Source organism: Phaseolus vulgaris, chromosome 11 (assembly GCF_051622355.1).
Source record: "Phaseolus vulgaris cultivar YP4 chromosome 11, ASM5162235v1, whole genome shotgun sequence".
Taxonomy (NCBI): Eukaryota; Viridiplantae; Streptophyta; class Magnoliopsida; order Fabales; family Fabaceae; genus Phaseolus; species Phaseolus vulgaris.
Window position 1 is genome coordinate 26,985,948 of NC_143508.1, and position 71,320 is coordinate 27,057,267.

At 46.4% G+C, this 71,320-nt stretch overlaps 2 protein-coding genes across 5 annotated transcripts; one reads left to right on the top strand and one right to left on the bottom strand.

The window, feature by feature from the left end:
• Positions 1 to 23,028: 23,028 nt before the first annotated feature.
• On the top strand, positions 23,029 to 38,160 carry LOC150023139 (GDSL esterase/lipase At1g29670-like). The gene is made up of 5 exons (XM_090297653.1): positions 23,029 to 23,278; positions 35,899 to 36,023; positions 36,120 to 36,365; positions 37,598 to 37,841; positions 37,946 to 38,160. Exons 1-5 carry the CDS (start codon positions 23,029 to 23,031, stop codon positions 38,158 to 38,160), a joined length of 1,080 nt encoding a protein of 359 aa, XP_090153779.1.
• Positions 38,161 to 39,485: 1,325 nt separating this feature from the next.
• LOC150023140 (NAC domain-containing protein 73-like) lies at positions 39,486 to 42,443 on the bottom strand. 4 transcript variants are annotated; one of them, XM_090297656.1, is made up of 4 exons: positions 42,083 to 42,443; positions 41,731 to 41,932; positions 41,436 to 41,628; positions 39,486 to 40,473 (listed from the first exon to the last, which is right to left on the bottom strand). In XM_090297656.1, the coding sequence occupies exons 2-4, from the start codon at positions 41,845 to 41,847 to the stop codon at positions 39,926 to 39,928; spliced, it is 858 nt and encodes a 285-aa protein (XP_090153782.1). In that variant the 5' UTR covers positions 41,848 to 41,932; positions 42,083 to 42,443; the 3' UTR covers positions 39,486 to 39,925. The 4 variants fall into 4 exon arrangements, with proteins under 4 accessions (XP_090153782.1, XP_090153783.1, XP_090153781.1 ...); XM_090297657.1 differs by having other exon boundaries at positions 41,731 to 41,929; positions 42,083 to 42,391; XM_090297655.1 differs by having other exon boundaries at positions 41,731 to 41,956; positions 42,083 to 42,391.
• Between the last annotated feature and the right edge of the window lie 28,877 nt (positions 42,444 to 71,320).

Below are 71,320 nucleotides of genomic sequence, written 5' to 3' on the forward strand. Positions count from 1 at the left end.
TGTCGGGGGGAGAGGGTGAACATGACGCAGGTCTGCGCTACGCATGAGCCAGACACATGGATAACACAATACCAGCGATGCCTGGCAGATGGCCTTCTCCCGCTGGATCCGACGGAGGCTAGGAAGATAAAGAAGAACTCCAGCAAGTTCACAATGATTGATGGCGAGTTGTATAGGTTTGGGTTCACACACCCACTCCTGGAATGTGTGCACGGAGAGAAATGTACAAGAATTATGGCCGAGCTCCATGAAGGGATATGCGGAAGTCACGTCGGGGGTCGAGCTCTGGCCGCAAGAACCCTCCGTGCAGGTTACTACTGGCCAACAATGAGGGAGGACTGCAAGAAGTATGCACAGTGTTGCAAACAATGTCAGCAGCACGCCGATTGGCACAAAGCGCCTCCAGAAGAGTTAAAGTCAATTTACAGCCCTTGGCCGTTTCATACGTGGGGAATCGACATCCTGGGACCTTTCCCATTGGCGATCAGGCAGATGAAGTACTTGGTGGTGGCAATCGAATATTTCACCAAGTGGATCGAAGCAGAACCAGTAGCCCAGATCACCACACACAAGATTGAGAGCTTTGTGTGGAAGAACATCGTGTGCCGGTTTGGTGTGCCTAAGTGCCTGGTGTCAGACAACGGGACTCAGTTTGCAAGTCACCTGTTGAAGAAGTTGTGCGAAGAGGTGGGAATTCAACAAGTATTTGCATCCGTCGAGCACCCTCAGACAAATGGCCAAGTAGAGTCCACCAATCGGGTGTTGCTAAGAGGCTTGAAGAGGAGGATGGAGAAAGCCAAGGGATTGTGGGCTGAGGAGGTACCCCGCATAGTTTGGGCATACCACACCACCGAGCAGTCAGGAACCCATGAGACCCCGTTTAGCCTGGTCTATGGATGCGACGCAATGATTCCAGTGGAAATCCAGGAGAGCTCGCCGAGATTCCAGAACTTTGTAGTGGAAGACTCGAATGAGGAAAGAAGGTTGAATCTGGATTTGCTGGATGAGGTCAGGGAGGAGGCGAGAGTAAAAGCCGAGGCAGTGAAAAGGAGGATTGAACGAAGATATAACTCGAAGGTGATGCTGAGGCAGTTTAAAGAAGGCGACCTGGTGATGAGGAAGGCCCACCAGTACGAGATGGAAAACAAGTTGTCGCCTAAGTGGACGGGACCGTTCAGAATAACCGAGGCGCTCGGGAACGGCGCCTACCGCTTAGAAACATTGGAAGGAGGGGCGATTCCTCGCACTTGGAACGCCACACACCTCAAGTTATATTACAGTTGAAGCTTTGTAAGTAAAAACAAACACGAAGATATTTGCAAGCTTTCTGTTAAAACAGTTTGAAGGGGGCACTCTTTTTTCCCTAAGGAGGGTTTTTAATGAGGCCACCCAATAAAGAAGAATTTTCAAAGTTTAAAGTTTCTAAGATTGCATGCTTGTTGCTTCGAAAGTTTTAGAAAAACACCTTGTCACTCGTATGTGATTTAAGGCAAGTTTGAAGATATGTTGCATGCTTTCTAAAAGTTTTAAAGTCCTCATCGCTTTTTGGCGATTGGCGGCATCAGTTAAAGTTAAAAGTCTTCATCGTCTTTCGGCGATCGGAGGCGCCAACAACGTTTAAAAGACCTCAACGCCATCGCGCGTCTTGAGGCGAGAAAGAGATTAAAGTCCTCCTCGACTTTGTGCGAGTGCAGGCAAGAACAAGTTAAAAGCCCTCAGTGCATCCAGGGAAGAGGAGATGTAATCCCTGGGCAAAGTAGAGGCACCAGATAAAGACCTTCTCGCCGTCGAGCGAGTTCAGGCAAGATAAAGACCTTCTTGCCGTCGAGCGAGTTCAGGCAAGATAAAGACCTTCTCGCCGTCGAGCGAGTTTAGGCAAGATAAAGACCTTCTCGCCGTCGAGCGAGTTCAGGCAAGATAAAATCCTTCTCGTCTCAAACGAGTTCAGGTATGGTGTGGAGGGTGAAAGAAGTTTAAAGGGTGGCTAAGGTAGGTTCAAAGAGAACGCCTAGCTATCCGGCTTATTGTTCTGAAACTCAGGGAGGTAGAGAAGGATCCGAAAGGCGCCTCTACCCCAGATGAGGGAACAATAGCCAAGTTATGAAGGCAAAAGGAAGCTTACATCGCCGGGACCCTATGGCGATCAGAAGAAGTCCGGGCGATGGCAAGAGTAAGGGCCCGTTTCGATGGAGCAGATCAGGTGAACTATATCTTAAACTATCAGTTGGATTGAAACTTGCTGTTTAGTAAGTAGTTTCACGCTGAAGTTCGTTGCCTTAAGTTCACAAGTTATTAAAATGCCATCGTTTGAGAGTTGATAGTTTGCTCGAGTTTGAAGCACTAAGTAAACGATTGAGCCCGCAGAATCGCTAAGTTAATTTGTTTAAGCGGTTTCTACAAGGAAAAGCGAAGTAAACAGAGAGACCATGTGCAGAAGCGGGAGAAGTTATAATAAAGGTGGTATTAGTTTGAATGCATAAGAAGAAAAGAAAAAGTTATTACAGGTAAAGTTTGTGCAAAAAGGGACAAGCATTAGTTCCCAGGGAATAAGTGATGGAGGGAGACGACTAATCTTCAGAAGGCACGATCTTCTCATCCACCACTTCATTACATATCGACACCATGGAGAGGTCGAGCTCGGGGTACTGGCAGGCGACTTGCTCCAGGGCGGCGTCGAATCCGGCGGCAAGGACTTGGGTGGAGCTTAGTTCGAGCTCTTCGTTTTGTTGTTTGAGCCCCTCGGTTTGCTGCTTTAGCTCGTCAGCTCGTTTCTTCAGTTCTTCGTCCCGCGCCTGGGCCAGCTCTGCAGCAATTTTCTCGTTTTCCTCTCGAGCCTTGACGAGCTCGTCCACGGCATCGTCCCTCTCCTTCTCGACCTTTCCAAGGAGAACCTCCCGATCAGCCGACCTCTTTTCAAGGTTCTCTACCTTGGCTGCATCCGCTTTCATCGATGCCTCCAAGTTGGCAACCTTAAGCCTATAGGGAACCAGCTTGCTCTCCAGCTCGATTTTCTCTTGAGCTAGGAGGTGCAGTTTCTGGCGCAGATCGGAGGCCTCCTTGCGCACAACCCTCAACTCGGCACTCATGGCGTCTTCCACCCTTGAGTGATCGATCTCTGCCATCATCAGGTTGCAAGACAGCTTTTCCGCCTCGATCCTTATCAGGCGATTCTCCTCCTGGAGTGTGGAGATCTCGTGATGTGATTCACAATTGAAATAAAGTGCTACACAACTCAAAAATTAAACAAGAAGAACCTAAGACTCATGATACCACATGATGTGATTCCACTAGCCAGAATTTCAGAATTTTCCAGTAAGTAAATCAATTGCAATAAGGAAAAACAGTAAGCACTTTTTTTCAGAAACAGAGGAATCCTAATAGGAATAAAAAAACAGGATGATGAACTAGCAAAGACATAATAGAAAATGATGTATTGGAACTTGTATAGGTCTAGAATACAAGTACGAACTCAATTCTAAAAAGAAAATGCACAAAGGATCAACATCAATTCAGAAAATTATATGACACTAAAGCAAGAAACAATCAAAAACAATAAAAGTACTACTAGAAGTAATGACAATTATGGAATAACATGACTAAGACAAAACTTGACATGATTCAAAAAGGAAAATACTCAAACATATGATAGGCAAAAGAATTAAAACAACAAGTAAACTCAAAATAAGCCTAAAACAGAAACTTATATTGCAAGAAAATTAAAGAGCTCTTGAAATAAAGTGCTACACAACTCAAAAATTAAACAAGAAGAACCTAAGACTCATGATACCACATGATGTGATTCCACTAGCCACATAGAGAAAGGTTCTTGACCTTCTTAGGAATCACCTTGAGTTGGACATTATAGAGGCACTTTTCTTAGAGTTGGATCATTGTTCTAAGACAAGAACTCACCAAAAACTAGTACCAAATCCCAAACTCATTTGGATGAACCAATTTTAGTCAAATTGAACCGAACAAAAGAGTAAGAAAAGCAAAGGAATAAGATGAATGGACTGAAATATAAAACTGCCGAACCAAAACTCATAAAAAAACAGCAAGAACACCAAACCAAAACTCAAGAACACAAGCTAACAAAAACAATAGAAAGAGAAGAAAGGAAGGAGAAGAGAAATGCTCATGAAGATGGAAGGAGGATGGATGATCTCGCCACTAGAAGTGTGGAATGCTCCTAGATGAGAGTGATGCCGCCACTTGAGGACTCCATCGATCCATCAAGATAAGACTAGAGAAGAAGGCTCAAAGCTCTCCAAAGTTCACTCAAAATTTGAGTAGAGTTTTCTTAGATTAATTCCAATCTGAATTTTACAAAGAGAGCACCTCTATTTATAGCCTAAGGTGTTGAAAAGTAAGCTACACAAATTGAAAAAAACTCCCTCCTAAAAAGCTTCTAGAATTTGCGCCTAAAACAAAGCATGAGGAAGGTGTGATCCCTTCTCTCACTTTGGCACCTCCTTATTTACTCCTACACCTATCTACTAACACACCCCCCCTAAGACTAAAAGATGCTTTAACAATAGAGGTTTCTAATGTTTCCCTCTAAGCACCTTTCTAAACAATATTTATTTAAAACTTGGCTTTGCCCTTCATGGGATGGTCTTTGGGCTTTTGTGGGCTTTGGCCTTCTTGGGCTTGGGCTTGGGCTTTATCTTTTGCAAAGATTAACAAGAAAAACTTTAAATGTGAAGGCGAATGATCTTGTTCTTCATTATAAAAAGCCACCTTTAGTTGATTCTCATCATCTCGTCCTGAAGCTTTTTGTTGGAGCTCTTCACAGCCTTTGTTATGATTGAGGGAAGGTCCTCTGCCATCATCTTTAGCTTAGCTGTGAAAGGCCCCCAGACTTCTTTGACCAAGGGGGGAAGGCTTGCAGCTTCTGTTGGTGGAGGTGCTGAAGGAGCCTGGTGCTGACTCTCACCACCACCCTCTTGAATTGGTTGAGCAAGGGGGGCTTTCTGGCGTGGTGGTGAAGTGGGGGACTCGGTTATGAGTATCGGTGAGTTGTGAGCGCCTTCATCCCCACCTGGTGCGGCTTCAGCAATTGAGGCGGTTGAAGGAGGACCCTCTCCAGCATATACGAACGGCGTGGAGGCACTAGGAGGGTTCTCCATGAATTTGGGCTCGTTGCCTTCAACCGCAGGAAGCGCGACTGCCAAGGGTGTTGCTTGGACCGGCGGTGTTGGAGCTGGGGGAGAGGGCGGTGTTGGTGTTGGGAGAGCGGGTGGTGAAGAAGGTGCCACCCTTTTCCTTTTGGTGACAAGGCCGTCCTCAGTCGCCTCATCATCCTCATCCTCATCTTCTTGAACCACTTGAGGAGTTTTCCTCTTTGGTTTCCTTAAGATGAGCTTTTTTCGTTGAGGGGCGGGCAGTGTCTCTGGAGGAGCTGGGCCTCGAGGAGGCGATCTACCCTGGGCGGCGGCGATCTCCACCACCGAGTTGGGCACGGTTTGGGAACCCGTCGCCAACTTATGAGTTCAGGCGAGCGCCCTCAGTTCAGCTAATTTGCCTTTGCCCAACATGAGGTCTGCACAGGGTAAAAATATACAAGTAAGCACAACAGCAAAAGCAAAATATACGAGTACGTGTGCGAATGATGCAAACAAATGGCGCATGAATTAAAAACCAAGTCCAGTGCGCAACAAGCAGGACGCCCGATGGTAGATAACAGAGATGCGAAATCAGTTCCAACACAAGACGAAAACCTAAATGTCGAGGTAAGTGCTAACCTATGTGAGCTTCGAGTTGGTCCTCGAGGAACTCGAAGGAGATTATTGCGGAGGTGGGAAAAGTGATGTTGGCGGCTGCTACTTTCTTCCAAAAAAGGCATAGATCTTTATCTAGCTCGCCCATGTTGTCGGGACTTCTAGGCCTCCTAAAGCTCTCTTTGGCATCTTTGTTCCCCTTGTGCACCCAGTACAAGGGGAAGCCGTCGAGCAGGGAAGGATCTTGGTCGTTGGCGCGCACCTTTATGAATTTTCCTTTCCAATCTTTGTAAGATTGCTGGAAGATGGAGAGGATTGACCTCCCAGCGATCCCGTTCAGGCTAATCCAGAGGCGGTCTCCTAGATTCTTAGCTTTAAAGAGGAAGAGGAAAACCCAGGTGTGCGCACATGATCTGGAACGCCCTTACGAACGCCCAGCTGTTGGGGTGAAGCTGGGCGGGGGCGATGTCGAGCTCAGTTAGTAACTCCCTCTCGAAGCGAGTGAAGGGAAGTCGGAGCTTCACCTTCTTGAAGAACGTCGCGTAGAGAAAGCAGAACAACTCGTCGTTGCTCGCTTTATCGTCAGCACAGATTGGTTCATCCGGGTGGCAGGGAAGCACGGCCATTTTGCTGTCATGCTCCTTATGGAATGAAAGATCAGATTGGTCCCCTTTCCTTAGTCGGTGCACGCCCAACGTTGTGTTTATGGAAGAGGTTACTTTCAACAAAGCTGAGGTGGCCCACGGATAAAGCTTCTTGTAGTCTTGTGTGGCAACGGAGGCTCCTCCGGCGACTGGTGGAGTTGCCTGAGCGAGATTGGGGTGAGAGGTTGCAGGCCTCTCAGCCTGGGAAGAAGGAGCACCAGATGCTCGTGGTAAGTTATGCGCTTGGGGTGGAGGGTTTCGTGATGAAGGAGGAGGATTCGCGGTGGTTTTCGTACGAGCCATCGCGGGAACTGCAAAGGAAAAAGGAAAAAGGATGAACAAAGGTTACAGAGATCGACTCGATTGTGGACGAAGAATGGAGAACGAACGAACGGGAGTTTGTTGTGATGAATGTAATGGAAGACGAAGCCCTAAGTTACGAGAAGGAAGAAGAAGAGGAAACAACCCACAGCGTATGCACCAGACAGATAATGGATGATGCGAATCGGTTAAAATGCAGCAAGTATCAACAGAAGAAGTAAAAGAGGTACCTTTCGATGATCAGATGAGCGTTGAAGGGAGTTGGAGATTGAGGGAGCTGAGAAGCGTTGTGGGTTTGCAGAGAAAACTCAGAGCGTTTTGAGAATGCAAAGAGATGATGAAACAGTAGAAATGAAGGGGTTTAAGGGTTTTTCAAACGTTTTTGGAAGCGCAAACGACAGCTGAAGATGACCGTTGATGAAGCCATGTGTCGAACGATTGGAAAAAGGGGTTTGGTGGAACGTCAGAAAAGCAGAGGGTACGAACGTTTGGAATTCCGTGCCAGCGCCACGTAGATCGGCAGTGACGTGACCTCTTAGTCTTTTCGCTGGACAAGTCTTCGCTTAAGACTGGGGGGCTTGTGTACCGCTCAGGTAGTCGGAATTGATGACGTGGCCGCAAGCAATAGTATAGGCGTGTTGAACGGGACACCTGGCTGGTAGAAGGGAAGGACGTCGGGAGGCTCGTGTGATCGCCAGTCGTTAAGTTGGCGTGCCCCGATCTCTAGCGTACCTAAAACGGCGGTCACCAAGTTTGTGTTGTAGTCGCCGGGTGCGAACCCAGGCGACAAGGCGATCGGAGATCGCCGAGAGGATGACATCGCCGAAGGATCAAGAAAGCTTGTTCCAGGCTTTCGAAGCAAAGGATGAAGTCGTCAGATGGTCATTCCCTAGCTGGCCAGAGGTTGAGGTCGGGGAACAGCTTACCCGAGCATGCACAGTGAACTAAGAAAAGTAGAATATAATGGCGACCGGCGAGACCACAGGGAAGGTGTGTATGAAGACACCCGTACTCGCCACGCAGAAGAGATCGCGCTCCAAGGCAGTTATACGCTGAGTTGCTTCCTGCATAAGTAACTTAGTCGTAAAGCCTGAAGAGTAAGAGGTGACGCTCAAGTCAAGGATGCTCCAGATGGTGACACGTGTACAGCTGGATGCGAGCCACGTGTCCAGATGTGTAACTGTCAGGAGAGAGAAAATGCACAGGTATATAAGGAATCCTAACGAACTTCTGAGGTACGCGCGTTTTAGAATACTTCTTTTACGCTTGCGAGAACTGGAGTACGCTGAGAGAGAATATTGCACGATTCCTGAAGTTCTTAGTTTTCTCTTAGTATTTTGGTGGTTCAGTCGCTGACTTGGGCGTCGGAGCGTGATCGGCCGCAGCGGCGCCGTTCTGTCTTTTGCAGGTCCCTGAGGTGAATCAAGGCGAAGGACGGAAGCTAGCACGGTGCAAAGTCGATCCAGATTTGACGAGGCAAGGCTCTTGCGTTCTGGTCAACAGGCAGGATCAGGGCCCAAGGTAACCTTCATAGGGATGGAGGATCCTTAGGCGCACCTCACTGCGTTCCACACACAGATGATGCTGGTTGGCGGTTCTGATGCCGTGAGATGCAAGCTCTTTATGAGCACTTTGACTGGGATGGCTATGGATTGGTTCATCAACCTCCCAGAGGGTCACATTACGTCTTTCGCACAACTCTCACGACTATTCAGAGAGCAGTATTTAGCCAACAGGGCCCCAGCCCCAGTTTCGTATGACCTTTTCGACGTAAAGCAATACCAAGGGGAAACATTGAAGGAGTACATAAGCCGCTTCGGGGCACAGGTTGTGAAGGTGGGTACCACAGACGAGCCCATGATCGTGTATGCATTTAGGAAGGGAGTGTGTCTTGGATCTTTTAGCAAATCGCTCAACCACAGCCGCCCCAAAACTTTTGCTGAAGTGAGGCGTCGGGCGGTAGAGCACATTGCCTCGGAGGGCGAGGCATACGAGAAGTGCATGATTGCTGCACCTGCGCGACCAAGGGCACAGATACGCACACAACCTGCTAGGGTCCACGAAGTTGCCACAGAGAAAAAGAACTAAGACAGGAAGCACACTTACGAGACAAAGGAAGGAGGGAGGGAAATAGACCACTAAGGCACAACTTTATGGTGGAACTCAAAGTCCTCATCGTTGTGCCCAACATAGCTGACAGGTTGAGGCCACCAGTGAAGTCTGACAAAATACTGGGGCCTCACAAGGAATCATGGTGCGAGTTCCACGAGGCGTTTGGGCACCATATTAATAACTGCTTGGCGCTGGGCTATCAGTTGGACGAGCTTGTGAAGAATGGTTTCTTGAAAGATTATCTCGCTGGGTCCACCACGACCACAGTCCCAGCGACGCTAGAGGAAGGTCAAGCGCATGAAGTCCCAACTCACGGAGAAGTGCACACCATCTCTGGCGGCTTTTCTGGAGGAGAGCCCACTACCTCTCAACGGAAGAAATATGTGAGGTCAGTGAGTACGGTTGCAGAGGAATTTCCAGACGACCCATGGGAGTCAGATCTCGTTTTCACAAGGGCTGACCTGCGGGATGTGGTCCCACACGACAATGACCCAGTGGTCATTTCAATAGTCACGGCAGGAAGGAAGGTGCATAGGTTTCTCGTCGACCCTGGGCAGTTCCGCAGATGTCATGTTTTGGTCAACTTTCAACAAGCTACAGTTGTCCCCCGATCTTTTGAGACCCTATACTGGATGCTTGTATGGGTTTGCAGATAATCCAGTAGAGGTACGAGGCTACTTGGAGCTGAGGACAACGTTCACTGATGGAGCAGCCTCACGCACCGAGAACATCCGGTACTTGGTGGTCAATGCCAACTCAGCGTACAACATTTTGTTAGGCAGACCTGCTTTGAACGGATTGAGGGCGGTGTCCTCCACGTGCCACACGAAGATGAAACTACCAGATCTTAGTGGTAAGGTAATTGTGATCAAGTCGGATCAAGAAGAAGCCCGTAAGTGCTATGAAAATAGCCTAAAAACAAAGAGAGGCGTGGTCATGGTGATTGAACAACCATTCGTTTCAAATTCGCAAATGGAGTTAGAACCGTTGGAAGAGGCGACGCCCGCGAAGCCCACGCCGATCGAAGCCACCTCAGGGGCGACGCCTATAGAAGAGGCACATACAAAAGGAAGAAACTGCGATGCCTCGCCGATGGAAGGGGTACACGGAGAGGCCTCGCCCGCAGAAGGAGAGCTGGAAGAGGCGATGCCCGATGCATCCGTTGGGGCAATGCCTATGGAAGAGGACTCCACGAACGAGTCTCTAGCAGAGAATGTACAGAATGAGCTACCCCGACCAGAAGATAACATAGTAGAAAGACAAATAGGGGGTAAGGTGTTCAAATTAGGACGCTTGCTGAGCCAAGGAGAACAAGAAGAGGTAGCTGCAGTAATCTCATGCCACCTAGATGCTTTCGCGTGGACTGCGGCGGATATGCCAGGTATTGACCCAGATTTTTTGTGCCACCATCTCACCATGGACGCAAAGGTTCGCCCTGTGAGACAAAGAAGGAGGAAGTTCAACGAAGAGCGATGCCTCGTTGTGAAGGAGGAAACACAGAAGCTGCTCAGCGCCGGACACATCAGGGAGATACAATACCCTGAGTGGTTAGCCAACGTAGTTCTAGTGAAGAAGGCGAATGGGAAGTGGAGGATGTGCGTTGACTTCAGAGATCTGAACAAGGCATGCCCCAAGGACTCGTACCCATTACCCAACATCGATGCATTAGTGGATAGCGCCTCGGGTTGCAAGATGCTAAGTTTCTTGGATGCATTCTCAGGTTACAATCAGATCAAGATGCATCCCAGAGACGAGAGCAAGACAACGTTCATGACAGAGACATGTAGTTATTGTTATAAGGTGATGTCGTTTGGTTTGAAAAATGCAGGCGCCACCTACCAGAGGCTGATGGACAAGGTCCTTGCACCCATGCTGGGAAGGAACGTGCAGGCTTACGTAGATGACATAGTGGTAACTTCCCACGAGAGAGGGCAGCATGCAGCTGATCTGGAAGAGCTGTTTGCTACCATATCGAAGTATCACCTCAAGTTAAACCCAGAGAAGTGCGTTTTTGGCGTAGAAGCGGGAAAGTTTTTAGGTTTCATGCTCACAGAGAGGGGGATAAAAGCAAATCTTGACAAGTGTGCAGCCATCATCGCCATGAGGAGCCCAACCTCAGTGAAAGAAGTTCAACAACTAACGGGGCGAATGGCAGCATTATCGAGATTCGTATCAGCCGGAGGAGAAAAGGGCCACCCTTACTTCCAGTGCCTCAAAAGGAATAGCCGTTTCGCATGGACAGACGAGTGTGAAGCAACGTTTCTCAAGTTGAAGGAGTACTTGGCAACGCCACCTGTGCTTTGCAAGCCACAAGTAGCGTCCCCCTCCGCTTATACTTTACGGTGACTGAGTGGGCCATCAGGTCTGTACTTGTCCAGGAACAAGACCAGGTGCAGAAGCCCATCTACTTCGTGAGCAAGGCCTTACAAGGCCCAGAATTGAGGTATCAGTCACTAGAGAAAGCGGCGCTAGCGGTAGTATTCTCAGCACGGAGGCTCCGCCACTATTTCTACAGCTTCACAGTGGTGGTAATGACAAACCTCCCTATCCAAAAGGTACTTCAGAAGCCAGATGTGGCAGGGAGGATGGTTTGATGGGCGGTCGAGTTGTCAGAGTTCGATATCCAATATGAGCCCAGGGGGTCCATCAAAGGGCAAGTCTATGGCGACTTCGTGGCAGAACTTTCACCAGGAGGAGACCCTGAAGAGGTGGAGTTAAGAGCATAGTGGATGCTCTCAGTGGATGGGTCTTCCAACCAGCAAGGGAGCGGTGCTGGAATTATTTTGGAAGGGCCTAATGGAGTATTGATCGAGCAGACTTTACGCTTCGCCTTCAAGGCAAGCAACAACCAGGCAGAGTACGAAGCGTTGATTGCTGGGATGCTCTTGGCTAAAGAAATGGGCGCTCAGAGCCTATTGGCAAAGAGTGACTCGCAATTAGTCACAGGGCAAGTAACGGGAGAATATCAAGCAAAGGATCCACAGATGGTCGCGTACTTAAGGTATGTCGAGATGTTGAAGAGGGCCTTCGCTGCGTTTGAGCTAGTGCACGTCCCCAGGGAGCAAAATGCCAGAGCTGACCTGCTTGCCAAGCTGGCCAGCTCAAGCAAGGGGGGAAGGCAGAGGACTGTAATCCAACAGACCCTCAAAACGCTGCAAAAGTTTGTTGCAGACAACAGGGTAGATGTCCTTTACGTTAGCACAACAAGAGGAAATCCACGTAACCATCGCTCCCAGAGTCAAGACACGGCGAGGGCACCCTGCATCAGTACTTACGCAGCCTCGCCAGATGAGGAAATGGGTGTACAGGTATGCACTTTGGAGGAAGGCGACACTTGGATGACCCCTTACAAGCGATACCTAGCGGATGGAATCCTCCCAGCAGAGCCAGAGGAGGGCAAGAAGATCAAGAGGAACGCCGCCAGGTACACCTTAGTGGATGGGATATTGTTCAGGCATGGGTTTACACACCCTATCTTGACGTGCGTAAGCGGCAACGAGTGCACCAGGATAATGGCCGAACTTCACGAAGGTATTTGTGGGAGCCACGTGGGAGGAAGATCCTTGGCGTCCAAGGTGATACGTGTAGGGTTCTTCTGGCCAACGGTAAGAGAGGATTGCGTACGATACGCCCAGCATTGCAAGCAGTGCCAGAGGCACGCTGATTGGCACAAGGCGCCGCCAGAGGAATTGAGATCCATATACAGCCCCTGGCCTTTCCATACTTGGGGAATTGACATCCTAGGTCCATTCCCATAGGCGATAAGGCAGATGAAGTATTTGATCGTTGCCATCGAGTACTTCACCAAGTGGATAGAAGCCGAACCAGTGGCACAGATCATCGCCCACAGGGTACAACACTTTGTTTGGAAGAACATTGTGTGTCGTTTCGGAGTACCAAGGCATCTCATTTCAGACAATGGCACCCAGTTCGCAAGCCAACAGGTGGGGAAGCTATGTACAGAAATGGGAATCAAGTAGGTGTTCGCATCAGTTGAACACCCCCAGACAAATGGGCAAGTCGAGTCAGCAAACAGAGTTTTGTTGAGGGGTTTGAAAGGCAGACTAGAGAAGGCTAAAGGGGGTGGGCAGATGAAGTACCAAGGATCGTATGGGCTTACCACACCACGCCTCAATCCTCCACCATGGAGACACCCTTCAGCTTAGTGTATGGATCGGACGCCATGATCCCAGTAGAGATCCACGAAAGCTCGCCCCGTTTCCTGGGTTTCGTGGCGGAAGAATCCAACGAAGAAAGGAGGGTGAACCTGGACCTGATAGACGAGGCTAGGGAAGAAGCGAAAATTAAGGCCGAGGCCGTGAAGAGAAGAGTGGAGCGTTAGTACAACTCCAAACTGAAGTTGCGACAATTCCAGATTGGTGATCTGGTCATGAGAAAGGCCCACTCCTACGAATTAGAAAACAAGTTGTCTCCCAAGTGGACTGGACCGTTCAGAATAACCAAAGCCAAAGGGAATGGTTCGTATAAGCTAGAGACTTTAGAAGGGAGCCCCATCCCACGTAGCTGGAATGCGGCAAATTTAAAGTTTTATTTCAGTTGATGTTATTCCAGTTGAAGTTTGTAAAGGGGACACTCTTTTTCCCTCCCAGGGTTTTTTAACGAGGTCACCCAAATAAAGAAAAGAAAAGTTAAAATATTTTTGCTCTAGTTTTTCTCTCATTCGAATGTAAGATCAAAGGTTAAAGAAACAAAGACGAAAACTTGAGGCACCACCAAGATAAGGCGTCGCCAAGACAAGGCGTCGCCAAGATGAGTCGTCGCCAAGATGAGTCGTCGCCAAGATGAGTCATCGCCAAGACAAGGCGTCACCAAGATGAGTCGTCGCCAAGATGAGGCGTCGCCAAGATAGCAATGCCAAGATAAGGTGTTACTAGAACAGGGCGTCGCCAGCACAAGGCGTCGCCACCAGATAATCAAGCAGAAGTCAAGTTCAGAGCAAGATAACAGGTATGTCAGTATAAGTTAAAATTCGGGAGCCTAGTCCTTGATCATGGGTTAAGGGATTCCTTCGGGACACCCCCTCCTCAAGTATGAACAACTAGCCCCTGTGCCAGATGTCAGTATAAGTTAAAATCCGGGAGCCTAGTCCTTGATCAGGGGTTAAGGGATTCCTTCGGGACACCCCCTCCTCAAGTATGAACAACTAGCCCCATTACCAGATATCAGTATGAATTAAAATCCGGAAGCCTAGTCCTTGAGCAGGGGCCAAGGGATTCCTTCGGGACGCCCCCTCCTCAGGTATGAACAGCTGGCCCCGGTGTCAGATGTTAGACATAAGTTAAAAACCCGGGCGCTTAGTCCTTGAGTAGGGGTTAAGGGATTCCTTCGGGACGCCCCCTCCTCAGGTATGAATAGCTGGCCCCGGTATCAGGCGATAGATGCAAGCTAAAATCTGGGTGCCTAGTCCTTGATCAGGGGTTAAGGGATTCCTTCGGGACGCCCCCTCCTTAAGTATGAACAGCTAGCCCCGCATCTGATGTTTAGAACGTTGCACCTTGGTGTTTTTAGACAATCCATGGACGATACGGTACTATTGTTTAGACCTCCCCATGGGCGTGGGCACCAGAGCGCGACTTTTGTGCCAAGTGTTTAGACACGCTAAGGACACCCAGAGCAGGGCTCTCCTCGAGCGTAGACACCCAGCACAGGTACGATAAGTCCTCTGTGCCTTCGAGCGATGTCGAGGCCACAGAAGAACAGATAAGACCTCCTCGCCCTTGAGCAATGTCGAGGCCAAAAAAGAAGAGACTCCCCTTTTCATCCTAAATCGATGAGAAAGTCAGTACTGCATTCGGCTACGAGTGCCTTGGGCCCAAGAAAGGTAAGTAGGAAGCAGGTTGAAGATTTCACAAGTTCAAAGGGAAAAAGAAATTCGAAGATTAAGAAGAAGAAGCGTAGAAGCGTGAATCATTAAAGGGTGTGCCTCATGCCTTAAGAAGAAAGAATAAGAGGGGGAGACACGCGCTACCTAAAGAGTAAAGGCGAAGCGACCAAGAAATACGTTGAAGGCAAGTACCAGTTGGGCCTTTGATATAGAAAAGAAAGCAGAAACAGACAAACGTGCGAGAGAAGCTAAAAGTGCACAACTATGCGAAGATGAAGCAAATAGGCATTTAAGAAAAAGTAAAGAGTTATAATTACAGAGGAAATCCATGACAGTTGCGAATTAAACAGAGGATCATTACGTTATATACACATCAAATGTCCGGGTGAGACGCAAAGGAGAAAGGCTATTCGTCAGAAGCCTCTAGTGCCACGAGCTTACCATCAACCACCTCGTTCAAAGGGCTGCACCCGGAGACATCAATACCAGGGTTGGCGCATGCCGCCTAGACCAGAGCCTCCGCGAACCCCTCAGCAAATCTGGAGGCAGCCTCCTCGGCCAGCTTCTCTTCAGCAACTTTGAAGTTAGCAGCTTGGGCGGTCATCTCTTAGTACTTGGAGGCTAGGGCAGAAGTCAACTCTTGGACTTTGGCTTAAAGGGAGGCGTTCTCAGTGGATAACCAGGAACACTCATCAGTTTTGTTCGCAAGCGCGACCTCCGTCTTCCCCAGTTTCTGCTCCCGGTCCACACACTGGTCCTCGAGCTTCTTCTGGTATGCCTTGGAGGTTTCTGCAGCCGCCTCAAGATCAACAATCTTTGTGCGAAGGGGGACCACCTCATTGCGAAGCCCTGTCTGGGCTTGAGCCACCTCGTGCAGCCGTTTGTTGGCCTCCTCCCTCGCCTTCTGCGCCACCCTCAGTGACTCTTTGTAGGCTCCCTCTTGACGCCCCCAATGGGCAGCCAGCCTCTCCTTCCCCTCTTTCAGAGAAGCAACTTCCTTCTCTAAAGCTTGGAAGGCAGAAGCTTGGGCGATTTTGGCCCTGGATTTTTTGTGCCAGGTGTAGGCGCAAGACATGAAGAGGCCCATGTAATAGTACATGCTCTCCCTCTGGGGCTCTTCAGTTTGGCTACCAGGAGATCCCATGCTCAGAAATCCCCTTAATGACTCTTGCATGGGAAGAGGAAGTTCTGGGGCAGGTGGAAGAACGCCTACGGGCTCAGCTTCAAACCCTCTCTCCTGATGCACTGATTGAGGAGGGGAAGTGGCGCTCGGTGGATCCTCCCTTAAGGACTCAGCCCCATGAGAGGAGGAGGTAGCGGAGGTAACCATCTGAGGGGCATGCTGGGTTCTTTGTCGCTTGAAGACTTGCCCCTCAGCAGAGTCCTCATCATCAGAAACGACCTCCACCACCCTCTTACCCTTGTCAAGGGGGGCTGAGGAAGCACCCGCCTCGACCAGCGCGAGAGGCACGGCTGCGATAGGAGGTGGTGAACTTGGAAGTGGAGGGTGAGAAGCTTGGTTTGTTGGAGTTGTTGGTGTTGTTGCAGGTTGAGGTTGGGGGTTAGGAGAAGATGGAGGTGCGGAAGAGGTTGAGGGCGGAGACGCCAAAGCCCCATCTTTGGACTTCAGCACCTGGGTCAGTCGCAACCGTTGTTGCCTATCCATCTTAGAATCTACACCAAGAAGACAAATATATCAGAGGTTAGGCACATGCTAAAGTTAAAGAACAAAGGAGCAGACAAATCATGCATCAAGCAAGAATCCAACAAAAAAAAAGGCCAGAAAGTTATAGGGAAGGACATTCATACTTATATATTTTGCTAGAGCATCGGCATTAAACTCTAGATTTATCAGAGTGGCGGTTTCGAAGCCCCCCACGCTGGTCAAGATCTGACAAGCCTCTCGAACGTTCGAGGGCAGTTCGTCCAGCGATTTAGACTTCATGGTCTTAACCTCCTTCACCCAGTATAGGGGAAAGTCGTCGAGAGCAGAGGGGTCGTAATCAGAGCAGCAAACTTTGAAGAACTTTCCCTTCCACCCCTTGAAGGATTGCTGGAAGATCGAAAGGGCGAGAGAGAAAGCAAGGGTTGCAAAGAGAGCTTGGGAAGATGAACAGTGGAGAGAATGCGAAGAGTGAATGAAACAGTGGCTTGGAGCGCGCGTTTTTGAAAGATGCAACGTTAACTTGAGAAGCGCTAGAAGCGCTAAGTGATAGTCGTGCGATCAAGCCACGTGTCAAGATTAGAACATAACTTAAAACGTCACATCCGCAAGCGCAGAGAACGTCACGTCAAATGTTCAGAGAGTGTCAAGTCAAACTGAACAAAGGAATGTCACATCAGCAAGAATGCCACATGGATAATGGGGCGAGGCCTTAGTCTTTTCGCTGAAACAAGTGTCAGCTCAAGACTGGGGGGCTTGTGTACCGTCCCGTCCCCGGGCATTGACCAAAGGTCAGAGTCAACGCATGGTGGGGCCCATCAAGGGACCCGAGGAAGAGAAGTCAACAGGTTGACCGCTCGAGTCATCGCCTCGCTGAGGCGTCGCCCAAGAGAGGCGTCGCCCAAGAGAGGCATCGCCCAGAAGAGGCATCGCCCAAGAAAGGCGTCGCCCAAGAGAGGCATCGCCCAGAAGAGGCATCGCCCAAGATAGGCATCGCCCAGAAGAGGCATCGCCGAGTAAAGACATCACCAGAGAGGCTTCGAGCCTCGACCATACAAAACAGTAGTAAGGAGAAGAGAAAGGTGGCTTCAAGGCCATAAGTTCTAGTACCAGTAGGGGGTAACCTGACTCGTGAAGTACCCACGCCACTGCTGGGAGACCTGGGACAGATACGACCCATGAGAGGGCCATGACCAGGGGAGAACCACGTGCATGGTACGAGAGCAAGGTAGATACGCCCCCCAGGGTGAGTGACAAGTGATTGGGAAGCGTGGGTTGGCACCCAGAAAGTCAGCCCACGTGCCAGAGAGTACTTCGAAGGGAAGCTCACACAATAGAATAACCCTAAGTTGGGTTGCGGCGCTGAGGGACCCTCTGCACAGAATAAACGGTCAAGTCAGAAGGCCACGTGGCAATGCACACGTGCCCATTAAAGGTTTCAGTGAAAGTTTGCTAAGGTACGCGCTAATTTAAGATTACGTATCAAATGTTTTAGGGGACATTTTTATACGCTTTCAATGCGCTTCAGCGCGCTTTAAATGTTGGATGTGTATAAAAAGGAACCTGGGGACATTTGAAAGGGATGAGAATCTTAACCTAATACACAGATATACACAGATAAAACCCTAGTTGTCTTCGCAACGCACTCACAGTGAGCACAAGGCAATTTGGGCAACACAGTTTTAGCCCTTCAGTACAGTTTTTCGACCACCTCCCAAGGGTGTGTCACCTTTGATGTTTCTCGCTAGCTGACTTGATCGTCGGAGTGCAAACGGCCGTGAGGGCGCCCCTTTGTTCACTTCTTTTTCAGGTATCACAGACGGAGCGTAACGAAGGTGCCCTAGCTCGCAAGGACAAGCCACGCACAAAAGACGATCCTGGTCAACCGGCGGAAACAACCTTTATAGACTAGGCAAGTCAACGTAGTGCGTATAAGTGCTCGGGTCGGGCCCTGGGCATGTCTGACCAGTACACAATGTTCCGACCTCAAGTCCGAGATAACATCGTTAGGGTCAATCACCACATCTGAGGTATTGTCCGCTTTGGAGGTCGGTGCTCTGTCATGGTTTTGTCCTTAAAAGGTGCCTCGGTGGGTTAGAGGAGGAAGGAGTATATAAACTTCTATTGACCTCGACTCTTGAGCGATGCGGGACTATATTGGTATCAGAACAAGCCCCAGTCGAGGTTTAAGGGGACTGGTTTCCCCCTAGCTGAAGGGCTTGGGACACATTTTCGTTCCCACAAACGACACTAATGGGCCAACCTCAAGTCTGAGATAACATCGCTAGGGTCAATCACTGCACTAGAGGTATTGTCCACTTTGGAGATTGGTGTTCTGTTATGGAAGTATATAAACTACCATTGGCCTCGACTCCTGAGCTGTGTGGGACTATATTGGTACCAGAACAACTAATATTTATATAGTAATAAAAAAAATAATGTTCATAATAATATTAATATTTATTAATATTTTTTATAATATTATTAACATTATCTATATTGTAATTAATATTATTAACATAATTAGTAATATTACCATTTTTAATATTTTAATTAATATTATAGCTAATGTTATTAATATTATTAGTATTAATAATATTACTATTTTTAATATAATTATTAATAATGTGACTATTATTATTAATTACAATGTTAATAGTATTAATAAAACTATTGACATTAATAAAAATATTCATATATTATTATTTTTAATTAATTAATAATAATATTAATATTAATAATCATAATAATAATATTAATATAAATATTTAATGTTCATAATGTTAGTAGAAAAATTAATAATATTAATTACAATATTAATAATATTAATAAAAATACTAATATCTATTAATATTATTGTTAATAAATTAATATTCTTATTAATAAATTTTAAAAAGTGTTAATAATATTATTAATATAATTACTATTTTTAATATTACCTATCTACATATATCCATAAATAATACATACCAATCAATACTTTTTTGATAATATTAAAAATATTAATAATAATTTAGTAATAATATAAATAATATTAAAAATATTAATTTATTATTATTATTATTATTATTATTAATGAGTGAATAATATTTTGTATAAAATATTAAATTTATCGATAAATACATATTTGTAACTAGTAATTTATATGTATTTTGAGGATCTTTCTTTTTTTCATATCTTGCTCAACATTTTTATTTCTACAAACTTATACTTACACTTAGATTCGTAATATTTCTACAACTGGATTGACTTGAACATTTTGGTCATGCCATATAGACCTTGTACTTCCAAATCTTAGACACACTCCTTCTCTTTGTATCTCCTTATTTATTCTTCTTAGTATGAACACCTCTCAAACTCTCCTTGCTCTTCAAAATATTTACAAAATTCCCCTCTATTCTTGCACAATCCTAAAATAAAAGTTAACACACATCCCAAATTAATCAATCTCCCTTTCTCCATTTCGCAACTCATGAGTCCATTTTTGTTTGCAAATCTTTTTATGTAGGTTTTTAACTAAAAACCTCACCCAAAAAATTATTTACCTGCATGTTTTGGTGGCATATGGGGAATATTTACCATTATGGTTTAGTTCCTTGAAGAAATTACTAGAATGAAAAACTTGTAGAAAAAATATAAAACTGATAAGTCGAGCTTGGAAAATACAAATTCATCTTCAAAACGCCGTGTTCCACAAACATAAATTTTATTTTTAATAATATAAAATTTGTCTTTGATATACTTAATTTTATTTCAACTTTTTTATTAAAGATGATTTAATAAACACAATTTTGTTGTTTACAACTTCTAATTTTTTTTATACTAAATTCGTGTTGATAAGTATAATTTTTATTTTTTTTATTAGTGTCGTATTTTGATAAGCACGACTTTAGTAAAAAAACTATATAAATCAAATTAGTGTAGACCATAAACTTACCTAATTTTTATGTTGTAAAAAATAAATAAAAAAGTTATAATTGTGCTTATAAAGCACGTTTTACTCAATTTTATAATTTTTTACAATTTTTCAAATATGATAATTACTTTGAGAAAATATATTACATTGGTAAAAATATTTAGGTATAGTACAAGATCCTTATGCTTTGTTTGGATTAGGAAGGAGATATGTGATGATTTGAGAGAGTGTATTTAAAGTGATTTGAGAAGAAAATTTTCATAAAATTAAATTTTGTCAATTATAAATTAAATTTTAATATTAAAAATTGTAAAAAATACATTTGAAAATAATTTGAAATACATTAAAACTACATAATCTGAAATTTATGAAAATATTTAAAAGCTACACAAGTTTGGAATCTTAAAAAACACATAAAAGTCCTAACATACCAAAACAAAATCTGCAACATCTCTATCTATCCCAATATATGTAATCCATAACCAATTATGAGACACTTACAAAGATTGACGTGATCGATTATCAACTCAAAATATAAGAATAATCGATTATAAAACACGTATAAAGATTAACATAATTGATTATCAACTTAAAAACATAATACAAATATTAAAATAAGCTATTATTAATAATATAAGTCTATTATGCATTCATAACAAATCCTGGGATAATGGTTGTAAAAATAGAGCAAAGTCAATGTTGGTAAATGAAGACCACTCTAATAAATGCACCGCAGGTGCATGCTGAGAAAAAAAAATAGGGGCCTTTGTGTAAGTTCACTTAATCCTTCTTTGGTAATCTTTGTAAGTGAGAGAGGAAGAGCTTTATACGTGCGTCAACACCTTTTCTCGCATTCATCCTAATCCAAACAAAGTAAATACACGTTCTTCCTTTCTCTGCAACTTACTTGATCCAAACGAAGTGTTAATGTGTCATCAAAGATGATTCAACAATTTTATTGTATAGAGAATATTTTATTCCAACAGACAAAACGTACTTCATTAATTTTTTGCAATTCTAAGATAATTAATGTTCAACTATTTAGTGGATATTTTAGTACAAACTAAATCAAGTCTTCATAGTTGAAAGAATTTTGCTTTTGACAATTGGATAGAAAAAAATTAAGGAAGTTTTTTTTATCAAATCTGATCCGGTCGGTCATCGATAGTCGGTGACATTAGCAAAGGATAGACACGTGGACCGTTCTTAGTGGAACACGTGGGCCAGGGAAGCAGATGAGTCATTGAGAAAGTCACCCAGGGTGGTGATCGGTGATCAGGGAGCGGTGGTCAGAGAGGATGCGCGATCAGCGCCTAGATAAGCGCCTGGAAGTAGAAGGCGTGGCGCTATGGGGCACCGATCGGTCATCTGGGTGAGCGATGATCGATCGGGTTTTCGTGCTGCACGCAGTTAAGCTGGAAACGAAGGACGTTTCCCAGCGAGAGCATTGCATGCGAGTCTGGCGTGGCAGAGTATTCGAGAAAGGAGAAGTTATGAGCTTTGTAGTGACATGCACGAGAGTGGCCTAAGAGAGCTAGTAAGCCAGTCAGTGATTGGTGCTTCTTAACCCATGACGTGCATGGTACAAAGCAGAGGTGATCGTTCACACGGTAGGTAATGCCTGGTGCGTGCGCTTAGCCAAGCCACACTTGGTATTCACACTGAGGTTGCACGAGCCACCTAGTGTAAGAAACGTGCTAAGTTACATCATGCACAGATAACTTAGGCGTGCAACAGAGTATATAAAGGGCATTCCACGCTCATACAAAGGGGGTAAGATTCATTCTTGCAAGTTACCAGTTTACACACACACAGAGAGAATCACAGAGTGCACACGAGTCTCGTAGAGATTCTTAGTTCTTTGGTGGTTTTGTAAGGCTAACTTGAGCGTCGGAGTGCAATCGACCGCTAGAGGCGCCGTTTGGTGTGTTTTGCAGGTTTGCTTGGAGTTCTTGTGGAGTTCCTGGAACATTCTTGCACTTGTCGCGGTTGAGGAGGTGGAAGATAGAGTTTGACGTGACGAATCCTTCAACGTTTGAATCCCCTGCAAGATCAAAATCTAATAACATCAAAAAATTTGATACAATTTTCAACAAAAAAAATTGTGAGTCTCTTCACTAATATATTATTTAACTCATTTACTTTTTACCCAATATGTGATTTCTAACATTTTTTATATAACACATTCATAGAAGACAGGAGAGTTCTTTACTATGATCGATTGTTATCAAATCACATTTCATCAAATGCTTAATAGAAGAAACGAACAAAAGCATCTATCTGTGCTTTGGCGTTCACTTATCAACAAGACGAATGGAACAAATGGGAGCACGTACTTCTCGGAACTTGTGTTCATTGGTGCAAAATAGAAATACAAGTTCTCATCCTTTACACTCTATATTTTATCAAACAAAACTTCTCAAACTCGTCATCTTAATTAACAATTATGTTACTTTCTTTGGTCAACCTACAAAAGTATTTTATTTTTTTTCATTTAATTAATGTTTTATACATGAATCCAGTATTTCCTTATTTAACATAATTTTTGTACATACACCCAATGTCTCCTTATCTAATATATTTTTTATGACTTATAAAAAATTGTTACTTTCTTTGCTAATGACAAAAAATTGAAACTCTTCGGCCTTCAACATGATTCATTCCCATTTCGTCGTAATTAAAAAAAAAGGAAAAAAAGTTCAACTTGAACACAAAAACACTATATATACATATGAAGGTTTCATTGTTTTTGCGACATAGCATATATTTACTAAAAAGCAAACCTCTATTGCCTTAGGCTTTTCTATATGGCAGCGAAAACTAAGATATCGTTAATTGTATCTCTTATTTATTTGGCTTTAAATTGCATGCGACAATATGTACATGGAGAATCACGAGTGCCTTGCCTTTTCATCTTTGGGGACTCTCTATCTGATGATGGAAATAACAACAATCTTCAAACAACTGCAAAGACAAATTACATCCCATATGGTGTTGACTTCCCATTAGGCCCAACTGGAAGATTTACCAATGGACGAACTTCGATTGACCTAATTGGTACGTAACACTCTTATCCATGCTTTAAGATGAGTACGATTAATTCAGTGTAAAAACATTTATATTATGAACATTATCGAATAACCACAAATTTATATTATGAACATTGTACCGCCCTGGTGGTCGGGTGTGATGACGTGGCATCCTGCTACAGTATAGGCGTGTTGACAAGGCGCCAGGTTGACAGTTGGGAAGGAAGTCGGGAGGCACGTGTAGTCGCCGATAGTTAAGTTGGCGTGTTCCGATCTCCAGCGTACCAGAATAGGCGATCGCCAGATTGGGGATGAAGTCGCCAGATGTGGACTTAGGCGACCAGGCAGTCGGAGATCGCCAGAACAAGCACATCGCCGAAGTTAAAGGAGAAGCAGATTATGAAGGCGGCCGGCGAGACCACAGGGAAGGTGTATGAAGGCCCTACCTCGCCAGTTTCAGTAGAGATCGCACTCCTGAGTTAGCTATGCACTGGGCAGTACAATGCATAGGTAACTTAGCCAAAATGAGAGTAGAAGCAGCGCCAAGTCAGTGAGCCTCCAGATGATGGCACGTGTACAGTTGGATACGAGCCACGTGTCCAAGTCTGTAACTGCCAGGAGAGAGAAAACCACCAGGTATATAAGAGTTCCTAACAGATTTTCTAAGGTACGCGCGTTCAGTTCATACACTTTACGCTTGCGAGTGACAGAGCTGTTTGTGAGAGAGATTTGCACGGTTCCAGTTCTTAGTATTTGGTGATACCGCCACTGACTTGAGCGTCGGAGTGCGATCGGCCGCAGCGGCGCCGTATCGTTTCTTTGCAGGTTCTTGAGATAGATCCGGAGGAGGAACGGAGGTGAGGAGCGGCGCGCACGTCGATCCTTTGACGAGGCATTCTCCAGCGCTCCGGTCAACAGGCAGGATCATCAGGCGCCCACCGTGGGGCCATGTAAAACGTGCTCCCATCCACAGCGTGAGTTCGTGGAGGTTTTCGAGGTTTTCTGCGCGGTTGTGTGCTGGTGCAACCGTCGTTCTTGGTTTCTTTGAGTTTCGTTCGGTGAAGTTTGTGTTTTAAACCGTTCGTTTGGTTTTTCGGTCGGTGGATTCGAGTTCTTTCGAGTGGTTGTTTGGTTCGCGGGGAAACGGTGGTTTTTGGGTGAAGCTGCGATTTTCTTCGAAGGTTCGCGGTGTTCTTGAAGTTCTTGCGCAGTTTCTTGAATCTTCTCCGATCGGTCGCTGATTCGTTCGTGGTTGAAGTGTTATTTGCTGTACTTCTGTGGTTCGCTGAAGTTAATGAGAAAGATGAGAAGCAATCGTTCCAGTCCCGTGGCTCCCGTCGCAGCTGAAGGCGACGCCGCCATGACCATGGCGCAGATGGCAGAAATGATGCGCTCATTGCAGGCCACTGTAGAAGCCTCGCGCGTCGAGCAGGCAAAGATACATGAAGACCTGGTCGCCTCCCGCGCCAGGAACGAGGAGCTCAGCAAGGTAGCTGAAGAGCTACGTCGAGCTCTTCAGGAGCAGCAGGGTCGTTCTTCAGCTGAAGAGGTGGCACCGTCGACGCCGCCTCGTGTGTTCCCAATGCCTTTCACTCAGGCGATTACCGACACGCCAATTCCCACGAGCGTGGTTCCGGTTAAAGCTGTGTTTACCGGCGTGGAGGATCCAGAGGCTCATCTGACCACGTTCCACACGCAGATGATGCTGTCGGGAGGGTCGGATGCCGTCTACTGTAAGATATTTGTGAGCACGCTCCAGGGAACGGCGATGGAGTGGTTTGTGAGCCTGCCCAACGGCCACATAACTAACTTTCAACAATTCTCGAAAATCTTTGTCGAGCAGTATATTGTGAACAAGGCACCACCCAGAGTGTCCTATGATCTGTTTGACATAAGACAGTACCATGGGGAGTCCCTCAGAGACTACCTCAATCGCTTCGGAGCACAGATGGTCAGATCGCCGGCCAAGGATGAAGAGATGCTGGTTTATGCCTTCAAGAAGGGCGTGCAGCCAGGGCCATTCTGCGAAGCCTTGATCAGGGCTCATCCAGCGACGTTTGCTGAAGTCAGGCGACTTGCGGTGGCTCACATCGCCGACGAGAGTGAGGTCGCCGAGAAGAGAGGCAGTGTGGCTCCCGTCAGGCCACGCGCCCAGACCAGGATCCAGCCACAGAGGGTGCTGGAAACGGCGGCGGCGGCCAGAAAGGATCAAAGGACTCGCTATCCTTACGATAGGAGAAATAAGGGAAGAAGCCAAGCGCGCCAACCGCCAGCACGCCAACAACCAGCACGCCGGGAATACAATCGCCCGCCTAAGCACAAATTCGTCATGGGACTAGCGGACCTGATCGCTATCCCTAACATATCTGCTAGATTGAAGGCGCCTGAGAAGGTGGGCGACAAGGTGCTAGGGTCGAAGCCGGATGTCTGGTGCGAGTTCCACCAGTGCTTTGGCCATAACCTGGACTCGTGTTTGTCTTTAGGATACCAGCTCGACGATCTGGTCAAGAGCGGGTTCCTAAACGACTATCTGCTGGACAGAAGGACCGGAGGGGCGTCGAGTTCCCAGCCGGCAGGCGGAGAAGCCCAGCAACATGAGATGCCTATCCATGGGGAGATCCACACAATTGCAGGGGGTTTCTCAGGTGGTGGATGCACCGCATCGCAGAGGAAAAAGTACGCGCGATCGGTGATGTCGGTGGACATGTTTGAAGATCACTCGCCCGACGTGGACATTACGTTCACCAAGCAGGATCTTCGGGACGTTGTGCCTCACGACAACGATCCCATTGTTATTTCGTTGATCACGGCGGGGAGGAAGGTTCACCGAGTTCTAGTGGACCAAGGAAGTTCGGCAGACGTGATGTTCTGGCCGACTTTCACGCAGTTGGAATTGCCCCTTGACCAGCTAAGGCCCTATGGAGGGTGCTTGTATGGGTTCGCTGGCGACCAGGTGGAAGTCAGGGGGTACATTGAGCTGAGAACCACGTTTACCGATGAGGCTGGGTCGAGGACGGAGAAAATCAAGTACCTCATCGTAAACGCCCCTTCAGCATATAACATCCTGCTGGGAAGGCCCACCCTTAACAGGATAGGCGCAATTCCATCGACTCGGCACATGAAGGTGAAGTTGCCGTCCATGGAAGGGGTGGTAATCACGATAAAGTCTGATCAGAAGGAAGCGAAAAGGTGCTATGAGAATAGCCTGAAAAATAAAAGATCAGTGAGCTATGTCACAACCACCCCACCGCCCGGTGTGAAGCCCAGACCGCCGATAATGGAGGAAACTGCCGGAAGGGACATAGAGATGGTAGATGCTGAGCTGGGGGAGAGAAATGCTGCCCTGGAGGAGGAAGAGGCGCGGAATCACCCGGAGGAAGCAAGGGAACTCGGAATCGCCAAGGCGGTGATCGCCAGAGAATCAAGGCCCAAGCCCGTCGAGCAGTGGCTCGAGAAGGAGATCGGGGGGAAAGTTTTCAAGCTCGGAAGATCTCTGGAGGTCGATCTCCAGGACCAGATCGCCAAGGTGATTGAACGGCATCTGGACGCGTTTGCCTGGTCCGCTTCGGACATGCCCGGGATCGATCCCGACTTCTTGTGCCATCATCTGGCGATGGATAACATGGTGAGACCGGTGCGGCAAAGAAGGAGGAAATTTAATGAAGAGAGGAGGCAGGCGATCAAGGATGAGACCCAGAAACTCCTCGCTGCAGGCCACATCAGGGAAGTCCAGTACCCTGAGTGGTTGGCGAATGTCGTGCTGGTGAAGAAGAGCAACGGGAAATGGCGCATGTGCGTCGATTTCACCGATCTGAATAAGGCTTGCCCAAAGGATTCGTATCCTTTACCAAGCATTGATGCCCTGGTTGATAGTGCTGCAGGGTGCAAGTTGCTGAGTTTCCTCGATGCCTTCTCGGGTTACAATCAGATCAAGATGCATCCCTTGGATGAAGAAAAAACAGCCTTCATGACGGAGAGGTCATGCTACTGCTATAAGGTGATGCCGTTCGGGTTGAAGAACGCGGGGGCCACGTACCAGAGGCTGATGGATCGAGTACTTGCACCAATGCTGGGAAGGAACGTGCAAGCCTACGTCGATGACATGGTCGTGACCTCGCAGGAGAAGAGCAGGCACGTAGCAGACTTGGAAGAGTTGTTCACGACGATCGCCAAATTTAAGTTGAAGCTTAACCCGGAGAAGTGCATTTTCGGCGTGGAGGCTGGGAAGTTCTTGGGTTTTCTTTTAACTGAAAGAGGAATAGAGGCCAACCCGGACAAGTGTGCCGCCATCTTGGCGATGAGAAGCCCGACTACAGTGAAAGAAGTCCAACAGCTAACGGGTCGGATGGCGGCCCTATCCCGCTTCGTGTCAGCGAGCGGAGAAAAGGGACATCCCTATTTCCAGTGTCTGCGGCGCAACAACAAGTTCGTTTGGACGAAAGAGTGCGAGGAAGCTTTCGTCGAGCTGAAGAAATATTTGGCGAGCCCGCCGGTTCTGTGCAAACCACTGGCGGGAATCCCTCTCAGGTTGTATTTCGCTGTGACTGAGAGGGCGGTGAGTGCGGTGCTCGCCCAGGACCAGGATCAGGCTCAGAAGCCTATTTATTTCGTGAGTAAAGTGTTGCAGGGCCCGGAAACGAGATATCAGGCCCTGGAGAAGGCTGCATTGGCTGTGGTGTTTTCGGCGAGGAGGTTGCGCCACTACTTCCACAGTTTCACAATACTGGTGATGACTGACCTGCCCATCCAGAAGGTCTTGAAGAAACCTGACGTCGCAGGAAGAATGGTGAAGTGGGCAGTCGAATTGTCAGAATTTGACATTAAATATGAGCCCCGAGGCCCGATCAAGGGACAAGTCTTCGCTGATTTCATAGTTGAGCTCTCTTCAGAGGCGACGCGGGTTGAAGGAGACGATTTCCGTTGGGTACTCTCGGTGGATGGATCGTCAAACCAGCAGGGTAGCGGTGCTGGAGTCATATTGGAAGGACCCAACGGCGTGCTGATCGAACAATCGTTGAGATTCGCCTTCAAAGCCAGCAACAATCAAGCAGAGTATGAGGCGCTGATCATCGGGATTCTGCTGGCTAAGGAAATGGGAGCCAGAGTGCTGATGGCTAAGAGTGACTCGCTGCTAGTCACAGGGCAAGTAACAGGCGAGTTCCAGGCTAAAGATCCCCAAATGGCGGCTTACTTGGCGTATGTGCAGGAATTGAAGAGTTCCTTTGCCTCTTTTGAAGTGGTGCATGTGCCCCGAGAACAGAATGCCCGAGCTGACTTGCTTGCTAAGCTCGCCAGCTCAGGCAAGGGGGGTAGGCAGAGGACAGTGATCCAAGAAACACTGAAGACGCCGAGGGCATTCGTAGCAGATCACCTGGTCCTTCAGATAAGCAAGTCGACGGAGAAGGCAGCGAGAAGCCATAAGTCTTTGACGCAAGAAACTCTGAGATCGCCGAGGGTCAGAGCTTGTCGAGGAGAGAAGGTGGATGTGATGCAGGTCTGCGCCACCCATGAGCCAGACACGTGGATAACACAGTACAAGCGATGCCTGGCGGATGGCCTCCTCCCGTTAGATCCAACAGAAGCTAGGAAGGTAAAGAAGAATTCCAGCAAGTATACACTGATTGATGGCGATCTGTACAGGTTTGGGTTCACTCACCCACTCCTGGAATGTATACACGGCGAGAAGTGCACGAGAATTATGGCAGAGCTCCACGAAGGAATATGTGGAAGTCACGTCGGGGGTCGAGCTCTGGCCGCCAGGACTCTCCGTGCAAGCTACTATTGGCCATCCATGAGAGAAGATTGCAAGAAGTATGCCCAGTGCTGCAAGCAATGCCAGCAGCACGCCGATTGGCACAAGGCGCCTCCCGAGGAGTTGAAGTCGATCTATAGCCCTTGGCCGTTTCATACTTGGGGAATCGACATCCTGGGACCTTTTCCACTGGCGATCAGGCAGATGAAGTACTTGGTGGTGGCGATTGAGTATTTCACCAAGTGGATTGAAGCAGAACCAGTGGCCCAGATCACCGCGCACAAGATCGAAGGCTTTGTATGGAAGAATATTGTGTGCCGGTTTGGAGTGCCTAAGCGCCTGGTATCAGATAATGGGACTCAGTTTGCAAGCCACCTGTTGAAGAAGCTTTGTGAAGGGGTTGGAATTCAGCAAGTGTTTGCATCCGTCGAGCACCCTCAGACGAATGGCCAGGTGGAATCAGCCAATCGGGTGTTGCTGAGAGGTTTGAAGAGAAGGCTCGAGAAAGCCAAGGGAAGTTGGGCTGAGGAGGTACCCCGTATAGTTTGGGCGTACCACACCACCGAGCAGTCAGGAACCCATGAGACCCCGTTTAGCTTGGTCTATGGGTGTGATGCCATGATTCCAGTCGAGATTCAGGAGAGCTCGCCGAGATTCCAGAACTTTGTAGAGGAAGACTCGAATGAAGAGAGAAGGCTGAACCTGGATCTGCTGGACGAAGTCAGGGAGGAGGCAAGGCTGAAAGGCTGAGGCGGTGAAGAGAAGGGTCGAGGGAAGGTACAACTCGAAGGTGATGCCAAGGCAGTTTAGAGAAGGCAATCTGGTGATGAGGAAGGCCCACCAGTACGAGATGGAGAATAAGCTATCACCCAAGTGGACTGGACCGTTCAGAATAACCGAGGCACTCGGGAACGGAGCCTATCGCTTGGAGACGCTGGAAGGGGGGGCGATCCCTCGTACCTGGAACGCCACACACCTGAAGTTGTACTATAGCTAAGAGCTTTGTAAGTAAAGACAAACACAAGTGTTATATTGCAGAGTTTCTGTTAAAACAGTTTCAAGGGGGCACTCTTTTTTCCCTAAGGAGGGTTTTTAATGAGGCCACCCAATAAAAGAAGAGTTTTCGAAGTATAAGGTGTTTTCAGATTGCATATGTGTTATTCCCAAAAGTTTCGAAGAAAGACCTTGTCATTCGTACATGATTTAAGGCACGAAAAGATATGTCGCGTGTTTTCTAAAGTTTTAAAAGTCCTCATCGTTTTTCGGCGATTAGAGGCACCAACTAAAGTTTTAAAGTCCTCATCGTTTTTCGGCGGTTAGAGGCACCAGCTAAGTTTTTAAAGTCCTCATCGTTTATCGGCGATCGGAGGCACCAGATCAAAGACCTCCTCGCCGTTGAGCGAGTGCAGGCGAGAAAGAGAAAAAGTCCTCCGTGTTTCTGGGAGCGAGAAGATGTAACTCCCGGGGCAACGTAGAGGCAAGTTAAAGACCTCCTCGCCGTTGTGCGGGCGCAGGCGAGAAAGGTCCTCAGTGCATCCAGGGGGGAGGAGATGTACGCCCTGGGCAAGTTGAGGCACCGGATAAAGTCCTTATCGCCGTTGTGCGAACTAAGGCCCATCAAAGACCCCCTCGCCGTCGAGCGAGTGCAGGCATGAGAAAGAAAAGGTCCTCAGTGCATCCAGGGGGGAGGAGATGTACACCCTGGGCAAGTTGAGGCACCAGACAAAGTCCTTCTCGCCGCTGAGCGAGTTAAGGCCATTTAAAGACCTTCTCGCCGATGAGCGAGTTCAGGCGAGTAAAAAGTCCTTCTCGCCGATAAGCGAGTTCAGGCGAGTAAAAAGACCTTCTCGCCGATGAGCGAGTTCAGGCGAGTTAAAGACCTTCTCGCTTACATGCGAGCGTAGGCAAGATAAAATCCTTCTCGTCTTGAACGAGTTCAGGTATGGCGAAGAGGGTGGAAGAAGCTTGAAAGGTGGCTAAGGTAGGTTCGAAGAGAACGCCTAGTCAGCCGGTCTTTTGCTCTGAAGTTCAAGGGGGCAAAGGAAGATCCCAAAGGGCGTTTCTACCCCAGATAAAGAAACGATTGCCAAAGCATGAGGCTGGGAAAAGTTGGTGTTGCCAAGAGGTCTTGGCGATCGGGAAAAGATTGAAAGACTTGTTTGATAAAGCAGGTCGAGCGGGACGATGTTTGAACCAATGGTTGAGTTACAGTTCATTGCTTGGAAGGTATTCTTATGATAAAGTTAGTGCCTCAAGAGTACAAGTTGTTTAAAGTAATTATTGCTTAAGTTTGAATCGGCTCGAAGAAGTTACGCCAAAGGTCATGTTTGCAAAATCGCTAAGTTAAACGTAGCAGAGTTAGGCATACAGAGAAAGTAAAGCGCTCAAGAGAAGTCAGAAGGCATATCCGAATTTCGCTATTGAAATAAGTAGCTGTTCAAAATACATGTGCAAGAGTTTTTACAAGGTAAATACAAGTGAATTCATAAAGAAGCAGATGGGGTAGAATTGGTTGAGCCTTCGGCGGGAACGACCTTCCCATCTACTACTTCGTTGTCTAACGACACCATGCTAAGGTCAAGATCAGGGAAGAGGCATGCAAACTGTTCTCGAGCGGCATCAAACCCAGCAACCAGAATCTGAGCAAAGCTTAGCTTAAGTTCTTCAATTTGCTTTTGAAATTCTTCGATTTGCTGTTGAAATCCTTCAACCTGCTGCTTAAGCTCCTTGTTCTGCTGCTCCAGCTCTTCGACCTGTTTTGGAGTTGTTTGTTGGTCTCTTGAGCTTGAAGAAGGTCGTCAGCCACCTTCTTAGATTCTGTGTGAGCCTGGGCCAACTCGGCAACCATCTTCACCTTCTCTTTGTTTGCCTCAGAGAGATCAGCCATGGCGTCGTCTCTTGCTTTCTCTACTTGCCCAAGTAGTTTCTCGCGGTCGATCGACCTTTGCTCCAGCTTCTGTACCTTATCGGCATTGGCTTGAATTTGAGCCTCCAGGTCGCTCGCCTTGGTGCGTAGAGGCACGATTCTGCTTTCAAGTTCGACTTTTTCTTGGGCAAGTTCATGGACTTTGCGGCGAAGGTCAACAGCTTCCTTGCGCGCAAGCCTAAGCTCGGTGTTTAGGGCATCCTCCACTCGAGAATGTTCCATTTCCGCGAGCGTCAGGCTGAATGACACCTTCTCCACCTCGACCTTCATTGTGCTGTTCTCGGTCTTGAGGTTGTAGATGTCATCCTGTAGCCGCCTGGTGGAGCTCTCCACAGCTCTCGTTATGATTGATGGGATATCCTCTGCAATGGTTTTGAGCTTAGCAGTCAGAGGTTCCCACATCCTCGTGACCTCAAGAGAAAGATTTGCAGCTTGGAGAGGCGCCAGCGGGGCTTGTTGAGGATTCTCGTCGCCGCCTTCCTTAGCAATATTTTCGGTGTTTGCTTCTTGGCGCGGCGACGCAATCGGGGACTCGGTGATTAGGATTGGAGAGGTGTGAGCGACCTCATCCCCGATTGGAACGATTCCTGCAGCTGAGGTGTTGGAAGGAGGGCCCCCCCTGCTGATATGTGCGGTGTAGAGGCGCTCGGGGGGTCCTCTAAGAAGTTTGGCTCCGGGGCCTCAGTTGCAGGTGGCGCAGTGGCCAATGGAACTGCTTGGACTGGTGGTGAAGGGGCTTGTGGTGCTGGTGGTGAAGGAGGAGGAGCGGGTGTTGATGGTGGTGTTGAAGCTGGAAGAGGGGGCGGGGCAGGTGGGGAAGATGGTGCCACCCTCTTCCTTTTCGTGACAAGGCCATCCTCTGTGACCTCGTCGTCCTCTTCCTCATCCTCTTGGACAACTTGGGGGGCTTTCCGTTTTGGCCTCTTAAGGACCAGTTTCTTTCGTTGAGTGGGCGCCTTAGGCGGTGATCGCCCCTGGATGATGGCCTTCTCGACCGCCGAGTTGGGAACCGTCTGGGAGCCGGTCGCCAACCCGTGGTTGCGGGCGAGCGCCTTTAGATCGGCGAGCATATTCTTACCCAACATGGTATCTGCGTAAAATGAAAGTGCATAAGTTAGCTTAAAGGAGAATGGAGTAAGTGTACAAGGCAATGAAACAGCAAAAGCAGGCATATGCAGAAAAGATAAAACCAAAGTCTTGTGTGTGTCGCACAAGACGCCCAGAAACAATATCAGAAGCAATGTGAAGACAAGGGTATAGCGTCCTAACCTATTTGGAATTCCAGCTGGTCCTCAAAGAACTCGAAGGAAATCAAGGTGGGGGTCAAGAATGTTATGTGGGCATCTGCCACCCTCTTCCAGAAGAGACAAAGGTCTCTGTCCAAAGCTCCCATGCTATCAGGACTTCTGGGCCTCCTGAAGCAGCTCTTGGACTCCTTCTTCCCCTTGTCCACCCAGTACAAGGGGAAACCGTCGAGAAGGGAAGCGTCTTTGTCGTTTGCGCGAACCTGGACGAACTTCCCCTTCCAATCCTTATACGACTGCTGGAAGATGGTGAAGATGGATCTCCCAGCAATGGCGTTCAGACTGACCCACAGGCGATCGCCTGGGTGTTTGGCCTCAAACAGAAATAAAAATACGTCCACTGACGCAGGCAGCCCCAGGTGGGCGCACGTTACCTCAAAAGCTCGGACAAACGCCCAGCTGTTGGGGTGAAGCTGGGCGGCAGCGATGTTGAGCTCGGTTAAGAGTTCCCTCTCAAATCGAGTAAGAGGGAACCTGAGTTTAACCTTTTTGAAGAGAGTGGTGTAGACGAAGCAGAAGGGCCCGTCGGCGCTCACTTTATCGTCGGCACACACTGGCAGAGTGGCTGGGCAAGGCAGCACCATCATTCTCTCATCGTGCTCCTTGTGGAATGATTGGTGGGCCTCGTCCCCATTGGTCAATCGCAGAACCGCTCCTGCGGTGTTCACCGACGACGTTTCCTTTAAGAGGGTTGAGTTAGCCCATGAGTATAACGTCTTGAAGTTTGGCAGTGGGGTGGGGGCTCCTCCAGCGTTTGGTGGAGTCGCCTGGGCCAGAGTGGTTTGAGAAGACGCGGGCCTCACAGCCTGCGAAGAGGGGGCACCACGAACTTGCGTAGAGTCGTGTGCTTGAGAAGGAGGGTTTCGCGCTGACGGAGGGGGGTTCGGGGTGATCTTCGTGCGAGTCGTGGTAGCAAACTGCAAACGAAGAAGAAAGGAAAAATAATCAGGAGGGTTACAAAGGCTGACTCGATCAGGGAGGGAAGGTGAAAGACGAACGAATGTGAGTTCGTTGCGACGATCGACAGAGCCCTAAGTTACGCAGAAGGAGAAATGGAAAACAGCCCACAGCGTATGCACCAGACAGTTACAGGATGATGCAAATCGGTGAAAATGCGAGAAAACACAGCAGATGAGGGAAAGTAGTTACCTTTCGATGATCGGGAGAATGTTGAAGGGAGGTGGTGATCTAGAGCGTCGAGGAACGTCGAGAGCTTTCGCAGGGGGAAATAAGAGCGTATGCAAGTGTGAAGAAAGTGATGGAACAGTAGGAGCGTAAGGGGTTTAAGGGTTTTCGAAACGGTTTGGGGAAGCGCTAACGGCAGATGAAGATAGCCGTTGATGAGAGCCACGTGTCGAGCGATGCGCGAAGGGTTTGGTGGAGCGTCAGAGCAGCAGAAAGTACTATCGCTTGGAATTCTGCGCCCCATGCCACGTAGACCGATGTTAACGAAGGCTTCTTCAGTCTTTTCGCTAGACAAAGTCTTCGCTTAAGACTGGGGGGCTTGTGTACCGCCCTGGTGGTCGGGTGTGATGACGTGGCATCCTGCTACAGTATAGGCGTGTTGACAAGGCGCCAGGTTGACAGTTGGGAAGGAAGTCGGGAGGCACGTGTAGTCGCCGATAGTTAAGTTGGCGTGTTCCGATCTCCAGCGTACCAAAATAGGCGATCACCAGATTGGGGATGAAGTCGCCAGATGTGGACTTAGGCGACCAGGCAGTCGGAGATCGCCAGAACAAGCACATCGCCGAAGTTAAAGGAGAAGCAGATTATGAAGGCGGCCGGCGAGACCACAGGGAAGGTGTATGAAGGCCCTACCTCGCCAGTTTCAGTAGAGATCGCACTCCTGAGTTAGCTATGCACTGGGCAGTACAATGCATAGGTAACTTAGCCAAAATGAGAGTAGAAGCAGCGCCAAGTCAGTGAGCCTCCAGATGATGGCACGTGTACAGTTGGATACGAGCCACGTGTCCAAGTCTGTAACTGCCAGGAGAGAGAAAACCACCAGGTATATAAGAGTTCCTAACAGATTTTCTAAGGTACGCGCGTTCAGTTCATACACTTTACGCTTGCGAGTGACAGAGCTGTTTGTGAGAGAGATTTGCACGGTTCCAGTTCTTAGTATTTGGTGATACCGCCACTGACTTGAGCGTCGGAGTGCGATCGGCCGCAGCAGCGCCGTATCGTTTCTTTGCAGGTTCTTGAGATAGATCCGGAGGAGGAACGGAGGTGAGGAGCGGCGCGCACGTCGATCCTTTGACGAGGCATTCTCCAGCGCTTCGGTCAACAGGCAGGATCAAACATTATCGAATCACCACAAACAGAACAAAGAATAAAAAATAAAGAAAATAAAACAACTTCAATGTCCCAATCCTTATACAAATATTTCAGAAATTTTTCAATACTTATACTTAAAGTGGCAAAAATCAACTTGCACAACACCGACCAATCAGACTTTCCATATCTTCAAATCAAACCTCAAAAATAAAAATGAAAAACCAAAAAAAAAAAAAAAAGTCTCTGCTACCCTCTCCGGATTCATACAACCAGTCTATACTATAAATAATACAAACAAAACCAGCCCTAAACAAAATACCGATAAAATAGACACCGACACACTTTTGGATTTAGCTCACTAATTAATTAGTGTTTAACTGTTAATGCAGCTCAACATCTGGGATTTGAGGATTTCATCCCACCATTTGCAAACACTAGTGGCTCAGACATACTTAAGGGTGTGAACTATGCATCTGGATCAGCTGGTATTCTCCCTGAGAGTGGCACACATATGGTATTATAACATCAACAGAAATGTTTTCAATACTCAGTTTTTTTAAAAATAGTTTTGTTTATTACTTATTATGATCAAATTGTTATGGATATGCAGGGTACGAATGTGAATTTGGGAGTACAGATGCAAAACCACAGAGCCACATATTCGAGAATTGGCATGAAACTTGGAGATTCTGACAAAGCTAAGGAACATCTTAACAAGTGTTTGTATTACATCAACATAGGCAGCAATGATTATATAAACAATTACTTCCTTCCCCAAATTTACAAATCAAGTACCACCTATACCCTAGACCAATATTCCAACATTCTTATTGATCAGTTATCTCAAAATATTCAGGTATTTACTTTTTTTTCTATTTTTTTTCTCTTTACTCTCACAAATTCACACTTTTAGGAATATGTAAATATAAATATCTATTAAAGATAATAATATCTCCTATACTTTTAAAATAAATTATTTTTTATTTATATATTGATTGGATTTAAATGTAATTTATTTACACTAGAACATGTTTGTATTTGAATTGAGAACTTTTTTATAGAATATTTTTTCTGAATTTTATAAAAGAAATTTTTTCATGACTGTGTGTGTGAACTCGATTATAAACTTTATTTCCCGAGATTAATTTGATTATTACAGAACTCATACCCAATAACAAAAACTGTCTTCAAATAAAAAAATTTTAAAAAAAAAGATAAACTAATGTCCCATGTGACGACGCGAACATGGGGTGGGGTGTAAATAGAAGACCTTAATGAAATATACAAGCCTAAGCCCGGCCCAGAAACTTCAACATACTTTGAAAACATTACAGTCGTGTTAATTACACAAAATTGGTGCAATTATATTTAGTTTTAGGAAATTTGAAATTTCTTATTTAGTTTCAATTTCCAAAATTAGATTTAGTAAAAAATTATATTTTTTAATCTTTTTATTGTACTTACCAATTTTTGTTTTGGTTTTCATTTAATTTCAATAAATATCATCATTTTTTTTATCTTTTCCAATATATGATTTTTTATTTCATCCTTTAAAATATCATGATAAAGAATGTTGCGATCTCAAAGAAATATTAAATAACAAAAGATGATAAAAAACAATAAAAGGATATTTTATAAAAGATTTGTTCATGATAAAAAAAATAAAAGATTTGTTTTATAGATTAAAAAACAAAGGACAACTCAAAAAATTAAAAAAAAATAGAAGTAAAAAACTTGATTAAGAGAATAAAATTATAGCAAAGGTTTTGAACAATTAATTTATACACTCTTGCTATATCTTTGTTACCTTTCTACCATCTCATTCATCAGGTTTACTTAGTTAATTTTACCTTCTACAACTCAAACAATCATTTGGGGTTCAAAATGCTAAAAACCCTAACACTTTGAATTACAAATCCACTTTATAGTGTTCATTTGGATCCAACTAATTAGCCATCATTTCACCTCCCAAATATGATTTACACCTATATATTGGATACATTTTTATAACTATAATTTATTTATTATAAAAATGAATAATTTTATGATTTGGTACAGTTATTATAAAAGTATTGTTTTTGGTGACAGGCACTGCATGAGGAAGTTGGGGCAAGAAAATTTGTCTTAGTTGGAATAGGTCTTATTGGTTGCACTCCAAATGCCATCTCTAATCAAAGCAGAAATGGATCTTATTGTGATGAAGAGAAAAACAATGCTGCGTTTATGTTCAACGTTAAGCTCAAATCTCTTGTGGATAATTTCTATAACAACTATTCTGATTCCAAATCCATCTTCATTAACAGCACTGCAGGAACCCTAGACAGTTCCCTTGGTATAATAACTCATTATTTGGCTCTCAAATTCAATAAAAAAAATTAAAAACATAGAGATATTCAGAACTTGTTTTCAGAAATTATCCTTCTTATGATATTTCAGGTTTCACTGTTTCAAATGCTTCTTGTTGCCCATCAGGGACGAATGGGTTGTGTGTTCCTAATGAAACACCATGCGAGAACAGAACCAAATACGTGTTTTGGGATCAATTCCATCCCACAGAGTCTGTCAATCAAATCACTGCAATAAGTTCATACAATGGTTCTAATCCAGCTTTTACTTATCCCATGGATATCACGCACCTTGTTCAGTCCTGAATCATTGTGATGAACAAACAACCCCTTTCATGCAATATTATTTTGTACTGTGATGAATAATTGTGTTGTTAAACACATTAATTACATATATTTTATAGTCCCTTATTATCTTACTTTGTTCCTGCTTCCAACAAAAAGTATTTACAACTTAATCTTTTTGTCCTCAAATTATAACTACATTAAACTTTCGAGTAAGTTATATTCTCCTTCTTTAAAAGATTTGAATTTTACATTATTATTTTTTATGTTAAAACGTAGCATTTAACGTAATCAAGTTAACTGCATTAAGTACTGTACTTTTCATATTATGTTAAAATATACAATTTATTGCATGCATTAATGTCGAAAAAGTGTCATCTAAAAGTTTCTTCTGATAAAAAAAATGGTCTTTGAAAATATTTTAGGTTTATCTAGCTACTCTATCCTCACTCAATCTATTGTTTTCTTTCTACACGTCAACTTTATCATTTAATTAAATTTGTGCTAAAGTATAATGTATAAAACGCTAATTAGGAGGAAGAAATTAACTTGTGGTATTGAAAATATTTTTAAAGACAATTAATTTAATAAAGGGTTAAATATTTTTTTAATCATGGAAAATATGTAAGTTTTGATTTTTATTTCATGAAAAAAATTATTTTCCAAAAAAAGAAATATAAAATAATTTTAATTCCTTTTATCTATTGATCTAAATCTAGTATTAATCGGTTTAGTTTGAATTTAATAAAAAAATATCATATATCAAACCCAAATTACTTTAATCTAGTTGGTCAAGTTTGATGAAACTAAGTCTAACCCATAAACACCTATTATATAAAGCTTAAGTTATTAAACTTATTTAATTAATATAAAATTTAATATTTTGTATTTATTTTTATTTATAATTATTTACTAAAACAAAATATCGAGAATTATATTAAATTTAACTATATATGTTTTAAAACTTTTAATTTTGTTACTGTATATATTATTCATGAGATATATGTTTAAGAAATGCATTTAAAAAAGATTAACTATAAATAATAATATATAAATAGTTAATGATATTACTTGAAAGTCATTGAATTAATGATAGATTTACTTGTAACTATTAATGATAGTAAATAGAATTAATGTAAGTAATTGAATTTTTTATTAAATACAATTAAATTTAATTACATACATTTAATAAAACAATATTACATAATGAAAGATTTGATATTATTTTTTTAAATATATATATATATATATATATATATATATATCCAGAATTAGTGACAACAAATTTATGTTAGGAAGACAATAAGTATAATTAAATTTTCAATAAATTAAAATTTTCGGGAAAATAGGCATGAAAACAGATTCTGTAGTTCAAGAAGGTGAAAGTCATGTTTTGTACAGGTTGATGGTTAGTCTTTAAGTACACAAGGACATGATGCCTTTCACTCTACTGTACAAAGCATGTATGTAGAAGCTAAGTACCCTAAAAAAATATAGAGAGGGAAGAAAAGAGAAAAAAAAGTTTACATCTAAATCTTCTTCTTTACTTCCCAACCTCTTACTGCCTTAATATGAGTATCTATGCATTAGTTTTCAAATGAAGCAATTTCTCTCCTTATTCTTGCCACCTTTCCTCTCCTCCTAACTACAGTAGGTTAATTAACTTGTTTTATTTATGCATAATATATAATTGAAATGCCTCAACATGATGAATTCTATGTATATATTTAATATAGTTGCTCTCATGGCCTCTTACCTTTCACCTTATAATTCTTCACTGCTTCATTCAAGGAATGTTGAAAGGAGCAGCTTCATGGACAGGAAAGTGGGGAATTACTTGAGCAGTGGTAGGTCTATGTTGAGCTCCTTGATCAAATGAGATGAAATTTGAATGGTAGTACTCAACAAAGCCGTTGTTTTTGTTTTTGTTATTGATCACCTCATGCACACTTTGACCCTTCATATGTTTCCCAGGAACTGATGAGTCTTTGATGAGAGAACTACATTGTCTAGGCTGTGTTTGGTAAAAAACTTTAGACACCACTAACTCTCCTTCTTTTTCCTCTTCATCACTGCCAAGATGGTATTGGTGCATGACCCAGTTTGTTTTCTCTGGCTTTCTTTGCTTTCCATAGTTTGTGTAAAGTACAAGGATTTTCTTGTACCCTTTCAACTTGGCACTGTTGTAGACTGGCCTAGTTTTACCTGTTTTGTGCCAACGTGTCTCACTGCCATCTTCATCTGAGTTCACCTTTCTCCTTTTCCTTGTTCCTGTGGTGTATGCCTTGGAAGGCCGGTGAAAGAAATGGCGGATCAGACCATCTTTGCTAACTCCTGCACACAATTTTCAATCAAGAAAGTAGATATGTTAATCCATATGCTCAAACATATTTTCCTGTCAAAATCATGTCTCTTCAAAATTCAACTTTTAGAAACAATATTATGTATTTCTTTTTTTATTCTCACGTGCATGTGTTCTTTCAGAATTTATATTGTTCGAGACACAATAAACATTTTTTTTAATAAAGATTTGATATTGGTTTTTCATGTGCAACTAATAATGTGTTGTTTTTATTCAACCTCAGGACTCTAATAGAATAGTATTTAAATAGATAGAATTTTATAATAAAACTATGACGTGTACGTCTTCAGTGAGACTATAATGCATAATTACGATAAGGAAAAGAAAATAAGAAGGATGTACTGTGTAATAGCTAGGTTAGTTGAAGGGTAATATCACCCTCAAAAGGTTTAATTCTTAAAATTTATGCATAAAAAGTACTTATGGACACCCCTGAAAAAGAAGAAAGACAGGTTGATATCTACTGTTCTACATCCGCCACTTGTCCAGAGGATAAGATAATATAAATAGTTTAAATTTAAAATTAATAATGTAAATGGTGCCACAAAGTTATTACTTCAACAAAACTGATGTTTCAATTTAATGTTATTGAGTCAAAACTAGTGACCATGTTACTGATGAATTATTTAGCTATATATGTGTTGCAAGTCAATATAAATTGCATAACAGTGAGGCTTAAATGTAAGTTATTTGACATAATTAAAGACAAATTTTTCTCAGAGAATAAAAGAGTAAGGGTATTAAGCACTTAAGAGAAGAGAATAAGAAAAAAGTAAATTAAATTAATTTAGTGATAAGTCTCTCTTTACATGGAGAGAAATTTATCCAAATAAAATGTAAAATTTTAAAGATTAATTGGACTCATCATAAATTAAGAAACATTTGAAACAGGATCTTAGAGATTGAGAATGTATATCTATATATTTTATTTGACCTGGCAACTTCTCTGGATGAGTATAGCAGATTCCATTCTCGCCTTCAAGTGTGGGAATGAACTCATCAATTAGAGGATGAAGCTTATGAATATCAGATCGCACCTTGGCTTCCAAATGTTCAAGAATCTCTTGATCTGTAGGATCAAACTTCACACCAGCAGGAAGTCCAGGTAGGTCATGAATTCCACCTCCCTAACAAATCAACACCACCAAAAAAAATGAAAAATGAATCAAACTAGATAAAAGCCAACAAGAAGGATAATAGTTTTTTATAGGAGTAATAAGAAGAAGAACCTGTTCTTGGCATTTGATATGATGACCACATGTAGGACAAGTTCTAATTAAGCTATCCTTTCGTCCCTCCGCTATGATGTTATGATGATTGTTTTCAGGGTCACTGCACTGAGTCATTTTCTTTTTTTTTTCTCTTCTTTTCGTCACTCATTCCATTTATGGACACCCTCTTTCTGTTGTTTGGTTTCCCTCTCTTCTGCTGCTATAAAACAAAAAGGAACACAGACTAAAGGAGAGAGAGAGAGAGAGAGAAACGTTTGAGTTAAGAGAGGGATTGAAAGTAGTAATAATTAAAAAAAGGGAGAAAAGGGAAACTTGTCTCTTCTAAAGCTTGTTCCCCTCATGCCATTACTTGTAAAGGAGTAGTGGGAAGGAATTAAATTCTCCCTCACTTTTGCATGAGTCGTGAATAATATTGCAGTGCTTCCCCAACCTCTGTGCTTGCACTTAACAAGAAAGTGAGAAAGAGATGCCCAAAAATCTAAATAGAGAATGAGATTAACAATTAGGGAGAGGGTTGGTTGCACAGGGAACATATAAGAATAAAAAAATGGGATTACTTTGATCTCAAGTTTAGTTCTGCTTTGTACATGGTATATGTGAAAACTTGTAGAAGAATAAATGTAGGTTTTTCGTCCCCTTTTGTTTTTGCAAGTGTTTTTGTCCCTTTTACTCTGACTAAAGGTAGCTCTTACGAGTTTCTTAAACAAATCAGGTTTATATTTGGAAAAGAAACAATCATAATATGGATAGAGAGTTGAGTGGGATTAGGGCAACCTAATGTATAAGCACAAAGAATTTAGGTCCAATGTCACCCTGGAGTGTAGATAAAGTTAAAAATTATATAAATACCAGAAAAAAGAAAAAAGAAATTAAATAGAAGTGAAACATTTTCAACCAACCATAACTCCATTTCTTCACGTAGACTTCTCAAGCATACTAAGAAACCCTTATCTCTCTCTTTCATGTCTTAGATCTCAATGTCAACAATGGTTGTAGGGATACATTATCTTTTGCCATATGGCCAAAGCAAACGTGATCTTGTGTCAAGAGAGTATAATTATAATACTGGAAAATTGTCTCCAACAATTTTCAACATTTCTTTAACCAATAAGATCTTTACTTCCCAAGTTCATTCTGCACAAGCGATGAACAAGACAGGTTTTGTAAATTAATGACTTTTCCTAAGATTGGAAGTACTGTCCCTACGTTTGTTTATGTGGTGGCAGTTAAGCTTATTTTTCTTAAATCTTGTCTATACTATATATAAATCCGTACGTCTAACCACTACAAACGTGCAGATTGTTTGTTTTGAAAAAAAGTTTTCCACTAAATTGGTTGGAATGTAATTTTCCTTGCAATGATAAGTGTTTTGAATAGGGCAGATTTTGCCGTGCGAATGCACATCATAAGCTGATACTCTAGTTCATCTTAAAAGCAATAATATTATGCCTTTCTAGTCATAAACTACACGAGAAAGGTGAAGAACTAGTTTTTCTTTTCACTTATTCTTTACATATTTTATGCATTTCATCTAGTGATTATTTACAACTTTATATTTTAGTTGTATGGTTTAGTACATTGATGGTACCATGGATATTCAAAATTCAATTGTATATGTTATAAGGGTGTTTTTAGTATTATATAAACGTGTATGCAAAATGCAATTCCGTATTTAGCACCATTTACACTTTTATTTTCTTATCTAGCACCCTTTTGTTTTTATTTTTCTATCTAACACCCTTTTGTTTTCATTTCCCTATCTAGCACCTTTTTATTTTTTATTTCCCTATCTAGCACCATTTCAAAAATAAATAAATAAATAATAAATTAATTTTTTTTGATAATTTTAATTTTGAATGCATGAAAAATAAATATTTGCAATGTTTAAAATAGTTAGAAATATAATTAATGAATAAAGAAATGAGTTTTTACAAAACAAAAATAGAAAAGTAATAAATTAAAAAATGTTTAGTTTAAAATTATTTTTTTTAAGAATGAAGAAAATAAAAAATTAAACTCTACAAGAACATAAAAGTTGAATCTATAAACATAAATTAGTATTTATTTTTATTTAGTGTTAGATAGGGAAATAAAAAATAAAAGGGTGCTAGACAGAGAAATAAAAACAAAAGGGTGCTAAATAGGAAAATAAAAACAAAAGAGTGCTAGATGGAGAAATAAAAGTATAAATGGTGCTAGATAGGAAATTCAGTCGTCGCATATGGAAGAAGAAAGTTTATTTAGTAATCGGAGATGACTTATTAATTAAATAGGCTACGGTTTTAAATTAAAATAGTCTAGTAATTCTCATGGTTTATTATTTAAAAATATAATTAATAATTTATTGTTTATAATGATTAATTATAAAGTGCGTTTGAGAAGCTTATAAGCTAATTTCTAATTTATTAATTTGACTAGTTTAAAAAAAAATTATTCACCAAATTAGGCATGTTTGACAAATGAGCTTATTTTGTTTTAATAACTTGTATTATTTTGGAAGGTAGTGTTTAAACTCTAAACTTATGTTTTTATTCGTACTTTTACCATTTTATCATAATTATTTCTTTTTTATCTATCCTTAAAAAAAATTATCAATATAAAAATAAATTAATTAGAACATTGTTATAATTCTTATATAAAAGTGCCAAAAACCCTCCTAACCAACCAACCATCTTCAACTATCCATATAATATAACGACATATGAACCTATAGATATCTATTATTCCAATTAGAACAAGTATTGGGTGTATGGGTAATTCCAAAAAAACACATAAACCAGAATTGTGTCCCCTGACTACACCGTTGTTGCTAAAGTAAAAGCATCAATCTTTTTGCTCCATTTGCCAACCTGCTACGGCCATCATCAAGTGTAAACATACAGATATCGATTAATCCTAAAAAACGTGATTTGGCTTCAAAGCTTGCCCAAAATATACAGGAGATACATAAATCAAAGAGTGCTCGAATGCTAAAGGCGGGTTCTGCACTAGCACCATTTCTTTTGTCAGATTGCCATTCTGCATTCCAATCTGATTTTCAAGATACATCCCATATGTGTTTTTATGCACCCCGTTGCGTTGCTGCATAAAAATATCCTCCTCCATCCACTGGTTGCATTGATTATGCAGTGTGATTTGCCTTGTTCCACTTCTCCTCCATCACTGAAAATGCATTTAATTATGCAGTTTGATTTGCATTGTACCCCCTGCATATAGAAAACACTATCTGCCCCAGTCTTACATTACATCTACTAATTGAAAAATAACAAAAGGAAAAACAACATTTGCTGCTATTTTTTATTTAAAATTTGCCTACAGCTAATAGGATCCATTCACCAGCTGGGATATGAAAAAGAGAACACATTTCAATTCCTGGTTATTCATGACCACGCTTTCAATTTAGTCATAGTAAAGATTTCTATAAGATCGGACCTACGATTTCTCTGCCTCCAAATTTCCCACACAATTGCAATCCACAAAACCTCCAAGCACTATATATTCTACACCTTAGAATCTTGAACCGCCAAAAAATGATTTTTAACATTGTGGTGTTGAACATTATGTTCCTCAGTCCATCTATAACATAAATTCCATATCACCAAAGCCACTTCACATGTTAAAATAGGTGAGTTATGGATTCTCCCTCTTTTCCACACATTACACATAACATATTAGCTAATTTTACTCCCCTTTCGTCCAAATTAACTTTCGTAGTTACTTTGTTCTTAACTAACTTCCAAGCGAACGACTGAGCAGATGGAAGTGCTTTAGATTTCCAAAACCTATCGTAAAGGAGTCTCTCCTCACCACTTGAGACACTCAACAAAATATTATAGGTTGACTTTACAATATAAACAATTGCCTTGTTGCCCTTCCATTACCATACATCCTCCCCATCTCTGTTTAATTTATTCCTTCTAATAGTTCTAGTAAATAGCCTCCTCCTCCATTCAAAACACCACTCCCATATGTTATTTGTCCAGTTTCCTATTTCACATAACTTTTCCTCTTTGTTACATGCTAAATCATACAGCCTAGGACATGTATTTATACTACAAAAAAATCATGAAATAAAAATCAATTTTAGAGACAAAAAAGAATTAGTTGTTATAGTGACTAAATTAGGGATCATTTTAGAGACTAATTTTTTTTTTGGTTTCTAAATTAGTTTCTATTATTGTTAAATAGTTTCTAAATTGGTATCTAATTAGCTACCAAGGTTTTAACTACCAATTATTTAGATTCTAAATTTGGTAGCAAAAACTTTGGTAGCTAATTAGATACCAATTTACAAACCATTTAACAATAATAGAAACTAATTTAGAAACCAATTTTTTTTTTAGTTTTTAAAATGTTCTCTAATTTAGTCACTATAGCAACTGTATAGGCCATCGGCCTGAGAGAAAGACATCGGACATCGAACGTCGATGGTCTGATAGTAATGGTGGGCCACGTAAGCTAGGTCCCACAAATAGTATTAGTTAACATGAAGTTAACACCCAGATACTAGAAAAAGACCTAAGTCATGAGAGGATCATGCATGGGGTGTGTGTGGTACATTCGGGTATGGAACAAGCAAGTGTTCCTTGGAGGCACTAAGGCCCGTTAGGATTAGGGTTTCCAGGGAAAGACTGCGTGCATGACACGTGAATACTTAGACCACCTACAAAACAGATGATGTCGCAACGCTGGTGCCTGAGTAGGTACCCTGGCGGCTACGTTGTTAGTTCTATGCACTCCAAAAAAAGGGAAGTCCTATGCGCCAAATTATGCTGAGATTGTTTAATAGCGGCGTAAGGACATTCTCCCAGGAACCCTAAGCTCACTAAGAGATGTGGGAGCAACACAAAAGTAACCCTAGATACAACCTATAAAGAGGGTGGTAAGAACCCTAACAAGGTACGCCGTTTCTAAGACTGAAACTGCTTTACACACATTACTGTTTCTTTAACCCTTACTGACTTGAGCGTCGGAGTGCAAACGACCGTAAGGGCACCCTTTTGTCTTTACAGGTGAAGCGTTCTTCTACCCAAGGAAGTTCGACTCCAGGAGGAGACAGGTGGGCCTGAGGCTGCCGTTCGAGTCAATCGGCGAGAACAACAACTAATTATTTTTGGTTTCTAAAATTGGTTTCTATTTCATGATTTTCTTGTAGTGAGGCGTACCACCCATAGTTGTCTTCCCAAGCCTTTTATAACCTTTCCTTCACCTAGCTTCCACTATATTTGTTGTTCAAAACAAGTTTCCCAGTCTTCCTTACCAGCTATAATCTTGATATCTCTCCAACACAAAGATACTTCTCTATTTAATTACCTGTACTGTCCCGTCCCTGGGCGTTGACCAAAGTCAAAGTCAAAGTCAAACAAGTGGTGGGACCCATCTAGGGAGCCCAGGGAGGAAAGTCAACAGGTTGACCGCTTAAGGCGTCACCAGGTGTAGGCGTCGCTAGGGGTAGGCGTCGCCAAGGTGAGGCGTCGCCAGGTCGACGATGTCACCCCCCGATACCCATGGGTAGGAAAGACCGTGGAGGGGGCGACACCACGAGAGGTCTCAGTACCTCAGAACAGTAATAAAGAGAAGAGAAAGGTGGCTTCAAGGCCATATTCCCAATACCAGTGAGGAGTAACCTGACTTGTGAAGTACCCACGCCACCTCTAGGAGACCCCTGGGACAGATACGACCCATGAGAGGGCCACGCCCAGGGGCGAACCATGTGCGTGGTACGAGAGGAAGGTAGATACACTCCCAGGGCGAGTGACTAGAGGTTGGGGCGCACGAGTTGGCACCCAAAAAGTCACCCCTTGCGCCAGATGCACTTCGAGGAAGGAGGACTTAGACGTTGGATTATCCCTAAGTTGGGTTACGGCGCTGTAAGGCCCTCCACAGAGAATAGCGATAAAGTCAAAAGAACACGTGGCAGTAAGCACTTAAACATCAATGTTTTCCTGAAAGTTTGCTAAGGTATGCTTTAACTTAGTTTACGTTTCGAACGCTTTAAAGCACTTTAAACGCTTTAAATGCTTTGAACGTTTTAAACGCGTTGAATGTTTTTATATGCTTTAAGACGCTTTAAATGCTTTAGACGTCTAAAAGGGGCTTTAGACGTTTGAGACAGGGATCGAAACCAGTTTTCAGTTACACACACACACCCTAGTTGTTTTGCTCGCGAACCCACTGTACGCACATGCAATTAGGGGGAAAACCAGTTACTCATTTATTTGACCACCTTCAGAGCATCCATTCACGGTGCTCCGATGCGGAGGTGTGTCACCTTTGATGTTTCTCGCCTGCTGACTTGACAGTCGGAGTGCAAACGGGCGCGAGGGCGCCCCTTTGTTCACTTCTTTTCAGGTATCCACAAAGACGGGAATCTAGGTTGAAGACGAAGGTGCCTTAGCTCGCGAGTTTAAGCCACGCATGAAGACGCACCCGGTCGACCGGCGGGAACATTTGGCGCCCACCGTGGGGATGATTTAAAATATCAGTCCCACCGCAAGTTTTGAGTTTTCCAGTCGCAGTTTCTAATTCAGTTCCTGCGAGATTTTGCAAGGAGCAACTGTTCGTTGAGGAATTGGTGCAGTTCTCATCGATTACTTTTGGCTGAGTTCGCTGTTTGATCGTGTTCGTTCGAGTTTGAAGTTCCCAGCGTTTCCCTTGGGGTTGCACGACAGCTACAAAAAGTTCCAGATGATGAGGTCCACGAGACAAGGTTCGACGCGCGCTGAGAGTGAAGAGATGACCATGCAGGAGCTCATGGGTATGATGCAGGGATTGCAAGAAGCAATGGCAGCGTCGAAGGCTGAACAAGAGCGCATGCAGGAGGATCTCGCGGCCTCTTAGGCGAGAAATTAGGAGCTCTGTCGCATGAATGAGGAGTTGCGCCGCGGGTGGCGCAACCACACAGGACAACGCGACATAGATGAGCCTGAGCATTTCACTCCACCAAGGGAGTTCTCTACGCCGTTCTCGCAGCAGATCCTGGAGACGGTGATCCCCAACACATTCACTGGGCCCAAGGTGACGTTCACAGGGATGGAGGACCCTGAGGCGCATCTCACTGCGTTCCTCACACAGATGATGCTGGTAGGCGGCTCCGACGCCATAAAGTGCAAGCTCTTCATGAGCACCTTGACTGGGATGGCCATGGACTGGTTCATCAGCCTCACAGAGGGTCATATCACGTCTTTCGCACAACTTTCGCAATTATTCAGAGAGCAGTACCTAACACTACCTTGAAGGAATACATAAATCATTTCGGGGCACAAGTGGTGAAGGTTGGCACCACAGAAGAGCCCATGATCGTGTACGCGTTCAGAAAGGGGGTGTATCCTGGGCATTTTTGCGAGTCAATCATCTGCAACCGCCCCAAAACTTTTGCTGAGATAAGGCGTCGCGCGGTGGAACACATCACCTTTGAGGGTGAAGTGTTTGAGAAACGCACAAGTGTTGCGCCCGCGCGCCCAAGAGCGCAGTCGCGCGCACAACCCGCCAGGGTCCACGAGGTCGCGACAGGGAAGAAGAACCAAGACAGGAAGCGCCCCTACGAGGCAAGGATGCCCCAGCCCAGGGGTCGAGCGGAGGGAAACAGGCCAGTAAGGGAAGGGAATAGACCGCTGAGGCACAATTTTGTGGTGGAGCTAAAAGACCTCATCGTTGTGCCCAATATAGCTGACAGGTTGAGGCCACCGGTGAAGTCTGACAAGGTGCTAGGACCTCACAAAGAGTCGTGGTGCGAGTTCCACGAGGCGTTCGGGCATCATATCAACAACTGCTTGGCGCTGGGCTATCAGTTGGATGAGCTTGTGAAGAATGGTTTCCTGAAGGACTATCTTGCTGGGTCTACTACGACCACAACCCTGACAGTACCAGAGGAGGATCAGGCACATGAAATGCCAATCCATGGAGAGGTGCACACCATTTCAGGTTGCTTTTCTAGAGGAGGGCCCACTACCTCTCAGCGTAAGAGGTATGTGAGGTCAGTGAATTCAGTTGTTGAAGGGGGTTCAGATGATCCGTGGGAGTCAGACCTTGTGTTTACAAGGGCTGACCTACGAGATGTTGTCCCACATGACAATGACCCCGTGGTCATTTCGATTGTCACAGCTGGGAGAAAGGTGCATAGGGTTCTCGTCGACCAGGGCAGTTCTGCAAATGTCATGTTCAGGTCGACGTTCAACAAGTTGCAATTGTCCCCTGACTTGCTGAGGCCCTACACTAGCTGCTTGTATGGGTTCACAGGGGACCAAGTTGAGGTGCGTGGCTACCTGGAGCTGAGGACGACGTTTACTGATGGAACGGCGTCGCGTACCGCAAGCATCCGGTATCTAGTGGTGAACGCCGATTCAGCCTACAACATCTTGTTGGGAAGACCAGCGCTGAATAGGCTGAGAGCAGTGGCCTCAACGTGCCACATGAATATGAAGGTGCCAGATCTTAGTGGCAAGGTAATTGTGATCAAATCTGATCAAGAGGAGGCCCGGAAATGCTATGAAAATAGCTTGAAGACAAAGAGAGGCGTGTTCATGGTACTGGAACGATCGCCCGTTTCGGATACGCTAATGGAGGTAGAGCCCTTGGAAAAGGCGACGCCCGCGGAGTCGACGCCTGTTGAGGCCTCACACGCGGAGGCGACGCCCATGGAAGAAGCGTCAGAGGAGGCGACGCCCGAAGCACTCGATAGGGCGACGCCTATAGAAGATCACAGAAATGAGTCTCGTGCAGAGAGCGTGCAGGATAGGCGACCCCAACCAGTAGACAATGTGGTGGAAAGGCAGATAGGAGGTAAGGTGTTCAAGTTGGGACGTTTATTGAGCCTAGAAGAACAAGATGAAGTGGCAGTCGTGATCTCACGCCACTTAGATGCATTCGCGTGGACTGCCTCAGACATGCCAGGCATCGACCCAGATTTTTTGTGCCACCACCTTACCATGGACGCCAAGGTTCGCCCTGTACGACAGAGAATAAGGAAGTTCAACGAAGAGAGGTGCCTCGTCGTGAAAGAAGAAACGCAGAAATTGCTAAGTGCCGGACACATCAGGGAGATACAATACCCTGAGTGGCTGGCCAACGTCGTTTTAATGAAGAAGGCGAATGGGAAGTGGAGGATGTGCGTCGACTTCACAGATTTGAACAAGGCGTGCCCTAAAGATTCGTACCCACTGTCCAAAATTGACGCATTGGTGGACAGCGCCTCGGGCTGCAAAATGCTGAGTTTCTTGGACGCATTCTCAGGTTACAATCAGATCAAGATGCACCCAAGGGATGAGAGTAAAACGAAGTTCATGACGGAAACATGCAGTTACTGTTATAAGGTGATGCCTTTTGGGCTGAAGAATGCAGGCGCCACCTACCAGAGGTTAATGGACAAGGTCCTTGCACCCATGTTGGGAAGGAACGTGCAGGCCTACGTAGATGACATGGTGGTGACTTCGCATGAGAGAGGGCGACACCCAGCCGACCTGGAGGAGCTGTTCGCCACAATAGCCAGATACCGCCTCAAGTTAAACCCGGAGAAATGCGTTTTTGGTGTCGAGGCGGGGAAGTTCTTGGGATTTATGCTCACTGAGAGGGGGATAGAGACGAACCCTGACAAGTGCACAACTATCATCGCCATGAGAAGCCCAACCTTAGGGAAAGAAGTACAGCAGCTTACTGGGAGGATGGCGGCCCTGTCAAGGTTCGTGTCTGCTGGAGGGGAGAAGGGCCACCCCTATTTCCAGTGCCTCAAGAGGAATAGCCGTTTTGCATGGACAGATGAGTGTGAAGCAGCGTTCCTCAAGTTGAAGGAGTACTTGGCGACGCCACCTGTGTTTTGCAAGCCACGGGCAGGTGTCCCCCTTCGATTGTACTTTGCAGTAACAGAGTGGGCCATCAGCTCTGTGCTGGTCCAGGAGCAAGACCAAGTGCAGAGGCCCATCTACTTCATAAGCAAGGCCTTGCAAGGCCCAGAATCGAGATACCAGTCGCTAGAGAAGGCGACATTAGCAGTAGTGTTCTTAGCCAGGAGGCTCCGCCATTATTTTCACAGTTTCACAGTGGTGGTGATGACGAACCTCCCCATCCAGAAAGTACTTCAGAAGCCAGATGTAGCTGGGAGAATGGTTCGCTGGGCGGTGGAGCTGTCAGAGTTTGATATCCAGTACGAACCCAGGGGATCCATCAAGGGGCAAGTCTATGCAGATTTTGTCGTAAAGCTCTCACCAGGAGGAGGCACTCAAGAGGTGGAGTTAGGATCACAGTGGATGCTCTCAGTGGATGGGTCCTCCAACCAGCAGGGGAGTGGCGCTGGAATAATCTTGGAGGGGCCTAACAGAGTGTTGATCGAGCAAGCCTTACGCTTCGCCTTCAAAGCAAGCAATAACCAAGAGGAGTACGAGGCGGTGATTGCTAGAATGCTCTTGGCCAAAGAAATGGGCGCTCAAAGCCTCTTGGCGAAGAGTGATTCCCAGTTGGTCACAGGACAAGTAACAGGGGAGTACCAGGCAAAGGATCCATAGATGGCTGCGTATTTAAGGTACGTCGAAGTATTTAAGGGAACTTTCGCTGCGTTTGAGCTAGTGCATGTCCCTAGAGATCAAAATGCCAAAGCTGACCTGCTCGCCAAGCTGGCTAGCTCAGGCAAGGGGGGAAGGCAGAGGACAGTCATCCAAGAGACGCTCAAAACGCCGCGAAAGTTTATGGCAGACAACAGTGTGGATGTTCTTCACATTAGCACAACAAGAGGAAAGCCAAGGAGCCATCTCTCTTTGATTCAAGATACGGCGAGGGCACCCTGCATCAGCACCTATGCGGCCTCGCCCAAAGGAGAGAAGTGTGTGCAAGTATGTGCCTTGGAGGAAGGCGACACGTGGATGACGCCTTACAGGCGATACATTGCGGATGAGATTCTTCCAGCAGAGCCTGGAGAGGGAAAAAGGATAAAGAAGAATTCTGCAAGGTACAATCTCGTTGATGGAGTGCTTTTTAGACATGGGTTCACACATCCAATTCTGACATGTGTGAGTGGCGACGAGTGTACGAGGATCATGTCAGGGCTTCACGAGGGGATTTGCGGAAGCCACGTGGGGGGAAGATCATTAGCTTCCAAGGTGATTCGTGCAGGGTTTTATTGGCCATCAGTGAGGGAAGATTGTGTAAGATACGCCCAGCGATGCAAGTAGTGCCAGATGCATGCAGACTGGCATAAGGCGCCTCCAGAGGAACTGAGATCGATTTACAGCCCATGGCCTTTCCACACATGGGGAATCGATATCCTAGGGCTTTTCCCTCTGGCTATAAGGCAGATGAAGTATTTGATAGTCGCCATCGAGTACTTCACGAAGTGGATAGAGGCAGAACCAGTGGCACAGATCACTGCGCACAAGGTACAACACTTTGTTTGGAAGAACATTGTGTGTCGTTTCGGGGTACCGAGGCGTCACATCTCAGATAATGTCACTCAGTTTGCGAGCCAACAGTTGGGGAAGCTGTGTGCAGAAGTGGGAATCAAGCAGGTGTTCGCATCAGTCGAACACCCCCAGACGAATGGACAGGTAGAGTCAGCGAATAGAGTTTTGCTGAGGGGATTGAAGCGAAGGCTTGAGAAGGCTAAAGGGGCGTGGGCAGAAGAAGTACCAAGAATAGTGTGGGCTTATCATACCATGCCTCAATCTTCCACCATGGAGACGCCTTTCAGCCTAGTATATGGGTCAGACGCCATGATCCCGGTGGAGATTCACGAGAGCTCACCCCGCTTTCTGAGCTTTGTGACAGAGGAGTCCAATGAGGAAAGAAGGGTAAATCTAGACCTATTAGACGAGGTCAGAGAGGAAGCAAAGATAAAGGCAAAAGCTGTGAAGAGGAGAGTGGAGCATCAGTATAGCTCTAAGGTGAAACTGCGATAGTTCCAAGTTGGCGACCTGGTCATGAGGAAGGCTCATCCTTACAAGTTGGAGAACAAGTTGTCTCCCAAGTGGACCGGACCCTTCAGAATAACCGAAGCCAAGGGAAATGGTTCGTACAAGTTAGAGACTCTAGAGGGGGGTACCATCCCACGCAGTTGGAATGCAGCTAATTTAAAATTTTATTTTAGTTGAAAGTTATGAAACACACAGTTGTAAAGGGGACACTCTTTTTCCCTCTCGGGGGGTTTTTTAATGAGGTCACCCAAGTAAAAAAGAAGTTCAAGAAAACTTTGTCTAAATTTTTCCCTCTCACAAAGTATAAGAGTAAAGATTAAGAAACAAAAGACAAAGACTCAAGGCATCGCCTGAGGCAGGCGTCGCCAAGATGAGGCGTCGCAAGGATGAGGCGTCGCCAAGATGAGGCATCGCCAAGACAAGGCGCCGCAAAGATGAGGCGTCGCCAAGATAAAGCGTCGTCAAGATGAGGCGTCGCCAAGTGTAGGCATCGCCAGATGAGGGAGCAGGCGTCAAATTCAAAGCAAGTAGCAGGAACGCATGCTCATGCCCAGAGATCAAGACAAAATGTACGTTCAGTATAAGCTAAAATCCGGGTGTCTAGTCCCTGAGCAAGGGTTAAGGGATTCCTTCGGGGCGCCCCCTCCTCGGGTAGGAATAGCTAACCCCGGTGTCTGATGTTTAGACACATCGCAAGGAAGTGGCGGGGGACCTTTCCTTCGAGCGTGGGCACCAGACAGTGAGAAGTTCGGAGCAGTGGAGAACCAGGTCACTTGGTGCAGATACACGCAGCTGAGGAGAAACGCCATCCTTCAGGAAACCTTTTCCTTGAGCGTAATCGCCAAAATCCCTGGTCATCTGGGTGTTTAGACACACCAGGGACGATATGGCGATGTTTCCAACACGCCTCTCCCTGGGCGTGGGCACCAAGAACATTGATCGCCTTGGTGTTTTCAGACACCCTGGAGACGAAACGGCACTACCCCCGGGTGGGCCTCTCCTCAGGCGTGGGCACCAAGCGCGAAGAGATAAGGGCTAAGTTGCCTTGGTGCTTTAGACACCCCATGGACGATACATCGTTGTTGTAATAGGCCTCTCCACGGGCGTGGGCACCGAAGCGTGACTTTGTCCCAAGTGTTTGGACACGCTATGGACGATACGACCCCGCGTTTAGCAGGTCTCTCGTCGAGCGTGGACACACAGTACAGATCAGATAAAGCCCTCCCTCGCCCTCGAGCGACGTCGAGGCCCCAGAAGAACAGATAAGTCCTCCTCGCCCTAGAGCGATGTTGAGGCCATAGAAGAGATCAAGTCCTCCTCGCCCTTGAGCGATGTTGAGGTCACAGAAGAGATCAAGTTCTCCCTCGCCCTTGAGTGATGTCGAGGCCATAAAAGAAGATGAGACCCCTTTTCATCTTAAGCAATGATAAAGCTAGCAATGCCTTTCGCAGTAAGTGCCTGGGGACTCAGGACAGGTAAGTAAAGATCAAGTTGAAAACTTTTCTAAGTTCAGAACGCAAGATAAATTCGAAGAGCAAGAAGAAGAAGCATAAAAACACGAGTCATCAGAGAGAAGAAAAATACGTGAAGTTAAATCCTCCTTTGCCTTTGAGCAATGACGAGGCATGCGATGCCTTCATGAGGAAGATTCCTCGCAGATACGAAGGCCAGGTGAAGTTTTAAGTGAAAGGACCAGGAGAAGGGTATGCATCGCGACTCAGAAGGGAAGAGTAAGAGGAAAGGTCACGTGCTACCTAAAGAGTTAAAGTCAAACGCGATGAAGAGATGTATCGAAGGTAACACGCTCGATATAGTAAAGAAAAGAGAAGCGAATAAAGGTGCAAGAAAAGTTGAGATCGCACAAGAATTTGAAGGTAACATCCCAAATGGCATTTAAATAAATAAGATCAAGAGTCAGAGTTACATACAAGTTCAGAAGTTACAGATAAAATTCAAAATATTGCAAATACGAATTTACAAGCAAGATAGAAGTCTATTGAGGGCAGTTCATTCTCCAAGGTCGAGGGGCACCACCTTCCCGTCGACGATATGATTGCCAGGGTCACATCTCGAGGTGTTGATCCCTGGGTTTTCACATGTGGCTTGGGCCAGAGCCTCTTTGAACCCCTCATCAAAGGTGCCGGCCATATCATCGAGGAGGTCTTGGTTGGCTTTCTCCAACTCCTCGATCTTGGAGTCCTTGGTTGCTAGTTGCTTTTCCAGGAATTCCTTCTCCACTTGAAGCTTGTTCACTTCAGCTTGGGATTTGTCATATTCAGCTTGGAGAAGGTTGAAGGCTTCAGTCTTTGCAGCTAGCTCCCCCTCAATTTCATTCAGCTTTACCCCAAGGGCCTTGGAGGTCTCAACCACCTCCCTCAGTTCAGCCACCTCCGCCTGCAGAGGGGCCATGGAGCCCAGAAGGTCAGCGTGCTTCTGGTCAACCTCGCGCAGCCTCAGGGTGGCCGCTTCCTCCACCTTCCGGGTCTCCGCCAGGGAGGGTTGGTAAATGATCCTGCCTGTTGACCAAAACGCTGGAGCTTTGCCTCGTCAAACTTGGATCGACGTATGCGCCGTGTTTGCCTCCGTCCTTCGCCGCGATCCACCTCAAGAACCTGCAAAAGACGAAACGACGCCGCTGCGGCCGATCGCACTCCAACGCCCAAGTCAGTGACTGAACCACCAATTACTAAGAGTAACACTCAAGAACTCTAAGGAACCGTGAACCAGTTCTCTCTCAGTATACTCAAGAATTCGCAAGTGATCCTGCCTGCTGACCAAAACGCTGGAGCTTTGCCTCGTCAAACTTGGATCGACGTATGCGCCGCGCTTGCCTCCGTCCTTCACCGCGATCCACCTCAAGAACCTGCAAAAGACGAAACGGCGCCGCTGCGGCCGATCGCACTCCAACGCCCAAGTCAGTGACGGAACCACCAATTACTAAGAGTAACACTCAAGAACTCTAAGGGAACCGTGAACCAGTTCTCTCTCAGTATACTCAAGAACTCGCAAGTGTAAAGAAGACAATCTGAACGTGCGTACCTCAGAAATTCGTTGGGAAACCCTTATATACCTGGACTCTTTCTCTCTCCTGGCAGTTACACATCTGGACACGTGGCTCGCATCCAGCTGTACACGTGCCATCATCTGGAGTCTCCTTGACTTGGGCGTTGCTTCTGACTCTCTTTTGGCTAAGTTACTTATGCATGATACTACTCAGTGCATAGTTTCCTTGGAGCGCGATCTCTACTGGATTGGCGAGTTAGGGTGCCTTCGTACACACCTTCCCTGTGGTCTCGCCGGCCGCCTTCATGATCTGCACCACCTGTTTCACCGTGTATGCTCAAGCAAGCCGTCCCCCGACCTCATCCTCTGGCCAGCTAGGAAATGTCTATCTGCCTTCATCTCCGGCGATGTCTTTGTTTCGGCGATCTCTAATCACTTGGTCGCCTGGATTCATATCTGGCGACTTCATCTTTAACCTGGTGACCGCCGGTTCTGGTGTGCTGGAGATCGGAGCACGCCAACTTAATAACTGGCGACTACACGAGCCCCCCGACTTCCTTCCCTTCTGCCAGCCAGGCGTCCCATCAACACGCCTATACAATAGCTTGGTGCCACGTCATCACTTCCGACTACCAGGGCGGTACAGCAAGCGTAAAGAAGACAATCTGAACGTGCGTACCTCAGAAGTTCGTTGAGAACTCTTATATACCTGGGCACTTTCTCTCTCCTGGCAGTTACACATCTGGACACGTGGCTCGCATCCAGCTGTACACGTGCCATCATCTGGAGCATCCTTAACTTGGGCGCTACTTCTGACTCTCCTTTGGCTAAGTTACTTATTCATGATACTACTCAGTACATAGTTGTCTTGGAGCGCGATCTCTTCTGGATTGGCGAGTTAAGGTGCCTTCGTACACACCTTCCCTGTGGTCTCGCCGGCCGCCTTCATGATCTGCACCACCTGTTTCACCGTGTATGCTCAAGCAAGCTGTCCTCCGACCTCATCCTCTGGCCAGCTGGGAAGCGTCCATCTGCCTTCATCTTCGGTGATGCCCTTATTTCGGCGATCTCGAATCACTTGGTCGCCTGGATTCATATCTGGCGACTTCATCTTTAACTCGCTGACCGCCGGTATAGGTATGGTGGAGATCGGAGCACGCCAACTTAATAACTGGCGACTACGCAAACCCCCCGACCTCCTTCCCTTCTGCTAACCAGGTGTCCCGTCCAACACGCCTATATAATAGCTCGACGCCACGTCATTACTCCCGACTACCAGGGCGGTACACAAGCCTCCCAGTCTTAAGCGAAGACTTGTCCAGCGAAAAGACTAGAGGAGTCACGTCAATACCGATCTACGTGGCGCTGGCGCAGAATTCCAAACGGTTGTACTTTCTGCTTTCCTGACGCTCCACCAACCACTTTTCCAATCGCTCGACACGTGGCTTCATCAACGGTTACCTTTAATTGTCGTTTGCGCTTCCAAAACCCATTCGAAAAACCCTTAAACCCATTTCACTTCTACTGTTCCATCACTTCTTTGCTTTCTCAAACGCTTCAAGTTTCTTCTGCAAAAGCTCACGACGCTCTTCAACCCCCTGAATCCTCAACTTCCTTCATCGTTCTTTCGATCATAAAAAGGTACTCCCTTTACTTCTTCTGCTGATTTTTCCTGCATTTTAACCGATTCGCATCATCCATTAACTGTCTGGTGCATACGCTGTGGGCTGTTTTTTCTGTTTCTCCTTTCTCGTAACTTAGGGCTTCGTCTTCGTTACAACGAACCTTCATTCGTTCGTTTTTCACCCTTCTTTCATGATCGAGTCAGCCTCTACGAACCCTGATCACCTTTTCTTTTCTTCTTCCTTTGCAGTTTCCGCGATGGCTCGCTCAAAGATCACCCCAAATCCTCCTCCCTCATCACGAAACCCTCCATCTCAAGCACACAACCCACCGCGAGCACCTGGTGCTTCTTCTTCCCAGGCTGAGAGGCCTGCACCCTCCCGCCCTAACCTGGCTCAGGCTACTCCACCTGTCGCCGGAGGAGCCTCCGTTCCTTCCCCAGACTTCAAAAAAGTATACCCATGGGCCACCCCGACCTTGTTGAAGGAAACCTCCTCAGTAAACTCTGCTGGGGCAGTTCTTCGATTGAAGAAAGGGGACGAGCCTCACCTGTCGTTCCACAAGGAGCATGAAGACAAGATGATGGTGCTACCTTGCCCCCCCGACATGCCAGTGTGCGCCGATGACAAAGGGAACAACGGCGGGTTGTTCTACTTCGTATACTCCACCCTGTTCAAGAAGGTGAAACTTAGGTTTCCCTTCACTCGCTTTGAAAGGGAGCTACTGACCGAGCTCGACATCGCCGCTGCTCAGCTTCATCCCAACAGCTGGGCATTCGTGCGGGCGTTCCAGATCATGTGCGACCATCTGGGGCTGCCAGCATCAGTGGACGTTTTTCTTTTCCTTTTCGAAGCCAAACACCCGGGCGATCGCCTGTGGGTGAGTCTGAACGGGATTGCTGGGAGGTCGATCCTCTCTATCTTCCAGCAATCCTACAAAGATTGGAAAGGCAAGTTTGTCCAGGTGCGCCCAAACGACAAGGACGCCTCGCTGCTCGACGGCTTCCCCTTGTATTGGGTAAACAAGGGGAACAAAGAGTCCAAGGGAAGCTTCAGGAGGCCAAGGAGTCCTGACAGCATGGGTGCTTTACACAAGGATCTGTGCTTCTTCTGGAAAAGCGTGGCAGACGCCAATATTACTTTCCTCACCACTATGCTCATCTCCTTCGAGTTCTTCGAAGATCAACTCGAAGTTCGCATAGGTTAGAACTCACCTCAACGTCTAAGTCATTACCTTGACATTACCTCTGCTAACTGTTTCTGGGCGTCTTGTCTATTGTGCACAAGACTTTGGTTTTATTTTCTGCACCACTTATCTGCTTTTGCTGCATACTGACTTATGCGTTTATCTTTTTCTCTAAGCTAACCCATGTATCTTTGCATTATGCAGATCGTATGTTGGGCCAGGGAAAACTAGCTGAACTGAGGGCGCTCGCCCGAGCCCACGGGTTGGCGTCGGGTTCCCAGACTGTGCCAAACTCAGTGGTGGAGATTGCCGCTGCACAGGGCAGATCGCCACCCAAAGGCCCAACTCCTTCTGAGGCCCAGCCCGCCAATCAGCACAAGAAGCTTATCCTCAGGAAACCAAAGAGGAAAACCCCTCAAGTGGTTCATGAGGAAGAAGAAGAAGACGATGAGGCGACTGAAGATGGCCTCATCATCAAGAGGAAGAGGGTGGCGCCTTCTTCACCATCTGCTTCACCTCCTCCTCCAACATCAACACCACCTTCCACACCCGCTCCGCCTCCAACACAGCTTCCTCCACCAGCTCCCACCTTGCCAGTCCAAGTGGTTCCTCTGGCGTCCGCACTTCCTGTGGTTGAGGCCGCCGAGCCTAACTTCCTCGTGGAGGCCGCCGAGCGCCTCCACGCCCTATGTATCAGCTGGAGGGGGTCCTCCTTCAAACGCCTCAACCGCAAACGCTGCACAAGTCGGGGATGAAGGTGCTCACAACTCTCCAATCCTCATCACTGAATCCCCGACGTCGCCACCACGCCAAGAAGCACCCATTCCACAACCAACTCAAGAAGGTGGCGGCGAGAACCAACAACAAGCCCCCCCGGTGCCTCCATAAGCAAACCTCTCTCTTGAGGTCAAGAGGGTGTGGGAGCCCTTCTCAGCAAAACTGAAGATGATGGCGGAGGATTTCCCCTCCATCATATCCAAAGCTGTGGAGAGTTCCACCAAGAAGCTCCAGGATGACATCTTCACACTCCGAACGGAGAATCGGTCCATAAGGATTGAGGCGGAGAGGTTATCCTGCAATCTAACGCTCGCCGAGATCGATCACTCCCGAGTGGAAGATGCTATGAGCACTGAGCTCCGGGTGGCACGCAAGGAGGCCACCGATCTACGCCATAAGGTGCAGCTCTTGGCTCAAGAGAAGATCGAGCCGGAGAGCAAACTGGTACCCTATCGCGTCAAAAGTGGCTGACCTGGAGGCGTTGATCAAAGCAGACGCCGCCAAGGTAAAGAACCTCGAGAAAAGGTCAGCCGATCGGGAGGTCTTCTTGGGGAAGGTGGAGAAGGAGAGAGACGACACCATGGCCAAGCTCGCCGAAGCCAACGAAGAAAACGGGAAGATCGCCGCAGAGCTGGCCCAGGTGCAGGCGAAATCCAAGAAGGTTACTGAAGACCTTCTTCAAGCTCGGGAAACAATTGAAGAACTCAAGAAACAAGCTGAAGAGCTGAAGCAGCAGAATGAGGGGCTAAAGAAACAGATTGAAGAACTTGAGCTGAGCTCTGCCCAGATTCTCGCTGCTGGATTCGAGGCCGCCCGGGAACAGTTCGCCTGCTTGTACCCCGACTTGGATCTTTCCATGGTGTCTCTCAACAACGAGGTGGTGGACGGGAAGGTTGTTCCTTCTGAAGACTGATTGCTTCCCTCCATCCACGATTCTTATGCTTTTTCCTTACACATAATTGTAATAGACTTTCCCTTTTTCTGTATATGTACCTTGAACTGATCGTACTTTATGATAAAGTCTTTGTACTTCTTCTTATAACTTCTCTGTCTGCTTTATCTCTTCTTGTATAATTTACTTCAAAGAAATTAACTTAGTAACTCCGTAAGCGCAATTATATGCTACCCGCCACGAACCATCAGCTTTCGAAAAATAATACTCTAACAACTTGCAACCTCAAGGTAATGAACCTTAGCGTAAAATCGCTCTTCAAATAACGAACTTCAACTCAACTAATGGCTTAAGACACCGCTCATCTGATCTGCCTTATCAAAACGGGTCTTGACTTTCTCGCCATTGCTTGAATATCCCCTGGTCGCCAAAGACTCTTGGCGATATCAGCTTCCTCCTACCTTCACAACTTGGCCATTGTTCCTTTGTCTGGGGGTAGAGGCGCCTTTCGGATCCTTCTCTACCTCCCTGAGCTTCAGAACAAGAGACCGGGTGGCTAGGCGTTCTCTTCGAACCTACCTTAGCCACCCTCCAAACTTCTTCCGCCCTATACACCATACCTGAACTCGTTCGAGACGAGAAGGATTTTATCTTGCCTGAACTCGCTCATCGGCGAGAAGGTCTTTAACTCGCCTGAACTCGCTCATCGGCGAGAAGGTCTTTAACTCGTGCCTCTACATTGCCCCAGGGGTTACATCTTCTCTCCCCCAGAAACACTGAGGACTTTTCGCTGGTGCCTCTACATTGCCCCGGGGGTTACATCTTCTCTCCCCCAGGAACACTGAGGACTTTTTACTCTTCCTCGCCTGCACTCGCTCGACGGCGAGGAGGTCTTTATCTCGCCTCAGTACGCGCGAGGGCGTTGAGGTCTTTTAACTGGTGCCTCCGATCGCCGAAAGACGATGAGGACTTTAACTTTAACTGATGCCGCCAATCGCCGAAAGACGATGGGGACTTAGAAACTTTTTAGAAAGCATGCAATATATCTTTAACTTGCCTTAAATCACATATAAGTGACAAGGTATTTCTTCAAAACCTTTGGAAAACAACAAGCATGCGATCTGAAACACCTTAAACTTCGGAAACTCTTCTTTATTGGGTGGCCTCATTAAAAACCCTCATTAGGGAAAAAAGAGTGCCCCCTCCAAACTGTTTTAACAGAAACATTGTAATATAACTTCGTGTTCGTCTTTACTTACAAAGTTCTCAACTGTAATATAACTTGAGGTGCGTGGCGTTCCAAGTGCGAGGAATCGCCCCTCCTTCCAATGTTTCTAAGCGGTAGGCGCCGTTCCCGAGCGCCTCGGTTATCCTGAACGGTCCCGTCCACTTAGGCGACAGCTTATTCTCCATCTCGTACTGGTGGGCTTTCCTCATCACCAGGTCGTCCTCTCTGAACTGTCTTGGCATCACCTTCGAGTTATATCTTTGTTCAATCCTTCTCTTCACCGCCTCAGCTTTTAATCTCGCCTCTTCCCTGACCTCATCCAGTAGGTCCAGGTTCAACCTTCTCTCCTCATTCGAGTCTTGCTCCACGAAGTTTTGGAATCTCGGCGAGCTCTCCTGGATCTCTACTGGAATCATTGCGTCGCATCCATAGACCAAGCTGAACGGGGTCTCATGGGTTCCTGACTGCTCGGTGGTGTGGTACGCCTAGACTATACGGGGTACCTCCTCAGCCCAACTTCCTTTGGCTTTCTCTAGTCTTCTCTTCAAACCTCTTAGCAACACCCGATTGGCTGACCCTACTTGGCCATTCGTCTGAGGGTGCTCGACGGATGCAAACACTTGTTGAATTCCCACCCCTTCACACAGTTTCTTCAACAGGTGACTTGCAAACTGAGTCCCATTGTCCGACACCAGGCGCTTGGGCACACCAAACCGGCACACAATGTTCTTCCACACGAAACCTTCGATCTTGTGTGCGGTGATCTGGGCCACTGGTTCTGCCTCGATCCACTTGGTGAAATATTCAATCGCCACCACCAAGTACTTCATCTGCCTGATCGCCAGCGGGAATGGTCCCAGGATGTCGATTCCCCATGTGTGAAACGGCCAGGGACTGTAAATCGACTTCAATTCCTCAGGAGGCGCCTTGTGCCAATCGGCGTGCTGCTGGCATTGTTTGCAGCACTGCGCATACCTCTTGCAATCTTCTCTCATTGTTGGCCAATAGTAACCTGCACAGAGAGTCCTTGCGGCCAGAGCTCGACCCCTGACGTGGCTTCCGCATATCCCTTCATGGAGCTCTGCCATAATTCTTGTACATTTTTCCCCGTGCACACATTCCAGGAGTGGGTGAGTGAACCCAAACCTGTACAACTCGCCGTCAATCATTGTGAACTTGCTAGAATTCTTCTTTATCTTCCTAGCCTCCGTCGGATCCAGCGGGAGAAGGCCATCCGCCAGGCACCGCTTGTACTGTGTTACCCAGGTGTCTGGCTCATGGGTCGTGCAGACCTGCGTCATGTTCACCTTCTCTCCCCGACATGCTCTTATTCTTGGCGACCTCAAGGTCTCTTGAGTCAGGGATCTGTGACTCCTCGCCCCGCTTTCTCCGTCGACTTACTTATCTAAAGGACCAGGTGATTTGCTACAAATGCTCTCGGCGTCTTCAGAGTTTCTTGAATCACCGTCCTCTGCCTACCCCCCTTGCCTGAACTGGCGAGCTTAGCTAGCAAGTCAGCTCGGGCATTCTGCTCTCTGGGCACATGCACCACTTCAAAGGAGGCAAAGGAACTCTTCAATTCCTGTACATACTCCAGGTATGCCGCCATTTGTGGATCTTTAGCCTGGAACTCGCCTGTTACTTGTCCCGTGACTAACAGCGAGTCACTCTTAGCCATCAGCACCCTAGTTCCCATCTCTTTAGCCAGCAAGATACCGGCGATCAGCGCCTCATATTCTGCTTGATTGTTGCTGGCTTTGAAGGCAAACCTCAAGGATTGTTCGATCAGCACGCCGTTGGGTCCCTCCAAGATGACCTCAGCACCGCTACCCTGCTAGTTCGACGATCCATCCACTGAAAGCACCCAACGAAAGTCATCCCCCTCAACTCGTGCTGCTTCAAACGAGAGCTCGACCACGAAATCTGCGAAGATCTGTCCCTTAATCGGACCTCGGGGCTCATACTTAATATCAAACTCCGACAGCTCCACTGCCCACTTTACCATCCTCCCAGCAACGTCAGGCTTCTTCAAGACCTTCTGGATGGGCAAGTCGGTCATCACCAGTATCGTAAAACTGTGGAAATAGTGGCGCAACCTCCTCGCCGAAAATACCACAGCCAGTGCAGCCTTCTCCAGGGCCTGATACCTCGTTTCGGGGCCCTGCAGCACCTTACTAACAAAATAAATAGGCTTTTGAGCCTGATCTTGGTCCTGGGCGAGCACCGCACTCACCGCCCTCTCAGTTACAGCAAAATACAACCTGAGAGGGGTTCCCACCAGCGGTTTGCACAAAACTGGCGGGCTCGCCAGATATTCCTTAAGCTTGACGAAGGCTTCCTTACACTCCTTCCTCCAGGCAAATTTGTTATTGCGCCTTAAACACTGGAAATATGGATGACCCTTCTCTCCGCTAGCCGACACGAAGCGAGACAGGGCGGCCATCCGACCCGTAAGCTGTTGTACTTCCTTCACGGTGGCCGGGCTCCTCATCGCCAAAATGGCGGCACACTTGTCAGGGTTGGCTTCTATTCCTCTTTCGGTTAAGAGGAAACCCAAGAACTTTCCAGCCTCCACGCCAAAGATGTACTTCTCAGGATTCAGCTTCAACCTAAACTTGGCGATCGTAGTGAACAACTCCTCCAAGTCCGTGACGTGCTTGCTTTTCTCTGGCGAGGTCACGACCATGTCGTCCACGTATGCTTGCACATTCCTTCCCAGCATTGGTGCAAGTACCCGATCCATCAACCTCTGGTACGTGGCCCCCGCGTTCTTCAGCCTAAACGACATCACCTTATAGCAGTAGCACGATCTCTCGGTCATGAAGGCAGTCTTCTCTTCATCCATGGGATGCATCTTGATCTGGTTATACCCCGAGAAGGCATCCAGGAAACTCAACAACTTACACCCTGCAGCACTATCCACCAGGGCGTCTATGCTTGGTAAAGGATATGAGTCCTTTGGGCAAGCCTTATTCAGATCAGTGAAATCGACGCACATGCGCCATTTCCCATTACTTTTCTTCACCAGTACGACATTTGCCAGCCATTCAGGGTACTGGACTTCCCTGATGTGGCCTGCAGCGAGGAGCTTCTGGGTTTCGTCTCTAATCGCCTGCCTCCTCTCCTCGTTGAACTTTCTCCTCCTCTGCCGCACTGGTCTCACCAAGTTGTCCATCGCCAAATGATGGCACAAGAAGTCGGGATCGATCCCGGGCATGTCCGAAGCGAACCATGCAAACGCATCCAGATGCCGCTCTATCACCTTGGCGATCTGGTCCTGGAGCTCGACCTCCAGAGATCTTCCCAGCTAGAAAATCTTTCCTCCGATCTCTCTCTCGAGCCACTGCTCGACGGGTTTTGGCCTGGTTTCTCTGGCGATCACCGCCCTGGCGATCCCCAGCTCCCTCGCTTCCTCAGGGCGATTCCTTGCCTCTTCTTCCTCTAAACCGGCGTTCCCCTCCCCCAGCTCAGCATCCACTATCACTACGTCACTTCCGGCGGTCTCTTCTATTACCGTCGATCTGCGCTTCACACCAGGAGGCGGGGTGGTTGTCACGTAACTCACAGACCTTTTGTTTTTCAGGCTATTCTCATAGCACTTTTTCGCTTCTTTCTGGTCGGATTTGATGGTGATCACCACCCCTTCCATAGACGGCAACTTCACCTTCATGTGCCGGGTCGACGGTATAGCGCCTATTCTGTTGAGCGTGGGTCTTCCCAGCAGAATGTTGTATGCTGAAGGGGCGTTTACGACAAGGTATTTGATTTTCTCTGTTCTCGAACCTGCCTCATCTGTAAACGTAGTCCTCAACTCGATGTACCCCCTGACCTCCACCTGGTCACCAGTTAAACCATACAAACACCCTCCATAGGGCCTCAGCTGGTCAAGGGGTAGCTCCAACTGCGTGAAAGTCGGCCAGAACATCACGTCTGCCGAGCTTCCTTGGTCCACCAGAACCCTGTGGACCTTCCTTCCTGCTGTGATCAGCGAGATGACTATGGGGTCGTTGTCATGAGGCACAACGTCCCGAAGATCTTGCTTTGTGAACGTAATGTCCACATCCGGCGAGTGGTCTTCAAACATATCCACCGTCATCACAGACCTCGCGTACTTCTTTCTTTGTGACGCGGTGCATCCACCACCCGAGAAACCCCCTGCAATGGTGTGGATTTCCCCGTGTGTAGGCATCTCGTGCTGCTGAGCCTCTCGACCTGCTGGTTGGGAGCTCGACGCGCCCCCCGTCCTTCTGTCCAGCAAGTAGTCGTTTAGGAACCCGCTCTTGACCAGATCGTCGAGCTGGTATCCTAAAGCCAAGCACGAATCCACGGTGTGGCCAAAGCCCTGGTGAAACTCACACCAGGCGTCTGGCTTTGGTCCCAGCACCTTGTCACCCACCTTCTCGGGCGCTTTCAACCTAGCTGATATATTGGGAATGGCGATCAGGTCCGCCAATCCCATGACAAACTTGTGCTTTGGCGGGCGATTGTACTCCCGGCGTGCTAGTCGAGGGCGCCCTGGGCCCCTGCCCTTGTTCTTCCTAGGATCATAAGGATGGCGAGTCCTCTGATCCCTCTTGGCCGCCGCTGTCTCCAGCACCCTCTGTGGCTGGATCCTGGTCTGGGCACGTGGCCTGGCGGGAGCCACGCTTCCCCTCTTCTCGGCGACTTCACTCTCATCGGCGATGTGGGCCACCGCAAGTCGCCTGACCTCAGCAAACGTGGCAGGGTGAGCCCTGATCAATGCCTCGCAGAATGGTCCCGGCAGCACGCCCTTCTTGAATGCGTAGACCAGCATCTCTTCATCTTTGGCTGGCGATCGGACCATCTGCGCCCCAAAACGATTCAGGTAGTCCCTGAGGGACTCTCCCTGATACTGCCTTATGTCAAACAAATCATAAGACACCCTGGGCGGTGCCTTGTTCACGATGTACTGCTCGACGAAGATCTTTGAAAACTGTTGGAAGTTGGTTATGTGACCTGTAGGCAGGCTCACAAACCATTCCAACGCCGTTCCCTGGAGCGTGCTTACAAACATCTTGCAGTACACGGCGTCCGATCCTCCTGACAGCATCATCTGCGTATGGAACGTGGTGAGATGAGCCTCAGGATCCTCCACGCCGGTAAAAACTGCCTTAACAGGTACCACACTCGCAGGGATAGGCGTGTCAGTAATCGCCTGAGCGAAAGGCATAGGAAAAACACGAGGTGGCGTTGACGGCGCGACCTCTTCAGCGACTGGACGCCCTCGCTGCTCCTGAAGAGCTTGACGCAGTTCTTCAGTCACTCTGCTAAGCTCATCATTCCTGGCCCGAGAGGCGACCAGGTCCTCGTGCATTCTCGCCTGCTCTATGCGCGAGGCTTCCACATTCGCCTGCAACGAACGCATAATTTCCACCATCTGCGCCATAGTCATGGCGCCTTCAGCAGCAACGGGCGCAACTGGACTTGAACGGTTGCTTCTCATTTTTCTCATGAAAACTTGACGAATCACAGAGTGCAATGAACAACACCTCCTTTAGCGACGATCGATTCCGCGATCAATCGGTCAGAACCTCGCGAAACTTCGAAAGAAACCTCAAGAACACAGGAAACCTCCACAGAAAACCGCGACTTCACCAAAAACCAGCACTTCTTCCACGAAAATCCAAACGAGCCAAAGAACTCAGATCTCACCGAACAAATCTCGCGTAAGCAGCGGAAAACTTCACCTCACCGAACAAAAACCCAAACGAACGGTGGAAAACGCGAAATTACCGAACAAAACCTAGATGAACAGCGGACAATGGTTGCACCAGCACACAACCACACAGAAAACTGCAAAAACCTCCAAGAACTCACGCTGTGGATGGGAACAGGTTTTACACGGCCCCATGGTGGGCGCCTGATGATCCTGCCTGTTGACCAAAACGCTGGAGCTTTGCCTCGTCAAACTTGGATCGACGTATGCGCCGTGTTTGCCTCCATCCTTCGCTGCGATCCACCTCAAGAACCTGCAAAAGACGAAACGGCGCTGCTGCGGCCGATCGCACTCCAACGCCCAAGTCAGTGACTGAACCACCAATTACTAAGAGTAACACTCAAGAACTCTAAGGAACCGTGAACCAGTTCTCTCTCAGTATACTTAAGAACTCGCAAGCGTAAAGAAGACAATCTGAACGTGCGTACCTCAGAAGTTCGTTGAGAACTCTTATATACCTAGGCACTTTCTCTCTCCTGGCAGTTACACATCTGGACACGTGGCTCGCATCCAGCTGTATACGTGCCATCATCTGGAGCATCCTTGACTTGGGCGCTACTTCTGACTCTCCTTTGGCTAAGTTACTTATGCATGATACTACTCAGTACATAGTTGTCTTGGAGCGCGATCTCTTCTGGATTGGCGAGTTAAGGTGCCTTCGTACACACCTTCCCTGTGGTCTCGCCGGCCGCCTTCATGATCTGCACCACCTGTTTCACCGTGTATGCTCAAGCAAGCTGTCCTCCGACCTCATCCTCTGGCCAGCTGGGAAGCGTCCATCTGCCTTCATCTTCGGTGATGCCCTTATTTCGGCGATCTCGAATCACTTGGTCGCCTGGATTCATATCTGGCGACTTCATCTTTAACTCGCTGACCGCCGGTATAGGTATGGTGGAGATCGGAGCACGCCAACTTAATAACTGGCGACTACGCAAACCCCCCGACCTCCTTCCCTTCTGCTAACCAGGTGTCCCGTCCAACACGCCTATATAATAGCTCGACGCCACGTCATTACTCCCGACTACCAGGGCGGTACAGTAAACATCTTCCAGCTTCAGCTTTTCTTCCTTCAGGGTGGCCACCTCTCGCTTGAGAGCCTGAAGGGTTTGCATCTCGATGGCCTTGGTTTTTGCTTGTGCACACCAATCGAGTGCAATAGCCAGGAAGGCCCCAATGTAGTAGGGCATACCTTCCTTCTTAGCCTCGCCAGAAGAGCTCCCGGGCGACCTCTCATCGAACCCCCTCATTAGTTGCATGATCGCAAGGGGAATCGTCAAGACCTCCGGGGCGGGAGCTTGTGGAGCAGTTTGTGTTGGTGGGGGTGTGGATTCTATAACACACCCTGAAGAACTGTCTTTCCATCCCTTGTAGGAGTTATGGAAGAGGGTTAGGAGTATCCTTCCAGCAACCCCAGAAAAGCTTACCTAGAGGCTCTTCCCCTGTTTCTTCACCTCAAAGAAGTGGAGGAAGACGTCCACTGAGGGTAGAATGCCCAAGTACCCACACAGAATCTCGAAGGCCCTGATCAATGCCCAGCTGTTGGGGTGTAGCTGGGCAGGGGCTACGTTAATCTCGGTGAGCAGCTCCCTCTCGAAGCTTGTGAAGGGCAGCGCAGACCGGTGCGTTTGAACACCGTCTGGGAAAGGAAGAAAAAGGGCTTTCCACCATTGGACCTATTGTCCACGCAGACCGGCTCCCCGGGGGTTCCGTGACGAACGGAAACGTGGGAGTCGTGGCTACTGCAGAAGGCATTGAAGGTGTAGGTTCGTGGATCACCTTGATGGTCCTCCACGTCTACGACGGTAGTCAGGGTCGAGCACTCAGCTAAGAGTTCATCAGGGGCCCAGGGGTATTGAACCCTATAGTTGATCCCAGGGCGAGGAGGATTGCCGGTTGTTTTGGTGCGTGCCATAGATTGATGAAGAAGCTGGAGAATGGAGAAGAGGAAAGGTTCAGTGAATAGGGTTAAGGCGAGAAAGGGGAAAGAAACCCTAAGAAGACCCTTACCCACGCGAGAAATCCAGAAAAGAGGGGAGAACGAAGAAATGCGAAGGAAAAGAGTAGAACATAAGAAATGCATGAATGTAAACAGTCCCAGGCAGTTATGAGATCAATACAGTAAAGTGTAAGGGGAATCAGAGTAGAAAAACCATACCTTTTGTGGTTGGAAGTTGAAAAAATGTGAGCTTTCGTGAAGAGGAAGAGCGCAAGAGTCGCAAAGATCACAGGGAAGATGAACAGTGCAGAGAATATGAAAAATGATGGAACAGTGCCTCGAGCGCGCTTTTTTGAAAGGTTATAACGTTAACTCAAGAAGCGCTAACGACACTCACCCCCAGCCGTAGGATCATGCCATGTGTCGACAGATTAGCGTGCAACTTAAAGCGTCACATCTTCAGCGCAGAGAATGTCGCGTCAGACACTCAGAGAATGTCACATCAGCAGGAATGCCACGTGGATGATAGGGTGAGGCCTTAGTCTTTTTGCTGAAACAAGTGTCAGCTCAAGACTGGGGGGCTTGTGTACCGTCCCGTCCCCGGGCGTTGACTAAAGTCAAAGTCAAAGTCAAACATGTGGTGGGACCCATCTAGGGAGCCCAGGGAGGAAAGTCAACAGGTTGACCGCTTAAGGCGTCGCCAGGCGTAGGCGTCGCCAGGGGTAGGCGTCGCCAAGGTGAGGCGTCGCCAGGATAAGACATCGACGGTGTCACCCCCCGATACCTATGGGTAGGAAAGACCGTGGAGGGGGCGACACCACGAGAGGTCTCAGTACCTCAGAATAGTAATAAAGAGAAGAGAAAGGTGGCTTCAAGGCCATATTCCCAATACCAGTGAGGAGTAACCTGACTTGTGAAGTACCCACGCCACCTCTAGGAGACCCCTGGGACAGATACGACCGATGAGAGGGCCACGCCCGGGGGCGAACCATGTGCGTGGTACGAGAGGAAGGTAGATACACTCCCAGGGCGAGTGACTAGAGGTTGGGGCGCATGAGTTGGCACCCAAAAAGTCACCCTTTACACCAGATGCACTTCGAGGAAGGAGGACTTACACGTTGGATTATCCCTAAGTTGGGTTACGACGCTATAAGGCCCTCCACAGAGAATAGCGATAAAGTCAAAAGAACACGTGGCAGTAAGCACTGAAACATCAATGTTTTCCTGAAAGTTTGCTAAGGTATGCTTTAATTTAGTTTACGTTTCGAACGCTTTAAAGCACTTTAAACGCTTTAAATGCTTTGAACGT

Coding starts and splice junctions, on each gene's coding strand:
- LOC150023139 (XM_090297653.1), top strand. CDS start 23,029: ATGGCAGCGAAAACTAAGATATCGTTAATTGTATCTCTTATTTATTTG. Junction 23,279..35,898: donor AACTTCGATTGACCTAATTG/GTACGTAACACT, acceptor CTGTTAATGCAG/CTCAACATCTGGGATTTGAG. Junction 36,024..36,119: donor CTGAGAGTGGCACACATATG/GTATTATAACAT, acceptor ATGGATATGCAG/GGTACGAATGTGAATTTGGG.
- LOC150023140 (XM_090297656.1), bottom strand. CDS start 41,847: ATGACTCAGTGCAGTGACCCTGAAAACAATCATCATAACATCATAGCG. Junction 41,629..41,730: donor ATATCAAATGCCAAGAACAG/GTTCTTCTTCTT, acceptor TTGATTTGTTAG/GGAGGTGGAATTCATGACCT. Junction 40,474..41,435: donor TCATCCAGAGAAGTTGCCAG/GTCAAATAAAAT, acceptor AATTGTGTGCAG/GAGTTAGCAAAGATGGTCTG.